This window comes from Anas acuta, chromosome 10 (genome assembly GCF_963932015.1).
Source record: "Anas acuta chromosome 10, bAnaAcu1.1, whole genome shotgun sequence".
NCBI classification, from domain to species: Eukaryota; Metazoa; Chordata; class Aves; order Anseriformes; family Anatidae; genus Anas; species Anas acuta.
Window position 1 is genome coordinate 6610637 of NC_088988.1, and position 71599 is coordinate 6682235.

At 38.1% G+C, this 71599-nt stretch overlaps 1 protein-coding gene across 1 annotated transcript; it reads right to left on the reverse strand.

Annotated features, from left to right (window-relative positions):
- Window positions 1-1421: 1421 nt before the first annotated feature.
- On the reverse strand, window positions 1422-56370 carry VAT1L (vesicle amine transport 1 like). Its single transcript, XM_068693538.1, is given in 11 exon segments — window positions 1422-4476; window positions 6519-6602; window positions 30084-30278; window positions 31954-32009; window positions 33283-33386; window positions 34313-34455; window positions 46304-46307; window positions 46760-46911; window positions 46913-46972; window positions 51033-51162; window positions 55993-56370. Coding segments are annotated over 11 exon segments (1257 nt in total). The 5' UTR covers window positions 56223-56370; the 3' UTR covers window positions 1422-4377.
- Between the last annotated feature and the right edge of the window lie 15229 nt (window positions 56371-71599).

Sequence of the window (71599 nt, forward strand, 5' to 3'; positions counted from 1 at the left end):
CCTTGATGCAGATATCAGTTACAGGGCGTTGATTGTTTCAGCTCTTCTTGTAGTGAAACAAAACACTTGCTCACACTGAGGGACTCAGGGGTGGCAGAGGGACACTCCCACATGGTTCTGTAGGAGCCCAAGCTGTTGTGCTGTGTGTGCTGGAAGTCACATCCATACTAGGGGAATATGTTTTGGCAAAACCCACCAGGATTAATGACTAAGCTCACAGAAAAAGAGTGAAGCACAAAAAGAGGGAATGAGGTGAGGACCTGGGGTACTCAGCATAGTAAGATGATTTTTTGTATTTTCTCTGGCCAGATGCCATGCAAAGTCTGCATCCCTGCTGGCCTGGTAGCAACCTCTGTGTGTATGACAATCTTGTATAGACAGCCCAGAGGAAAAGCTGGTAAAAGGCAGAGCTTTGTTAGTAATTACAGAGAGTTTGCAAAGGGCTGTTTGCTTTCAGCTTTATTCTGATGCTATGATTAGGGATGCACTGATCATTATTTGCTTATTAAGGCTGGAAAACAGAGGGCAGAAATTTATTCTGCTCCTCTTCTCAATCAGCATCTTTTCATGCGTGCTTTTAGATTTCGAAATGCCTTTTTTATAGGGCAGATCCAGTAACTACTGAAGTGAGATTTTCCAGGGATATAGGCTTTAGAACAAGTCTGGCATGACAGGAATTAGCCAAAGCTAACATTTTCTCTTTGTTCAGATATTAAACTGAAGTTCATTGAACCATTTCTTCCTTTCATGCAGGGAGATCTCTAAAGACGTACTCAAGTATAAGCTTGAGATTACCTGTAAGGTATGGTAACCATAACCAGTTCTCTGAAAGAAACAGTGTAAGAACTGTCTTCAGGAGAGGTAATCCTAGATCCCATGTGAATTGAACCACCTCCTTGCAGCTCTGAGTTAAGTAAACCCAATACCCAGGGACAGCAGGATTTTAGATTCATGTCCTTGTGCTTTCTATCAGCTCATTTGGTGGAGGCTGTCTGGATCTGGTGTTTAAGATAATTTCCTTAGGGAACCTTGACTTCTACAAGGAACTTTCACTCCGAGAATAACTTGTATATTCAAGCCTTATCCCAGTGCAATCTGAGTGTAAAAATTCTGGATATTAGTTTTTACCCTTATCAAAATAATACTCTTCACTGAACACTTCATAAATGGTGCCTATAAAATGTTTTGAAGTTTTTAGATTGTAACATTTAACATTTTGTACTAAATTGTTAATGTTCTGTAAAGTAGCACACTCAGCCATTTTAATAACCTTGATGTACTCTGTAATAAAGAAAAATAAATCTCTGTTTATCCCTCAGTGACCAAAACAGAAAATGAGACCTCAGATTTTCCTCTTAACCAATTCCAAGTCAGTTCCCTAATGTGAACACTGTATTATAATAAAACATGTAAGCCATGGATAATGCTATGCTCAATATTTTATTTATATTTTTATGTAAACATAATTTGCTTTGTAGGCACAATATAACAAAAGCTCTAAAGCAACAAATACAGTTAAACAGTGTTTCAGTTCACTTCAATCAGGCTTAAGTTAAAGAGAAGCTTTCACAGTTCCTTTAAGGCAAATTGAGAAATACTTTGTTTCACTTGAAGAAACTATCCAATTGTCTTCGAATTTTTTAACAGTGTTAGTAGTAAACACGAACCTTCTTTTCTCTTGCAATAAGACGCGTTCAGTAACAACAGTCTCACCATCATTTTGTATAGCATGCCCTCTACCACTTCAAACCTGTTTGTGGTATTCTAGTATTTAGGGCTCATGGGCCAAATTCTGCTAGCTTCCAGAACAAGTACCTGAAAACTTTCCATTCATTTCAGTAGTAACATTCATATACACCGTATTAACACCAGGAAAACACAGAGTAGAGTTTAGCTTAGTGATTGCAATACTAATCTGTGTAGTGCTTAGGTAGATCTCAAAGTACTCCTTTGTACTCACTGCAATTACCTGACATTCTGCTGATCAGAAAATGGCCCTAAAATTGGTATGAATTAGCATGAAGAGTATTTTTGCCTTGCTAACAAAACCAGAAAGAAATAGCCAAAATGATTCCATTTGATTGTTGTCCCTATGATGTCTGTGGCCATGACCACCCATCTCTATATATCTTGAAGGGAAATTTAACTGTAGAGCCAACCATACTGTGGTTTATAACAGAAGAATGGATTTGCTATTCTGCTTGCCCTACTAATTTAAGGCCTTGAGAATGCCACTTTACTGCCAGCTGAAAGGTCACCAGCAATATTGCTCACTTTGGCGTCAAATCAAAGCTCCTAGTTATGTTAAGGTTTGTTGCAGGACAACATCATTACACTAACTACAAAACAAAATTGGGCATGTTTCCTACTGTTGTCAGCTTATGAATTGTGAAAACTTAATGGCCTTTCTTAAAAGCTCAATTGGCAATCCCAAAACATGAAAAACTCTCACTGAATATATATATTTTCTGTGTGTAGAGTTCCTGTTTGGGTCTGATATGGCACTGGAAGTGTAGATAAGTCTAACATGAAAAGAAAATCAACTATAATGAAGTTCTGCATCAACATCTATAGAAATCCCTTTGTTGTTGTTTTTAACTAATATCTCAACAAAAGCTTTTTTGACATTTTTCTCCACAGTTATTTCTTCTTGTTATTTTTGAATTTGTTTAACTCAAGGGAAACTTATTCAGAATGACCGTTCTGCACAATTATCTAGTATTAGAACAGCAACTTCATGAGCACAGTGTAAGGAGATGGACATTAATATTCAGGCAGCAAATATTAAACAAACAAAAAACAAAACAGAACCAGAGAGAGTCCCCTAAAACCACATATAAAAGTCATCCAGACTCACAATTCCTGTCACATTGAGAAACGTCTGAGAAGCTCTCCAACTTCTCTTTTCTACATTATTTTTAAACTTCTATCACTATTAGATACTTGTAGATTTAGGTGAACAACTAGCCATGCCTGGAGAAATACTTAGTTTTGCTAAAAATATATTAATTCAAAGATACATGGCATTATACAAGGTCTCTGGTATTCTTTAGCATTTCTACTAAAGGTGGTTGCAGTCATTTTAAAATAATTATTTTAACAAGACCACTGAGGACCTGAGTAGCTGCTGCTTAGATAGGTGAAAGACGAGGAAAAATATTTACTTTTGTCATGTATAGACATAGTTTCCACTAGTGGGAGGTAGATAGACTAGCTGGTCTTTGAACACTTGATCCTTCAAATAATCACAAACATAACTGTACATATGGAGCAGAGCTTTTAATGGAATTATTCACCTAGATAAAGTTACCCTGTGTGTAATTTCTGATGGGATTAAGGTGTACAAGTAATTTTTTAAAGGGTTAACTGCTGTAAGAGTTCAGCTCTAGCTCGACAGTTGATCAATACATACTGATTTCAGAGTAATAAACTCTGCCAATAAATTTCTTCCCACATACTGAAGAGTGATCCTTACTGATAGGATTTAGAAATGTAATTTAAAAATATTCTGGATTTTAAACACAGATGAGTCAATGTGTCCTAAGCAGAAGATGTTGTTGAACTGTCAGTAACAATGCTAATTGTTCAAGGTCTAAAAAGAGCGGTTCCCTGACCTTTCTTTGCCTAGAACATATGGGGCAATAACTCAGGAGATCAACAGAAAAGCAGGGTAGCTGGCACTTTGAATGAAGTGTTTACTGCTGCTGACGATTAGCATGATTATACAATACTAATTAAAGTCTCTCAATTAATGATTTCTTGCACGATTTCAGATTCCACAATTCTAAATGAGGTATTTTTGAAAATGAAGATCAGATTGCTTACAAGATGAGGAAGCATGATAAAGGAAAATAACCTCATCTTTTTTTCTTTTTTTTTTTGCAACTTTTATCTGTGGTTCATAAAAGGAAAACTATTTTAACACTGAAAATCCACAAACTTAAAATCCTCTCTCCATTTAGAAAAATTTTCCAGACAGCATGTGGGGGATTTCTGTTGTTACTGTGGTTGTTAACTGGCAAAAAAAAATACCACCCGCCCCCTTCAAATAACTTTATGCAAAGTGTTGGAATCTGCATGAGAAAGATGCCCATCTAAAATTACACAGTAAATTAATGAGGCTTTTAATCTGAAACAAAAATCCATGGGACTCCTACAGGGAAAGTGGGTATTACACAGGAATGTTATAATACTGCACTGGATGAGAATGGCACTTGAGTTCAAAACAACAATGATCAACAGCTCATAGCTCAGCTGACTGCAGACAAATACAACACACACTGTACTACAGCATTTGTTCACTGATGCACAGAATAGATTTCCCAGTCTTGTTCCCTTCTGCTTAAACAATCTTTCTGCTTCCATCACCTCTGGCTGCTACTGGATGAATGGCATGCGCTCTTTATTCTCGTTGTCCCCTTCGTGGTCTTCTTCCTCTTCTCCAGCCTCACTCGTCTCTGTGCTGTCATTGGCCATCTGAAGGATGAAAGATGAAGAAAATCAGAGCATCTATCACATTGCTTTATCTAGTCTTATTTAAGTTTGATTCACCTGAAAAAGTGACTTTAAAAATGAAAGCAGACAGGGATGCAACAATAAAACAAATGTTCTGTCTGGGCAAAACTTTTTTTGGCACTATATTGCTTTCAGCTAAAATGTTAAATTGTTACCTCATGGATTACAGCTATACTATGTGACCAAAAGCTGGTTTTTAGGACAATTGCAGAAGTGAACTTTGATCTGCATACTTGTAGCAAAATAGTATTAAGGCTCTCAGAAAGAAAATTCAACTGTGTAGGAAGTCCACAAAATGCATGGAACCTCTGTTTTGCAAATTCTTCTGCATTTGCTCTTCCAGAAATAGGTAATATGGTTCTTTAATGAAGCTCTTGGATAGGATCCAGTTCCACATGAGGCATGGTGTCATGAAAACTAAGAGAGTGACTGCTTAATACAAAAAATAATGACAAACTTTAAGGCAGGGGATATGCCTTAAAATGGGAGAATATACCAATCTACTGACAGAGTGCATAGCTTGGATACATGAGTGAGGAGAAACTGCATTTCCTTATTTGATTGAAGATGCCTGTACAAATGGTAGACAACTGCAGAAATTAGTAGTTCATGACAGCACTTAAGGAGAACATCATATTTTTTATATGAGAATATCTATTACAAGCTGTAAAGGTGCAAGACTCTCTTGTACTTCACTTCATCAGTTTAACTTTTATCGGGTGGCACAAGAAGAGTCTGGTTTACTGGAGAGGTGATGGTTATACACTAACATTATCTCTTAGGACACAAGAAGATTCTTGTATTACCCTACAACTATTTCACAATCATTAAATTTATTTCTTAATGAGAAATGCAGTCAAATTGTACCTTCCCTGTTTCAGTACTATTAGCCTTTGCTGGAAATAAAAATAAAAATCTCAAAGAGAACCTGATTTTAATAGAAAAAAAAAAAAAAAGCAATGCTCTGAACTTACCCATATCTTTAATTAACACCCTTTCATGGGAGTGTAACAGATTTGTTCTCACCTTCTAGCCAATGGCTATTGTGAATGTACAATAGTAAGAGAACAGACAGAATGAATGTATTAATGTTGTGTTAGGGATTATCTTTACAGTTTTAAGATGCAACTCAGCCACAAAATAATGCCTAACTTCCATATGTGAGGTCCCCAAAGCCTCCCTTTTCCTTGCAGGGATCTTGTAGGGGATTTGGGGCCAATTTCGGAGTAAAAGTGAGCAAGAGCTTAACTGTAACTCCAGGTTCTTTTCTGTTCTTTCAAAACAGGAGATATTTCAGGTCTGAAAGCAAACTTCATACTTCAGTGTCCATTTGAAGTCAATTTTTCATTACCTTTTTTACTGTTTTTTTTCCACATCATGAGCCAAGACTTAGGCGTGGGCATGTCTTTCCTTCACAATAGCTCTCTGTAATATTTCACTAACATGTCAAACACTTCAAGAGCAGTGGAACAGAGCTCCATCACAACTATCCTGCTTCAGAACATTTCCAAAATAAAGTGTTTAGATATTATACTTCATAGATTGTCAGAGAAGTAAAATAAATTCCTACCAAAGGTATTGCCTGACTTTTGTATGGTAATCAGAAAGCACTTCTATGTTTATACACCAAAGTAATATTGATCGTGTCTTTTTCTGTTCCATCCACTTTTTAAGACAGGAATTTTGTATTTCATGAAATGTGTATTTGTTTTCTGTCACAGGGACAAAAATAGATGTGGCAGTTTTATCTTGATTTAAGACTTGCAGACACTTTTTCAGTGAGGCAGACAGCCATACTGCATAGAAAATTAACAGCTGGGACTGGAAGAATTACGACTGCGTTTTATCTTGAGTTAAAAATATAAATTATTATTATTGGTTCTATTTAGAATTTAGAAGAAAACATTACACAAAAAAAAATCGTGAAGGGTATTTCTCCAAAGGTCATTACCACACTTCACCTGGTGTGACTGTATGCCATGTAAGTAGTGCTTTGCACTCACCAGGGGAGTGGGTGCTTTCTCCACGTCCAGAATTAGTTTTCCTATATTACCTCGGTCATGGATTCTCTGCATAGCCTCCTTCACCTGAAAGAAAGATAAGCTATTGATAATTTACAGGCACACATTGATCGAAAAGACTGAATTCTGTTCTTCCAAAAAGAGAATGTTTAAGGCACATAATGAGCAATGCCACTCAATCAGCTGCTTTAACAAAATTAATATTAGTTTTTTAATGATTTTTTAAAGCTTGATTTTTGTATTGTGTTTGCCAATATGGGATGCAGGTCTTAATGGTAGTTCCTGAATAATGTAGTGTGTGCACAATGGTATTGTAATACAAAAGCTGAGCTACACAGAAATAGAGGCTCAGGGAGTTAATCTTTACAGGGTTTGGTTAGATTCATTTGTTTTTTCTTTGCATGGTATTTGTGAAGAAGTTTTACTTTCACTGAAAATATAAAATGTTTTTTCTAATTGACCTGGGATGGCCAATTAGTATCTTCTGTCTTCCTATAGAGAGAACGGCATGTCCAGGCAGTGGCTGTGATTAATGAAATACTTTGGTTATAATTGCATTAAGTCTGTATTTTTTACCTTTTTTTCTGCCGAATATATATATATTTTTTTTAAAGTAGTGTCTTACCAATACCACTAGACATTCAACAGCTGGCAGCAATTAGCACATGCAAGAAAGGAACAAAAACTTCTTTTTACTAATGCTCTGGAGAGGAACCTATTTTTACATGGGAAGTTTTAGAACTCATGGGGGCTCAGTGTTGATGAACTGAAATTGTGTGTGTGTTTCTCACTATTATAGTGGGAAACCTCAGGAATTGAAAATGTACACATAAAGGCTTGTTTCATATCCTCATCACATAATTTTTTGCTGGCATAACAGGGTATGTTGAGACAAGAAAGAATTTTATGTTAATAGGATCTGCCATCTGTGACATAGTTTTATTGAATATTTTAAGAATAATGGCATAAAAGTTTGAAAAACATGCTGACTTGGGAACATGTGGGTCTCACAATATATTTAAAAGCTTGAACTGGGGTCCAGGCACCCAAAATCATTATCAAATGTCCAATACAGAAAGTGGTATGAGATGTTTAAAGATACTAAGCAAATATGGCTTTCAAGTTTCAATTAAATTTAATGGATGCTGGGCACAAAATGTCTTTACCATCTGTCAGCCTTATTTTAAAAGCTGGCTGCAGTGAACTCAATATTATAACCTTAATTTTGCCAAGTGGTTCACTCAATTAGTAAATACCAGACTTAAAAAGATCTGCTAGAACAAAAGAAAAATTGCGCTAAAAAAAAAAAAAAAAAGACTTTCTGACTTAGGCAATAATTGCAAATTAACCTGAGAGAACCCTGTCCTATGAATCCTACTGGATAGAAGGTTGACCTCTGAATGTATACCACAACAATAACTTTTATTAAGTTATGTTACCACATAAACAATTCCTGATTATCCTATCCTATAAGAATTGTTCTGCAATATGGACAATATTCTTTCAAGAATATCCAAAAGAAACTCTGAAGCTATATACACACACATATATATATATATAACAAATCTTATTAGCCAAATCAAGCTTTCAGGAGTGTACAGCATGGCACAAATAACCTTCACAGATAAGACAAAACTGGAGACATCGGCAAATACATTTGCCGATCTTTGAAATTTATTACCATGACATCATGTAGAAAGCAAAGCATACAACATTATTTTAATCTCTACCATATCACAGTTAGCAAGGCAAATCTCAGAAAATGTGCTTTCCCTGCATTTTTCACATGCACAGTATCAAGTTTAAGACTCTGGAGAAAGGTTCAGTTGTTTCCAGAACACTTGTAAGTAGCTTGCAAATGCAAACAGCAGGCAGAGGAAAAGGGAACAATAAGATTTTTAACCATAATAGTGACTATAGGATCCAGATGAAACTATTAAAATATTTAAAAGGTTGAAGAGCTGATACAACATCTGTATACTTTAGCATCATTTGCAACTCTCTTACCCTGTTAGTCAAATTTTGTACTAGTGCAACACCACGAGCTATTTCATAAATGAGTCATTTTTCTGTTTTAAAGTTTATGGCTGCTAACAGTCCACTTATTCAACCAAGATTTTAAGTACTTGTTTCCCCAATGTGCCTGAATATAAAAAAACATTCCCTCTTCCACTATAGAGAAGAGAGAACATAAAAAACCTTCTTTACTAAGCAAGTATGGTTAAGGTTTAAGTTGTTCTACTTAGACTATAAAATCATTTGCTTTTCCATGTGAATATTTAAGAGCTCAGCATAGTCTGCCTTTCCTGGAGTGTGGTACGAAGCTTGGGCTAAGTCTGTGTCTGAATGTTTGTCCATTACCCATGAGGAAGGTGGATCACCCCTGCACTTAGGAAAATACTCCAGGTTTAGTCAGTAGCACAGTGAGGCATGTGGTAGCCCTGAAATTTAATGGAAATTCACTAAAGTGACTGAGGTTTACTTCAAAAAAGGTATCCCTTCCAGTAGCAAGGATCAAAAAGGCTTCCTTCTTCTTAAAGAAGTGTGTCAGTGTGTCCCTACATTACTTTTCACCAATTGTTCTATATTGGTTGATATTTACATTTGTCAGTTCAAATCAAAGTAAATGAATCAGACTTTTTCTAAATCACAGAATCACAGAATGGTTGAGATTCAAAGGGACTGGATGAGTTAATTCAATTTCTTCTTATGCAGTACCATCAGCAGAGGACTCAGATTGGAAATAGTGCAAGGGAATGCTTACAAGTTTAAAGAGTATCCATTGGAATAAAGGACAAAAATTCTATTGTCCAATGAGTGTAACTCAGTCCTTATAGCATTTGTGTCTAAACTAATGCTGAACTACGGATTTAAGACTTGAGAGGCACCAACTACACACAATATATATCATAGAGCTCTGCACTGAAATCAGAACTGTTTTTACACATTAGTGGACAATTGGAAAATGCTTGCAACTTTGTGTTATTTATGTATGTAAAGAAAGCTGGCAAACCTATCGCTGAAAAACAAACAAAAAAAAAACATAATGCTGCACAGCCATACACTGTTCCATGAATCAAACATAAACCCTCCTAGGCAGTAGTAGAGGAAAATGATTAATAGCAACGGAGAAGTAAAAGGAATCCCAAGTTTGCCTTTTCCCTCAAATGCACTTTTGCATCAATACTACTTTAGGTTGACATATTGTTTTTTTAAACATTCTCTAGAGCAGAATTAGCTTTCACTATCTGTTCAGTCTAATGGAAAATAATAATAAACACAGGAATAGGAATTTTCTAACCCAGTTGGAAATAATTTGCATTTGCTTTAGGGAATATCCTTTTATAATTGAAGAAACAATTTTGAAAAAGTGTGTTTCTCCCATCCCTTTCAGCTAAACAAATGGCACGGCCATGGATATGTTATATAACCTCATTTGGATATTTTTCAGCAATGACAATAAATCTGGAAATTAAGACCTATGCAATAATGAGGTCATCTGTAATACAAAAAAAACCAACAGCCTAGACAGACTAAACTAATGTACCTCGAGGTCCTTTGCAAGACATGCTTACCATGCCCTGTAAGAAAATTCAAAATTCCCATTTACCATTAAACTCCCCATGTGCTACATGCTTTCTGAGTTCTATGAACCATCCTTCTGCTCCTTACTCATACGATTCTGCTGGACCCAGTATATACAGAATATACAGTATATAGAGCTTAACTGGGAACGTACAGAACCATTGCATTGTGTTAGCATTATAGGCAATTGAGCAGCTTTCCCATTTCTTAGAAAATTTTAATCTATTAACACATACCTGCACGTTTAAAGAGATGTTATGCTACCAATGCCCAAACCGAATTCTTCAGAGAAGTCTTGATACAAACACAGGATAAAAATGACAAAGCTGGCAAAGATAGCCTGCTGTGACAAAGCCAATTCATGTATATTTTCCTGAGGGGATATTATGGCTGGGATCTCAGAGCTTCTCTTGGATTAGAGCCATTTCTGTCCAACTGTATTGTGTACCACACTGAGAAGAGCAACAATTACTGCCAACAGACCTTGGTAGAAGAGGAAGGGCAGAAATGCCTTCATGTGACTGCTCAGAGAATGTTCTATATACGATCCATTTGCAAATTTGGCTCTATCCAGCTCTGTAGTATAAATTCTATCAACATTTTTAGTGAAGTTATACATTTATTTTAGGAAAACAAAACTGAGAATTGAAAGACACTGAAGTAGAAGAATGGATATTCTTTTAACTCCTTGAGGTTTAGCCCAGTTTATTGCTCAAACTGCCATCTACATGATCACAGTTTCATCTTTGCGGGCTTCTTCCTTAACCTTTCACTCCAGCATGTTTGAAGGATCGTGGCAGAGGACTGTATACTTTATTTTCTTGGGCCTCTCTACTGACAGTAGGTTTCCCTGAAATATATGACATGATTTCTACTTACAATAAATGAATCCTTCTTTTCTCCTTTTGGTAGGCCATACTATGGACGGGTAAAGAATCTTATGCCAAAGGTACAAATTTCATCCATGCCACAACAGTAGTTCAATCATCTCAATGTAATCTACCCTACTCACCAATCGGTCTACCCTCTATATCACCATATGTTGTAAACAAGGTGACCAGTACCCAAACAAAGGGGTACCCAAACAAACATCCCTCACTTCCAGATGGGCACAGCATCAATTTAGTCTATGATCTACAGCTGTATTTTTTACCTCTCATTAGTTCCACACCTCTAGGTTCAATATCACTATTTATTTCCACACACCACCTCAAAGAACCACCTTTTGTCCTCCATTTATGTATTGAAAACGTCCAAGCCTTCCAGCATGTCATGACTGTTCCACTCTAGCCCTGAAATAGTGCCCTCATCCATTGAAATCCATTACTTTAACTGCCCACATATTTTTTTCCTGTACTGCGTTTTGTGTAAACGCAGGAGATTGTCCAACAAAGACATCTCCAAAGCGGCTGCTTTAGTGATTCTGAATAGTAATCCCCAAATTGGCAGTGTCACTATACCCCTCAAACTCTTCCTAAGTCTCTTTTGGTGGGCATCTAAGAGGCTGAAACCAGCTGATGATTTGAAAAGCAGGTCACAGATGCCACAGTCATTTGTTACTGCATGGTCCCGCAATCCTTGGGTCTTGGACAGCTTCTGAAGGAGGGACTGTGTCTTCTTAGGGGTGTGCACCTCATGTCCACGGAGCCCTCACCTGCCCATAGCCCAGCCTGCCAATCACAGCTGTACTACACATCAATAAGGACGGCACTGTATAACCATTTGGCATTGTACAGCCAATTTCACAGACAAAGAAAAGAGGTGGCACAAACTATTTTGCAAAAGCAAAATATCCTTATTCAGGGGCTCTCTTAATTCTGTTCTCCAAAGAACATCGCAAGAAAGGAGGGATCACAGATATCGCCTACTTAATCATCAGAAACAGAATCACATCTTTTCTCTGAAGTTTGTCTGGTTTTGGTTTTGTTTGTCTATTTAAAAAAAAACAAACAACCTCTATTGTCAACTTTCAAGTTCAGAACAGAAATAAAGAGCAGTAACGTAGGGGCCAAATAAAAGAAATGCAGGAAATAACAAAGAGATTTAGATAATTGTCTGAACATACTAGGCATATACTAGAATTTAAAATGAGAAGCCTTGGTTCAGAAGTAAGTTGGCTGTACATCCAGGAAAAGATAACAGATATTAGATTATCTCAAGGAATCTTTCTAACATTCATCAGTCCTTAATTTGGTGATGTTCTGCAGAATAGGCCCAAAATATACTTTGGAGTTCTACTGTGAGGTCTGGTAAATGGTGGAAAGGAAAGCACACAATGGCAGCTAGTTTTTGAGGAAAATTTGGAATATTCTGTCTATGGGAAAAAATTTCATTCCTTGTCCCATTGGTGTAATTTCCCTGACATCTCTAGGTTGCACGTGCACGAGGAAGGCAGGTATTGGGAGAGGCTGAAAGTCTCAGCTGATAAAAGAACATTACCCGTGTTCAACAGGCTTCAATTCCCTGAACACACATTCTGTAAATGAGTATTATCCTTCAAACACATTTTTTGCATGGATCAGTACTTTGTGACCACTCCTCTGATCTCAGCAGAGCATGAACTTGCTGTTAAGAGAATTCAGAATTCCCTTTGTGAAAGCCAGGAGAGCTTCCTCTTAGTGCTCTCACCCTACTTTCTTATATACAGCTAAAACAATAGGAAATTTAGCTTCCACGGTACATCTGTGCAGGCTTGCTCTCTGACAGGGAGAAGAGCTGACTGCAAAAGCATTCCTTACCCCTAATTAATTCCTCTCTATATCACTGTCACGTGTCTGAGGAGCCTGCAACTACATCATGTCTGCAAAATCACATGGACGGGATCTCCATGGTGATAGTGTCACGCGGTGTGCAAACATCAGCTGGCTAGTCAAGGTTACTTTGGCAACCCAAGTGTCACAGGTAATGATCCAAATCTTGTTCAGATTTATGAAAGAATAATCTGAATTAAAAATGTGCCCATTTTTCATTTTAAGTCTGGTTCTGTTCTTTTGCTGTTCATAAGAGCCACTATTTCAATGAGCCCAGAGCTATCTCCATTAGAATTACAAACACCGATATCAATAATATTTAAGCATCATTTGTATGCAGTAATGAAGAAAAAGATGCATGCTGCAGTCTGTTCTAGCTGAGCTACCCCATAAGCAAAGCTTTAATACTACATCTTTCATTAGAGTCATAAGGCAAGATCATTTTTATTAGACTTACTGCTGTGGTCTATTATAAAGCTATGCTCTCTTTAATATGAACTGTGAGCTGCATTATAATTGCAGAAACTCTTCTCAGACCAGAAGAGTTTGCTTTCATGTCATTGGCATATAGGGCATTTTTTCCTGAACACAGCAGTCCATCCAAAGAAAAACTGTATGTAGTTTGTGTCTTCTGGATTATGTTTGTTTAGCTTTAGTCTGTGGAAGGGAAGAAACCTAAGCAGCTAAGGACAATAGCTTTTTAGCTTGCTAGCTGCTCTTAGGGAAGTGAACTGGTTGGTATACTACTCCATGCAGATTTTACCAGTGTGTTAGGGCACAGAGTGCACAGAGGAAAAAAGTAAACCTCCCTTTTAGGCTGCACTTGCCACAGCCCTGGTAACTGGCTTGGGCTAACCAAGGGGCAGAACATGCTCCCTGGATGCCCCCCGGGGATGCACACATGGTGAGCAGTCACTGGGCTCCTCTGCAGTAATCACTGTGTCTGCCTACTCCTCAAAGTGACATCTGTCAAAATTTAGTCCTATTGTTTTGCTGGTGTATTTCCTCCTCCTCACTAATCTCAAAATGTCTCTCTCATGTTTATGCAACATGATAAAATAGTATTTCACTGGGAAAAATGCTGACCTTTTTAAGCTTCATTTTTTCTATATTGGTTTGCAATACTTTCTCAGGCTAAGTCTTCTCTACAAGCTTTTGAAGAAAAACTGTTTGGGTGCAATTACTGACAATTGCTCTGAGTTATTCAGACAAAAACATCCATTTGCAGGGAGGAATTATTTTATTTGGGGGTGAGTGGAATAACCTGTACAGTCCACAACAGATTTTCACAGGAACAATCTGTATTCTATTCATGATAGGAATATTCTGCTTGCACCATAAGTCACAGAATCATAGAATCATTCAGGTTTGAAAAGACCTCTCAGATCATCTATCCCAACCTTTAACCTAGTACCAAAGCCCACCACCACACCATGCTGCTAAGCTCTACATCTAGATGGGCAGCAGAACAGCCAGGAGAAAAGTGCTTCTAGTGCTCTGCTAACCTAACTGCTGTGACAAAATCCTCTTGGAAACTTTGTGCCAATTATCCATTTGCATGGGAGTTAGGTACATGGGGGGCTGGAAAACCCACATCTGCAATTGGCCTGGACTGTCTTCTTTCCTGGGCAGATTCTCCTCTGTTACTAATTCTAATACTAGCACTAATTCTAAAGAGACCTCTCAAATCCTTTTTGTTCTGCCTGGTGCTTGAGGGTATGCAGCATCTTGCAAGACTGTTACAAAAAAAAAAAAAAAAAAAAAAAAAAAAAAGTGTAATATTTACAGGATTTTGAATAGGCACCATTCCTGCCCATAGTGAACACAGACAGTTTTTAACATGGAAATTGAGGACTGACCACACTCAGAAAGACACATCGATCTTAAGGTATTTGGGGCCCAATTCACATTGAAAAAACATGGGGAAAACAGAGATACCACCAAACGTGTAAGAAGTTAGCAATGCTGCTGACCTGGTAAGAGAACAGACACAGGAGGAAGATAACCCGGGCTGTTTCCTTGCAACAAAGCTAACAAGTCACAATCATCCTGCTAGCATCCATCTGAAACCAAAATCATTTTCATGACTCACCTGATTTTTGCTGTTACACTGAACTTTTGCACCAATGGTTTTGCCTGTATGCATACAAATAGAAAGCCATTTTTTAATCCCTTTCATTCCTCCATTGCTATTCACAGCTGTACAGAGCAGCTCTGGCCTCTTCTCCCTTCTGCTGCCTGTCAGCATGGAGAGACCTTTTCTCTGGAATACCTTTTAGCCTCACTGTATGTTGCCATGGCAGCAAGACTAAACCAGACCCAAGATGAGAAAAATGTCAGAGGAATAAAAACTGACGCTACAGGCAAATTCTGACTCTTCAAGTCCTCCCTCGGCTACTGAAGATTTCTATAACATTATACATTTTTTAGATGGAGAGCTACAGCTGCAGAACCATACTGTTTTCAGTCTTTCCTTATTCCTATAAGCTCCTGCTGACGTCAATGAGTATTTGTTTTTGCCTCAGTGAAATTCAAAGAAAAAGAAATTTCAAGTCTTGTAATTACAAAATAACTGAGCCAAATCTTTCCAGCTTTTACTTATGAAGTCAACAGGAATAAAGCAGAAAAAAGACAGAACCAACATCAAATTAAATATTTAGAACTACTAAACAGGGTCTAGATTATCAGCTTGGTGGGAGTTTCCTTACACAGTAAACAAGGAGTAAAGACCTTGAAATTTGATCCCCAAACACAGAGAATTCATGCTATTTAGGACACCTCAGAGGGTATTCAGGACTTCAAGAGTTAAACACTACCCTTTTGGTTAAAAGCATAGTACTATAGAAAGGACATCTCTATAAGACTATGTGAAAAAGTAGTTTTATAAAAGACTATAGAAAAGCCTGCAGAATGAGAAGGCAAGCAAACATTGATTTGAACTAACCCAGTGCAGCTTCTTTCATTATCACTTGTTATTAAGATATGCTTGAAGAAGGAAATCTTTTTTGCAACAGCAATTAATAGAGTAAAAAATTACCTTATTACTTTCAAATTCAAGGGTGCCTTCTGAAGGGTAGTGATTTGGTGAAAAAATCTCCAGAACACACTCTAGAAGAAAAGCCACATCTTGTGAATCAAGATGAAGCTTTTGGGATCCGACAGTAGAATTTCTTTTGGAGCAGCAATAAAGCCAGAACTCCTGAACCCAAATCTTCTGCAGGAGTCCATCTAGTCGATAGCAAAATACAGTCACATCAACTCCAGGGTGAGATAAGCCACTCTGAAGATGAGCACAGTGTTGTGTGGAAGGGACACAGAACTATTGTGATAAAGTTTAAAAGCTCCCCATACCCACTGATCCACACACTACAATACACTTTTGTTTGCTGCTATATACCTGTGAGACTCCCAGCTGCTGCCTGAATCTTAGGGATTGCTGGCAGCATGGTCCCACATTTTACTAGGGAGATGGCTTTAAGCACATCAAAGCCCCACATAAAGGATTTTAGAACTGGTCAGCTTTATGGTCCCTTTCTCCATTCTGAGCACATGTTACACTAAGCTACAAATAACTGTGCATACAGGGATGCCCAAGCCACTCCTGAACTCTGGGATATTCAAAAGTGAAGTGGTTCATATTCTACTCCAGCAAGAGTCAAGTTTGGTCTGCAGCAGCAGCAGCAGCTCTTACACTAGAAAAGTCCTTTTGCTTCAAAGGAGCTTTGGCAGCTGCAGGCAAAAGAAACAAACCCTTTGTATTTGGTTAAGATACAGCAGTCCCCTGCCTAAACAGAATTCATGGATCAAGTTCAGTTTGGTGTATTCCTGTATTCCATCACAACGTTTTCACAATTTATGACAGGAAATAATTTATGACATTAATTGCTAAGCAATTAAAGATAGATATGTTATTATTGATTATCAAGCTCTATCACATCAGTTTTTAAACCTTTGCCTAAACCATGTAGCCTTGTGATCTCTGAAAAAATATTTGGAGGAAAACTGCACCAACCCACAAATATGCCTCATTTTTTCTCTTTCACATAAGCATGTTCTAAGAGTTAGAGAGTCATTAAACTCTCTCCCTCCACCACTCTCAGAAAATGCACCCTTAATTATAAGCATACTGCTTTGTGTATTGTCTTCTTTCTAATTATAATGCCTAGACTGCAGAAGGTGAATGTTGTTGATTTCCTCTGCACAGCCTTGCAGCAGCAATCCCGTCTGCTTACTTCTCTGTGGGAATCTGGCAAACAGAGATCTCTCTTCACACACAAGTGAAAGATCAGAGACAGGCTTTCTGGAATTATATTGTTTCATAGCCATATGAGAACTCCAAGTCTGAAATATTTCCAGAACCACAGCATTTCACATAGCCTGTCTAGACATCTGCAGAACACTCTCCAGAGACCAAAGAATCTTTTTCACCATATTATGCATTGCCTCTGACAACGAACTAGCTGCAAGGTGTTCCAAGTCAATGTATGTCTTACTCTGCCTCTGGACAAATGGACACAAACATTGCCACTTTGGCAAAAAAAATAAAAAAAATAAAAATAAAATAAAATAAATAAAGAAATAAAAATCAGCTTGCAAAATATTATGTGATTCTTGAACATGTGCTGATGAAGAAACAATGCTAATTCTATCACTTTTGTGCATGTACAGTTACACAAAAATATAACTGAAATGAGAAGGACTAAGTTCTTTGCTGCAGAGACTTTCTGAGCAACACTTAAGACTGTCTCTTTTTGTCCTGCAGTAATTAAGGATAGTTGACTACACGTTGCTTTCTTCTACTTCTTGAACCTTGTACTAAGATACTGTCTCATGAAAACATATGCTGCTTCTCCTACTCTTCCCGAATGGTGGACAATTCTTACTGGGAGTCAAACGCAAAACCAGTTACTTGCATCACTTTTCATCGTATTTTATAAATATTTCAAGGGATTTCTGTATGTTTACTCCTGAAGACCTTAATCCTCAGACCTTTCCTTTCTAATGTTGAGCTTATTTCACAACATGGGATGGTTAAAAAAAATAAAAAATATTGAAATTTCTGTAGTACCTCTGTCTGCTTATCCAGAGGAAGTTTGATTATTTGTTTATTACTGCTATAGAGAAGAAATCGTGGTCTATTCCAGAACTATGGTATCAAATATTCCAAAACTTGAGAACTAAACTTACTGGTTACAAAATACAGCAGACTTTCAGTCTTCTAGACAATAAAGATGTAATCACAAAATGCCTTGACACTATCATTTCCAAAGTCTGGGAAGCTTCATACACAAATCCACCAAGTAGGATCAGATTACAAGAGCACGTTAATTCTATGTCAAAAAACAACTCTACTCTTTCACAACAATGGATTCTCTCCAATAAAATCCATCCCCAGTCAGTAAGCCAATTATGTAGGTTCTTGAATCTCATCAAGGTAAATACCAAAGGTCTCTGAAGATCCAAATGAGAAAATATTTCTCCTTTGTTTTCTTGTTTAAATTTTTTCGGTTTCAGAAAGTAGTACCATGAGAATTGCAAATCTAATTACTCATAAGTCATTGTCATATTTTTCCATTATTCAAGGAGCTCTCTAAGCCAGATCTGACCATTGTGTGCTGCTCCATATCTTCATTAAAATTCTACTTAAGTAAAACCAAAAACCACAGATACATTAAATTGTAATACAGTTGTAATGTTAGACAGTATGACTCATGCTTATCCTCAGTTTGAGCTATATCAGTTTACAGTAAGATTGAAGTCATTCATCTAGGTAAGATGAAAGGTATTTATTTTGTTTACCAGTTGAGTTTTACAATGTATTTTTCAGTCCTATTTGCTTTACTAGTTAATATTTCTTTTGGCACAGTTAAAAATGTCTCATTTGGAGTCTATATTAAAGGTAACTCTGCGTAAGTATTGTACATGATTGATATAAAAATTGATTTAGCTTACAAGTTTAATGCCGATGTGTGAATGCTCATTCAGCTTAGCATTACACTGACTGAAATCAAAATGCTATGTAATTCATAGCAAGGAAGCCAAAGCAAAAGGCATGTATTTTAGCTACAGTTCAGGAAAATAGGCAAGAACTTCAATAACACACATTTTGCTAACTGTAGTATAGCATAGCCTTAACTGTGGGAACTCTTATAGTTATCCTGGATGCTACTCGAATTGAAAAAAATATATTTATTTATTTTTTACTTCCACTAAAGAACTGAAAGATTATGCCCATTCTCCTCAGGAAAGTTTAAGATCTTTAGGATATTTTACCCAGGTTCTAACCATAACATATAGTAAAATTCATATTCTTCTTTAGTGGGTTTTTGGTGATTGTAGGGAATAAACTTTATCATAGTAAACTGTACTTTATTATACTAAATCAAATGGATATAAACAAAGATTTGGAGTTGCCTGTGATGAGTTGAGGCCTAATTTCTTACACATATGGTCTACATTTTCAAATGCATGCACTTTAATGCCACTTTCAGAAACTGAACATTGATTTTCAATCCAGCATATTCAGTAAAATCAGAACAGCTGAAAGTCAGTTGCTCAATTGATGATCTTATACTATGATCTCATATCCTCATCCTTTTAGCATGATTTTCTTTAAGTCAGTGAGCATAATATATGGATTTGCCCTACAAAATATCTTTGCATTCAATCACTCACAGCAAGCTATTTATATGGAAACCTTTTAATATCAACAATACATGTGCTTTGCTCCCTTTGTGTTAATTTATATCATTATCTGTCATGAGCAATAATATCATTATGAAACTGCAATACCAAATAAAACTCTCAATTATAACATCAGCATTGGATTATATTATTCTAAGAGATGTCTTTAAGCCCAAGAGTAATGTTGCTTTTAAAATTTGTCCTTGTTTAAAATGACTGAAAAGCATTTATGAGCCATTTTCATTAGGTGAGAATGTTCATCTTGATTAATGATTGTTGTTCACTAACAAAGTTATTTAAAAATTTTGTTTTGCTGATGGAAATAATTTTTCTTTAGCTACTACTACACAGAGACACTAATAAACTGATCCTAGAAGAAAAGCTAGAATGTTCCCTTTAGAAAGACATTTCTAAAACCAAAAATACCTATTTCTATTACCAACAATTTTTATGTCTACTGACAGCTAAACATCCTCTACTACAGCTAAAAGCTTATGTTTACCTTATCTTTTCATAGGCCAAGCATCCAAATAATAAGAATAATAAAAAAGAACAAAATCAGAAAAAATGTGAGCTAAAATGTACTGAAATGCAGAAAGCATATTATCTACTGATGTTTCTTACCATAGTAATTTTGCAGTCTCACAAATCGTTTCAATCTCTTCTGCTCTATTTATCTTTCTGGTCACTATCAGCCATGGAAAATGGCCACAGGGACCACTGCTGGCAACGTAGTTCAAACGTAGTTTTCAAACAAAGTAGACTAGTACAATTAAATAAAAAGAGGTACTTTTATTCTCATCTCCCACCCCCTATTGAGTCTTTTTTATCTGTCCTTGGATAGCTTTCTAGGCATTCTTTAATCAATGAAGCATTAGACTCATAGATTACAGGAAAAAAAAAAAAAAACTGGTCAGATCTATTGCAAATCAGAGGCCCAAACCTCACAAGAAATCATCAGGGATTCTTTTCCTAGTCTGAAAACGGGAAGCTTTGAAAGGCAAGGGGAGACTGAATTATTTGTATTTTACGTTGTGCCACACTAACAAAGGCGACATCTCTCAGCTCTCTCAACATCACCAACTAGACGACTTCAGTATATCTAACTCATTTTTTGTTGTTTTGTTTTTAAAAAAATCCTCATCACCTGGGAAAACAAACTTTTCAAAAATTTGAACAGAGACCTAAAAGTTTCCAAGAGAATGAGAACAATCACTAATAAACCTTCACACAAACATCAGATTGCTCCTTCATGATACTCTGGGAGAAAAGCTGAATTTCTCACAGGAGCAGTCCATGCCAGTTCAACTTCAACAACTGAGAGCTTGCTTTCTGAACTAATTAACAAAGAAGTGTGAGTGGAATTTTGTGACACAGAAAAATCCTAGATTCCATTCATAGGCTTTGCAGCTTAAACTAAGCACACTAACGGTGTACAACACAAGAATGATATAGCATCTGAATGTGCCTTTGAAAACTTAGTGTCTAATATTTTTCCCTTTGGTACCTGCATTTTACTTAGTTTTTCATCCATGGCATCCAACAGTCAGTTCTCTGAGTGACAGAAAACACTCACTGAGTTGGTGTTACCAACTCTACAGAGCAGAAGATAAAGGAAACTTTCTATGAGATTCCATTTAAAATTATTTCTACTGGTGGATGTAATGTATTGGTATATATTTAATCAACCTTTTTGTAAGAGAAGGCAGGCAGATGTTTCATTGCCATTATTCAGTAGAAATAAAAGGGAATGGATTGCAGCACACGTTTAGATCAGGGTATAAAACATGCAGCTTTTGTTCTCTAATACTTCATAAATTAAAAATTCCAGAAATTGTTTTCAAATAGGAAAAAGCCTCCATGAAACCCTGTATACTTGACTCTTGAGAATGGCTTAAATTCTATGACACAGACAGTAAAAGTGAATTGTAAAGCAAACATGTTTGAGTCAAACACTCAAGATAAATACAGAAGAAATAATACTCTTATCTCTCATAGTTCTGTCCTTGACGTCTAAATATATCCACTCTGCTTTGGTAAAGCTCTCCTCAGCTAAGACTCTCATTATTTCCTTGCAAGGGTACAGTATGTCAGTTTAATACACAGGGAATGTGTGCCAATTTATTACTTTAAAGCCAGCTAATGTATTTCAGTAAGCAGACTACTCTTGTAAAATATTGCTTCTTCACAATAATTAATCAGCAGCTTGCTCCATTTAACAGGTTCATTCTTATTTTCTCAAATAAGTGACAAACTAGTTTAACCCGTATACAATCTCCTGTTACTAATTTAATTAACTGGAAGCATGTGACTAGTTTATCTTTAATAGTGCACATTTTCTTCAGCAGAATCTATCAATGCTTCCTATGTTATTTTCCTCTGAGTGCTTTTTTTTCCCTCCCTCACATTATCCATCAGGAACTGAGTCTACATGTTGTTTTCCTTCGGCCTGCAGTTACAGCAAGCTATTATCTCTGTGGCACACAAGGGCAAATAGAAATGACAATCTGTCCTGACCCAAAAACACGTATCATGACTCACCACTGTACTTTCAATTTCCAGTGTCTCATGGCTTCTAGAAAAGTATTTTCGGCCTCTGTATCTCCATAAGTAATTAATTCTTAGCACAGCACTTACAAAGTAGATTAGAAAAGTGCTGTAGCTGTGGGCTGTGTTTATGTTAATTGAATGTGTTTTAGTCTCACACTAGTCTCATTCGGTGTTCAAATATTGCTGTTACAAAGGTTAGAACCTATGTTCATCAGAAATATTACCAAAATACTTTTCCATGTCTGTTACTTCATTCCAAAACATTAAGATCTGGTTTCCCTGCAATGAAACAGCTGACTGAGATTTGGTAGAATTCTGAGACTGGAGCCCCAACAAATGCTTTGAATCACAAAGGCTCTCAGGGATGCCAAGACACAGCCCAGGGGCTTGGTTGTTAAAGGACAGAACTGGAAATTAAAGAATTCAAGGTGATCCATGATCTTTCCACTACTATGCTACATGACATCAGAGAAATGAAGATATGCATCATATATCTTTTGTTATCTATCTATTTAAAGAATAGTCTAGTATGAATATTCTCTGCATGCATAAAGCAACATTTTGAAGACTCTAAAAGGCAAAATTGCTTGTTTATACACACAGGTATTCAACTAGCAGGCTAGACAATGCAAACAATTTCAGAAGCTGTAAAGAAAAGAAAAAAAAAAAAAGAAAAGAAAGCAATGAACTAAAATAAATTACTTGTTTAATTAGATTCCATTCATGTAGCTTGAATTTCATGTAGTTTATTAATAATATATAGCAATTGAAAATAATTGACTTCTGCTTACTTATTTAACTGACTTGACAAGTGAAGTATGGGTTTGCTAAAACAGCTCATTTACCCAACCTGATTTTGTGCTAATCACAGCTAATGTCACGTATCTGAAGCATTATTATGGACCCATATCGAAGTCTTGTCTTGCTTCTTCCTATCTCACTCTTCTAATAAAATCATAGTCATGTTACATTGCTATCAACAGCATATAAAGCCAAAGAGAATACTGAGTTATGTCGTCACTTAGTGATAAAAGCTAGGAAGGGCAGAATAAATTATGAATTGATATGAAGTCCTATTAAACAGCACTAAGTGGGGAAGAAATCTAAATGAAACGTTATAGGCATTTGGTAAGAACTTAATAATTCACATAAAAGCAGCAAGAATTCCATGATCATGGAATGATCATGTATACACAACATTTTAGAGGAAAAGGAAAAATAAAAAAAACAGTACCTTATTAATCGCCAGTACTTTCAAGGTGTATATTTTCCTCCAAGGTATATTTTACTCCTCTATGCATATTGCACTGAAATTACTTGGAGTTTTAATTAATATTTACTTTAGATAGGCGTCTTGGAAAAAAATTATTTGCAGAGTCTTTATTAAAAATCACCTTTTTCATGGTTTCCTTTTCATTCAATTTAGAACTTGTGCTCATTACACTTAATGCTATTGAAGTAAACTTCAAATGCAATAGCTTTCCCTTAACTTTTAAAATTTGGTCATTAATTCAGTTATGAACACAGAAGCAAGCTGCCCTTGATAATTCACATTTTTCTTCTCATCGTGTTTTTCTCCCATTTATATTTTGAAACCTACTGCAATAGTACAACATAGCTCCTTGCAAGATCTGGTATGTGCATAAAGCCTGTATTAAACTTGTTGTGTTGGATTTGTTTGTATACAGAGAAGCAATGGTGATGTACAGATAAATCACCTACCTTTACTTTGATTTATGGATGTTTACTTTATATAGTCAAAGGGAACAGAATCTCACACACAGGAAGAACAACGATCTGTGGCAGTATCACAGGACACTATACATGCACAGCTGATACCTGTACACCAGGAAAGCAGTTCATGAAAAACTGCAGTTGAAGTACTGTCAAAGAAATATCTGTGGTATCAGAACAAGCAGAATTTGTGCTTTCTAATGTTAGAGTAGCAATCACAGAAAAGGAGACATTGATATGTTCGCAGGAGTTTTCACAGAATTATTTTTCCTCTTTCTCTGATATAATACTGCAAAATAAGTTGTTTTATGCTTATGGAAGAATGATCCTTTTGTTTATTTTGTGGTGTGTTAATGCTTTGGTTATTAATGAACTTTCACTTTTATCATATTACTCTAGATTACTTTGCATACCTTGAAGAAAAAATGCAGGATGTAAATGCCATATTTGTAAATGCTGTTGGCAGAACAGAAGGTGTAGTTTCTTCAGGTGAAGAATTTGTTTTCATCTAGCATATAAAAGGGAAGAAAAAAAAAAAGCCTGCACAAGCCACTGTTATACTGTCACTACAAAAAAAGAAAAGCACGAGATTCCATTTAGTATCTATAACAAGGTACCAGCCTGATATGATATTATCAGATTATCCTCTTAATATGTTAAAAGTAACTAATGGGTCAGTTTTCTCTCTGTCTTACTACACTGATGCATGAAAGGCATGACTAGCTTTTGATTAAATTACGGACTCTGGTTTTGAGGAGAAGGTGAAGGGTATCACTCTTTCTGCTAGCATGAACAGATTTCTTTTTTTGTCCTAGATGTTGCTACCTAAAAGCATGCATTGTAATTTATGCCAGAGGACGTGTTCAGTAGTAAAAGAGATTTACAATACCTGAATCCTTTGAAGCCAGAGGGCAGTGCTAAAAACAGACATATTGTGGTAGCTCTGCGCCTCCCCCCTTTCCCCCCCAAACATAGTATGAATTCTGCATGAAAGTGTTCTTTTGTCCTCTTTCTCACCTCACAACTTGGTAAAATTGTGATATTAGATGTAAGGTTTCTACTGTTTTCCTTTGCACGCTAGTCACATTGAAAGCTAATGTGAGAATGGAAAGTATGTGAAAACAGAAACATATGAGAAAAATTATTCTTTTAAAGGAAAATTTGTTATCAGCAGGTATTCTGTAATGATACTACAATGTGATCAGTTGCGTTGTATTCCCTTCAGGTTTAGGTTCTTAAACACAGCTTGATCTTGTCTTAGTAATTTACTACAGAGAAAAGCTCTGGCTTCAAAGCAAAGGAACCTCCCTTATATATAAATATACATATATTTACAGCTAGCTAGACCTTATAATGATTCAGGATAAAAAAAGTGAGGCTGATGGTGCAGTGATCCTCACAAACTAAATTAACATACCCCCTTCCACTCAAAAACGTTCTGTGCAGTGACCATGAGGTACAGAAATTAGAGTCTGTGGATGCTGATCCATAAATGCATGCAGTACCTTGATTCCAATGATTTCAATCACAGCTGAGTGCCAAAGCATACCCCTAGACCCGAGCTACGGTTGTTGCATTACTATTTTCTACATAAGGAGTTACTGAAGACATTAGTACATTATCACTACAAACCAATGACATGGAGTAATATTCAGTGCCTTCTGCCAGGTACCAGCCTGATCTAGTAATATAATCAGAATATCCTCTTTTTTTTTTTTTTTATAAAGACTAAGTAATCACCCCATTCCATAGGTTTCAGGCTTATCATCATTCTTACTGACCCTAAAACCATGCAAGTCTTTGATAGCTTTATTACTGTATAAACAGAACACTCCTTTAAATCATTTCAGACAGGAGAATGCATTGAATCCTTTGGTACACAAAACCAGTCTGTAACAAAGATGTGTTTCCATAAGCTCGCTGTTCACCCATATGCACCAAAATAGATCCAATCTGAAGACTTTCTGACACGCTGAGTTGTTTTTCAAGCAGGTAGCCCAGTGTGAGGGAAAGGGGCCTATAGTAGGGAAGTAGGATAGTAGGAAAACATGGTGCGTATTTTGCACTGTCACTTTCATGACTTGCAGTTCATGTGCAAGAATTCGTGGCAGTTTTGTTTTACATATTATCAGTGCTACTTTTAAATGCTCTGAGTCACCTAGATGAAGTGCTTATACCCTCTATCTTTACAACCTGTTTTACCTTGAGTATGTATTTTCTTTTACAACCACAAAAAACAAACAAACAAACAAAAAACAACAACTGAGAAAACAGAATTTTAATAGAAAAGTGCAACACGTACATAGTTACTCAATATAACAGTTTTTATAAGAACCTTCTCTTTCCATTCTGCTTAATAATCTGGAATAATCTACTGCATAGAGCTGAAGACTCACAGACCCTCAGGAGAATGCTAATTCACAAATACACACTACAGATTGATCAGAACAAAGAGGACTGACTAACTGCAAATTAAAGGTTAGATATGTAGTTACTGATAAAGAAACAACCGCAGATCTCAACAAGTATGCACTGAATACTAACTCTGTTTTAAACTCTGCTATTTCTAATGAAATGCAATCTTACCAGACAATCAACGTTTTACTACACAACAGTATTTTAAGTATGCACCGTCTATAAATTATCAAGTCTTTAAACACTTGATCTTATAAAGAAATAGCTGTAAAACAGTAAGACTTCTCCACAGCAGCAGGTTTATTGTATGACTTTGTTCATCTCATGATGAGTAATTCCTGTTAGACTTCCATTAGAAAACATCAGTGGATTTTGTCATTGATTTTCTTAGATCTTTCTTGCATTAACATCATAAAATGGCCCTAGTGGCCTACTTAACACTTTTCTTCATAGGGTTTCTGGATGTAAGTTTGAGATAAAAAATAATTAATCTTTCTAGTCCAACACCGATAGTACAAATAGTGCAAATAGTTTTACTCCACAGGAGTAGTCAGTACTCTAGAACCTGATCTCCCCTGCATCAGCAATAATCTGAGGCATGGAAGAATATTAACTCATCTCCTATTCCATCCAGAATGAGTTCTGTCCCAAACTCCCTTCATTCAATTGCTAAATTTATTTAAGCAGACTACACTGAAAAGGCATGGTAATCCTCATCCTGAAAAAAAAGGCCAGTGAAAGTAGGAGTCCTTTGATTGACCTGCATAGCTTTTGGATAGGGCCCTAAAACAGAAACACTGGAAGGGATCATATCCTAATTAGAATGATCCCACTGAACAACGGTTTGCCTTTGTCAATGGCAGCAGTATCAAGCTAAATCTCAAACACCAACTTGAATATTAATTGGCAATCACCTAGTCATCACTTCGTGTACTCTACAACTTGATAGAGAAATGGGAATCGAATAACTTTCTCTCTATATTTGTCTCTCTATATGTTTATCTATATATAGTAACTTTCTCTATATATTACTGCCACTTGAAACACATTAAAATGCAAAATCTCATTGCAATTACAATATTCTATAATCAGCGCAATCTTATAAACTTAAACTGTGTAATCCTGCAGAAAGTATGTAGAAATAGATGCTGTTCAAGAAATTATACCAGGCCTTTACAGCAATGAAATCTTTTTTCACCATTCATGGGGACCTATTAAAACAGTTGCAAACCTTCTTCTGACCGTTTTCAGAAGGCCTAGAACATAAGGCTCTGAATTTTGGGCTTATCATACAGCAAGTTGTCCTGTGGCAACAAGCCTTAAGCAGCAAAGAGGAGCACCGCTCCACATGTATCATCCTCTTCTAAAGACTGCAAAGATGCTTTTCAGCACTAATACACAGATGACCATTGCAACTGATACAGGACTGAAAAGATAGATGTTTGTATTGTAATAGAGTTTTGAACAAAAAGCAGGTGTCTTCCATGTTGGCTTTAGAGAATCTGTGTTCATTTGTGAATTTGAAGAAAGAAGGAATACATGAGAACAAACACGGATGCAGAATGAATAAAGAAGGTAAAGAGGCATGACAGAGATATGTCTTTCATATATAGATCGAAACTTTTAAGTATGTGATCACATAAATAGGTAATTAATATTAAGTATTTGGAAAGGTGTCCCATGGTTAAGTCTCCTCTGAGATTTTTCCTTTAAATATTTTCATTTTTTATGTCACTTACAGGATTCAAGCTTAACTCTGGGAGACAGTTTCTAGTCAGAGGACAAATGACTCTCCTGTGAGCCTTTGAAAATAGTGACATTCTGCCACAGAAAAATACTCAAATCATTCCTTTTCAAATGCCATGCAGGGAGTACACATTTCTGCTGCTCTCTAGTCAAGCACAATTATTCTCAATGCTTGTGAGGGACAGGAAATTTCCTCAGGAAACAGCAGTGGTAAAAATTGGTCATATTGATTCACTGTCTAATGAACAAGCCTGAGAGCGGTCAAATAAAAGTGGACAGTTCAAGAAAATCAGGCTTATTCAACAGGAAAAGAAAAACAACCAAATATCAAACTGATGGGTAGGATGATATACAGCTATGGAGTTAAATAATAAATAAATAAACAAACAGATCTTTCAAAACAGAACAAAAATATACACCAACCTTTCCTAAGTCTGGTTCCTTTTAGTCCTCAGCTATGATAGCACATTTGTCCGTGCATCATATTATCTTTATCTTGATAGTTTGACCTAAGTTACTTCCAAAGCACAAAAATATATCCCCAATATGATAATGCCCGGAATGAATAATAATTCAGTAATACTTTGCAATCAGTTGAGGACACCTCTGGCACTGTTACATCCCTGAAGATACTAGCCAGTAATTTCCTTTGTAAATTGCCAGACAGCTCATGAAAAATGAGCGGGCGTGATAAATGAGTTGTAGTTTTGTAGACTGCACTCTTTAACAGATGTATTTACACATTTTGCAATCTAATGGTAGGAATGGTGCATGTTACTGCCAAATGTTAGATGAAATGTTATCAAACAAAAGTCTCCCAGAAAATTCCCACCATGTTGACAATTAAGATTGGCCTGCCACATATAATTTTTCACGTTTGAGCCCAATATCTTGATCAAGGACACCATTACTATTTTAATGATCCTTTTCTTACTAATTCCTGGAAAGTACCTGAACAAAAAAATAGTAGAATAGTTATCTTCAGTATTGTGCCATTTAAACTTTTAGAACTCTTTGTAAGGATACTTAATATAATATAATATATTTATTATATTAATAATATATAAATATATATATTATAATAAATAATATAATATAATAAATATAATATAATATTATAAATAAATATTATTATATTATATTTATTATATAAATATAATAAATATATATTATATTTATATATAATATATAAATATATATTATAATAATATAATAAATAAAAGAACACATATAAAAAAAAATAAATACATGTGAACACAGATCTATTTTATACTACTCTTCAAAGTGCTCTCCCTTTGACAGGGACAGAGCAACTTTGTCCGGCTGAGCTCTGAGCCAGCTGCTCTTCATCACAACATCTGATTTCTCTTAAGTGGTTAGACTTGCATTTGGTGATAATTACCAAACAGCTGAATGCCACTCCCATGCCATGGGCTGGTAAGGCCAACCACCTGCATCTCCTGTACCACATGAAGATCCATGTTGGAGTACGCTAGGGGCAGATGTAGTGGTAGGATCAAGTTACTTATGGTTCCTTCACCAGCATGACCTGAGGCAGCATGCACCTTCCTGCTGTAAAACCTGGCCCACGCATCTAGAAGCCCCAGTGAACCCTGGAATGCATCCTGCTTCAAGAACTGTCATAGGCTGTGGAGTCCCACCACACAGCCCAGGTATCTTACCTGCGTCCATCACAGTGGTGGTTCTTTAGTGCCACTTGAATAAGCAACAAGTTGGCCTCCAAACCCTGACCACAGGCCATTCAGAACTATAATACATTAACAATACTGTATTTTGTTAAATCTGATGATTACTGTTTCCTCATGGATGCATGCTAATACAAGCTGATGTGTTCAGTCAGACACAGCCACTAGTTAGTCACAAGTTTCATGTATTTAGGAAACAGGAACAATTTTCTAAGATTGAAAAAAATAATAATTTTTTTTTTTAGTATTTTCAAGAATGTAACATAGAATACTTGAAACTCCAGAAATGTGTGAATAACTTTTTTAGAACTAATTTTACATCTAAAAATGTGTATATTCAAAAAAATCAATATGGGGAAAGAAATTTTTGCTCCTACCTCTTCCAAAGCCCATAACGAATCAACCACAGGCTTGATCTTCTTATTGTTATATAGATTTAGGAGTTTGTCCATTACACCCTTGATGAGGCCACCTCGATTCTGTTTGAAAAGTAGATTGAGCAGAGAAAATCCAGCAATGACTTTGTTCTCCTCATACAGCTTGATAGGATTTACCTTCTCAACCTGCCACCACTGGAAAGGAATAAACAGCAGCAGGTTTAGAAAAACACTCTTCAAGAACTGTACTAAAAAGTTGACAAAGAAAACCGTCTATGCAGATATGATACATGACTCATCTGTCAGTTCTGAAGTAACAGCCAAGAGAAGCAGTGAGGATTTATTTAACAGGCAAAAAAGCAGGCAGCTGCTGACTGACATGCAGAAATAAAACACATTTTTGTTGTCAGGTTGTAGGACTTGGTGCTGGAAATCAAGGATCTGGAACTCCCTTCTTAGATCTCCTGTCCTCCTTTGTTATTTCACGAGAGCCACGCTAGTTTCCCTAACCTTTGCAAGCAGCTGTTGACTATTCTCAAAAGTAAGCCATGCACTGCTAGCTTCCATTTGCTTTTCATCCATTATCACGTTTGCCATTTTTAAGTATAATAGATAAGAAAATTATTTTATCTCATTTAAGCCCAAGAGCCTGGTATTCTGTTTTCTAGCAAAGTTGGTGCATTTGAATGCATCAAATTTGATTACTGTTTCAATATAATTTTGATGAGTTAGTTTTGTCGTACTCATTATATAAATATAGAAACTACTTATACTCTATACAAAATGTTATATATATGAAATTCATTTTACTGACATTTATTTACTCAATAAATACCAGTACTATGTGAAAATTTCAGCTGAAATCTATTTCCTTGGGCCAAGCTACCCTACAAATTATACACATCTGGATATGTTTATATAAATAATAAAAAGGCTGAGTAGTGAAGATTATCTTGATTTCATTCTCAAAGGTGTGACAATAACAAAGATTGTGCCACTGTAACTATTAAGAAAATGCAGGAAGCAAAAAATACACACACTTTTTCTAGAGTCTTTGATTTATCTTGTTTTCAATTACATAGACACTTTTGAAGTTAATTTCTCCTGGGAGGGGGTTGTTGCTGGAAGCTGTAAATGAGCTCTTGGCAGAAAGATTATATGATAGATATTCAGTAAAGACGTCTCCCTCTGTTTTTCTAACCTGAAGGAATTTCTTTCATACCTGGTTATTTCTCTCTACCAGTTTATTTGATATATTTGTCACTGTTAACAGTTTCTAGAATTTCTGAGCAGATTTTTTTTCAATAAGCTGAAGAACAATTCTTTGAAATTTGTGTTTGTTGACATCGTCAGCTAGAAAACAAGTGTAACATCACCATCTCTTTGATGTCACTTGAACAAGGAGAACTGAAAATTCATTTCTTTATAGAACTAATTTTTGAAAAGTTGGAAATGACTGGCAAGCCCAGTCATAAGAGACATATCTCCTTTAATTCACAGCAGTGTTTTCAGAAACGAGGAACATGCAGGGTACAGTGGTCTATATCCATGGATATGATATTCTGCTGTAAGTGAAAAAACAATGCAGTCTAGCTAAGCTTAGCTGTGATAGGAGATACATGATAGCTAACAATTTAAATGTGCACTGCACACTTATGTGCACTCATTAATGTGCACTGCACATTAAGTGCACAATTTAAATGTGCACTCCAATTCCTGTCTAGCTGTCATATCAGAATAAAACATGTCAGACCACATTGCAGTCATAAAACTTTTTAGCAATATCAGAAGTAACAACTTAATGGAGATGAAGTTCAGAAGACTGAAGTCAGAGGAAAGTAGAGCAGAATCACAGCACTAGAACACTTACTGATTTTGCAAAACTGAAGAAGCTTTTTGTCTCCCCAGTAACCATGTTAGATGAACCTGTAAAAGATGAGTACATAGACACACAAGTTAATACATGCTGACAAGCAGACCATTTATTATAGGTAGAATTGTTTCTATTCCAAGAAACTGTTTCCATTTGCAAGAAAAAAAAATTCTCCTCAGGTTGACAAGGGATTAGTAGATGTCCTTTTACTTTGAGAATAAATAACAAAGAGGCCAAGGGACAGAACCCTACAAGTTAATAGATATTGTGGGATGACAAAAACATAAACTATTAAATCTTTCAAAAGCAAGAACCGTTTCAGTGCTACTAGGCATTCTGACACCAAATCTCTTCTATATCTATTCATTTATTTCCAGTAAAATGCCATTAGTCTCAGACCAATATATAGCACTGGTCACCACACGGATGTCCTGTCTTTCATTAACAGATACAGTTATCTATCAAAGGCCTGACTACCATGTGTGAATATACATATATCGTACATTTTAACCTGCTAACAAATACAATGGCAATTCACTGGCAGTGATTTCATTATAAACAGGCAGCTTGTACAGTCCAAGCAGATATTTGAGACACAACATATTCTTTGTTACGACCACTAGATGAAAGTCCAGGGAAGCAGGTATGCTTATCAGTGATGCCATTGCATTTTCCACTAGAATACGGATGTGTTCTTCATTTGCAGAACTGAGCGATCCCTTCAGCTGTCTCCTACATACAGAAGCTTGGCTGACTGTGGTTCCATCATCAACAAACAACATGGCAACCTGGCAGAACTGCAGGGACAACACGTTTACTGGGTATGTGGAGCACTCAATGTACATGATTAGAAATTTGTGAACAGAAACCTGGGCTTGAATTCCTCAAAGTCATGTTGAATAGAAACAATAGGTTTCCTCCTGAAAGCTTCCACTAAGTTCTCCTCCCACAAAGAACTATGTTAAGAGTTTTCTTGGCCACAGAGCAATTCCTATGATGTGAGATCCAAGTTTGCTCCTACATTTCTCTTCCATAATCTAACATTTGATTATGAATGAATGAAACATACATTCATTTTCATGTTGGATTTATATTTTTATAGACTTTCTTTGTATTAGCTGTTGTTTCTCAATAATTTAGTCCATGCTTATCTTCACTAAAATCCTTTATTGGAAATGGCTGAATTGATAAATTATCACATGGTAGCCACCTAGATACACGTCCAGTTTTGGAAAGGGTGATTTTAAGAGATTTTAAGCACAGCAAAGTTTTAGTTTTGAAATACCTGTTTGCTTAGTTTTGAAGTACCTGTCTGTTTCCACTCACCATATAAAATGTAAGTCCCAAGTGGTTTAAGAAGACTGAGGCCTTTCCCAGTGTTTTCTCCACACAGACAATCCAAAACGATATCTACTCCTTCTGTTGAGATTCTAAAAAGCAAGAAAGAAATCTCACTTTGCAATAGGAGACATTGCCATCATTCTGAGGAATGAAGAAGTTTGACAGGAAGTCTGTGAACTCTACTACCTTGGGGGGCCCCTTTGAAAAATTTCTTTGTTATGCCCAGTTAGATAACCCAGTATTTTGACAGATACAAGATGCAAGGAAAAACATTCTCTCTAATCTATCTGACAAGCAAAACAAAAAAGACATTTTTTTTTCCTAAGATCTTCTTATTAATTCCAATGTTTGCCACCTTTATCAACATCAGTATCTAAAAGACAGACTTGACAACAAAGTATCTGAAAACATGTAAATGGAAACAGAAGCACTCAGGACTTCAGAAGGCAACAGGATGATTCTAATCTGAATGCAAACAAACAAAATCTAAGGATGTGAAATCAAAACAGACATCACATGCTGTGATATCAGTCCCTGGCAGAAGGCAAAAACACATGCAGATGGAATCATACCAGAGAATTCCCCTAAAACCTGGATAACTTACAGATCTGCTGAAAACTTCTTACTCTGAATTGAGTACTCTTCTTATCCTGAATTGAGTACTGACTCTGAGCTACTACATATGCAGATTAGATGCAGTGAAGTAGTCTTCTGTTAGCATATGTATTCTTTTTTACTGTATTTAGTTTGCTGACAGCAGACATCCAAGCATGAACATGGACAAACAAAGTTTATGTTGCTTATAAAGAAATACGGAGATGCTTGCTATTTTGTCTCCTGTAGTGCAGATCTAGACAGTTTTATAGTATCTTTATTTTACTTCAGCTCCTGAACTCAAAAATGTGATCTCTTCCCAAAAATATGATTAACCCAGTGTTTTTCATAGTATTATGCCAGTTGCTATGGGGAATATATATTTTGCCAGATACTAGTTGCGGGGGGAGGGAGAGATTACCTTTTTATTTCTTGCACATAGTCTGCATTTCTGTCAAACAGGTGAGTTACTGAGTCTTTGATTGCTTCATGTTTGAAAGATGAAGCTGTTCCGAAAACAGTAACATTGGGAATAGTCGAGCAGAGCTGAGCAACAGCTTGACCCTGCAAGCATATCAGTATGTTAGTTCACTGACATGGAAATTGGTTGACAGACTTTGCAGTTACCAATTCACTCGTGACACGGCAAAATCCATCACCAAATATGTTCAAGCACTTCCCAAACTAATTTCTTACCAGTGCAAAGCAATTCAGTCATAGGAAAAATACACTTAAATCAAAAGGATATGCTGAAGACAAAGTAAGTGCAGGGATAAAATTAAATTAATCTATCAAAATTGCATTAGAAAAGAGTTTTCCTTGTTCTTTTAACAAAAGCAGCGTAATTCAAGGGAAATGATATTAATTTACAAGGAACACCAAAAATGATAACTGAAAGAGCACATCAGAAATATTTCTTGCTTTCTCCTTTGCATTTTCCCCAAGGACTCATCAGTAACATCAGCACCTCATACCTCAGCTGCTTCCACATGCAATTCTAACCTCTGTTCACAGGAAGGCCTCACAGCACCTTATTCCACAACAAAATTTCTGGCAGATAATGTAAAAATACTTGATTCAGCTTTTCAGTCTAAAAACACTTAGATACAGCTTTTATTCTTTGGGTTTTTGTGGTCATAATACAGCAGGTCTAGTCAAGTCAGTCCCAGTGCACCATATACTGTTTCTCAGTGATCACATTTTCTTATAGTTGCAGTAGGAGAGAGCAATTTGGTGTGACAAATACTGCATAGTAGAGCAAATCTGTTTTACCTCGTATTAATAACAAAAATTACTATTGATGATTCAGAATGCAGGAATAGCCATGAGTCACACTAACAGGTTCATTTAGGCCAATGCCCCATCTTCAAAAGTAATCCATTAGTGAAGGGGAGCAAATGGCCTAAAGCATGAACAGGGAAGTAGTTCTCCTAGTACATATACTCTCAGCTTCCCCAGCGTCCACATTGTGAGCCTGTTCTTTTCTATCCTGAGCTTGTAATAAGTTCCTGCAGTATATAACATGTACATTTAATGTCATGTTTTTAATTTCTGGGCTTTGAAACAGAACTGTTCCTTTCTAATGCCAAGAAGAAAATTACAATACTGAAAAAGAGAAGTCTTCTTGCTCCATGACAGGCAGGCCTGACTTCCTCCCATCTACACAAACATATATGCATCCATTGACACACACGGGTATCACATTGCTATAACTACCCCTAAATTAGAGCAACTGGAACAAGAGCAGAAGCTTGTCAGGCTAGAAAAGAAGCACACAAAGTATTTGTATCAAAAACAAATTTTTGCTCTGCTTCGTACAGGTGTTCTCCCAAACTCATGCAGGTGTCCCTTAGAATTCCAACTGATGTGGGTCAAATTCTGATGGAAGCATATTTGCAGGGCTAGGCACGGAGTCAGAGAAAGGATTCTGTCTTCATGGCACACTCTTCCAGCCTGTGGTTTTCACAAGAGACAGATAACACTGAGATGCCTCTCTCTTCCTCAAAGCGAAAGTCCATTATCAATTGTAATCTTGCAAGCCCTCTGCATGCAGACAGATATCTGATGGAACCCAACAAGAGCAGTGTGCTCCTGTGAGCTTGCTGGATCCAAGCTGCTCAAGACCCTTCGCAGATTGCCACATGGCCTCTGCGGCAACCTCCCAGTAGATGGAAGACTGCATCTGGGCAAAAATCCAGCAAGGTCAATCAGATGCCATGCCAGTGTCTAAAAAGGATTTGGGGCACTGCAGGATTTGTGCCTTCAAATGTCTGTACTTGGCCTCTCCAGCTTCAGTCCCCAGAAAAATTTAACTTCTAAATTATAACCTGTAACTTCACGAGGCTGAGAGAAGGGAAGTACTGCTTTAAACACTGAGTCATCTGGATTTCAAAAAAGATCCTAACAGGTCATTTCTTCCACCTTTTTTATTATTATTATTATTTTACTCTTAGTACACTAACAAACAGAATATAGACCTCTGGTAGCCAAATTCTGCCTCTCATTGCAACCACATTATTCCACTGGAGCTACTGTTTACATGGATATGCTCAGAAGCAAGAAATGGCACAGTGATTCTGAAAATAATGTCTGACTAAATTTAGCAGATTCTTACTTATATTTACAGCTAAAAGATTGTCATTTGTAAACTGTATGCATGACCAGTAAAATCATCCATGGATAAACACATTTCAGTTCATTCCAACCAGAAACCCTGATTATTAGTATGTAAATACCAGTAATCAGTGCTTGGCTTTCATTTACAGTAGAATAATTGGATAATCCTGCATACCCTGGGGGTCTTGGCATCTTCCCATATAATGCTGAATGTAATTGCTAGTGACAGTCATCTAAGTTGAACATCTCAAGAGGACAGCAGTATTATTTTTATATGGTGGCATCCAGGAGTTTCAAATTGGTTTCCTACTGGGTTAGTCAGTAAACAGCTGAACAGCAAGGCACAGTTCTGGGATCTTGGGCAGGTACCAAGAGACAAAGAGAAGGGAGCAAGAGGAGGGATGCGCTGTAATTCTTCCTTTACAAGTGAGAAATGGAAATAGCACAGCAAATTGAACAACATGTCCAGTGGCTCAGAGAAACTTACAGCAGGACCCAGATCTGAATGTTGATTTGTAGCACGATAATCCAATACCAAACATAAATGACCTTTTCTTTTTAAAATCATCCATTATTTTCTTGGATTGGAATCCTTAATCTATTAGAAATCATAGGCAAATCTCTTCCTGCGGGGCCTCATCTCGCAAGATATAATATCTTCTAGGAGCAGAAAAGGTTTCACTCTTCTCATGCTTCATTTCTCTATTACTTATCGTCTTAGTCTAAAGCCTCCAAAAATATTGTAACATAAAATTGCAAGAAAAAATAATCTGACTTTTGTATCTCTCCTTTTCTCAGCCATTTTCACTAGCAATCCCCTTCTCATTTTCTGTCTCTTCCAGAAAACCACTACCCACAGTAATTTAGATAAATCAGTATTTTATAATGTATGCTAGTGGAGTGAAATTCTGACATTATTGATCTATTCTCTAATTAGTTTTCTGCATTTTCAATCTAACTCAGGAAGACAAGGGATAATTAATGTATCCTGAATCAAAAACAGTTCATGTTTAAAAGGTCAAATATTAGAGCAGAAAACGTGTTGTTTTTCATCCTGCAGAAGATGATTAACATTTAACTAAATGACTCTCAAATAAATAGGAGAAATGCACAAAAAAAAAACAACACCTATTTTCTTCTTGACTCAAACTGGCTAGTTCACCCCCCACAGAGACAAGATTATCTAAAACCCCAGGTCAGAATACTTTCTGGGGATATTTAAAGCCTAAAACTGATTCATATGACCAGTATTTTTATAATTGGATGAACAAGATCACTGAAGTATTTTGAGGCAATTCCATGAAACATTCTTCTACAGCTTTCTGAAGATCTTAACCTGACACTGGTTTGTACTTATTTTAGTGCAAAGTGGTCCTAATATTTGTATTTCAAAAATCTAGGAATAAAGGCTGGTATTGGGCTTAGAATGCCTTCCTCCCCAAAGCAGGAGAACTGAACTCAACCTATGAACTCAAACGTTTCACTAATTTCTGTGGAATTCGACTAAGCTCCAAAAAAGCACTGTGGCTATGCAACTCGCTCTTAAATCTCTTTTCTAATCCCTCAAGTCATTTAGCTACTTTTGGATTAGTACCTTTTGTTTAAAGGGCTATACACATTAGTTGTAAGTACTTAGGGTCCCAGTGCTCACAATGCCCATGGTTCACAAATGAAATATGCACACGGAGTTCTGCAGCTGGAAGGAGGAACAGTCCTTTCCCAGGGCCATGGAGGAGCAGGTGAGATCTCCATGCTGACTCCAGTCCCGCTGCACACTCTCACCCTGACCTCAGGGACACACAAGTACTGTCCTCTCCTTTGGATTCCTAAAAACTGCTTTGTGGTAGAAAAATAAAAGAAGGTTTTCTGTCTCCTCCCTGCCCCGACAAAACCACATCATCTCTGTTACCCTTCAGCTTTCACCCAGACAGAGAAGCAGGCACCATGCTATCAGAAATAGTATATGAATTCCAAAACCTTCTGAGTGGGTGTCTAAATAGAAAGGCATTGTTTAAAACACAAAAAATAAAGCTTTTCACACATCTGATTTTTTACACATGATGTAAATTTCCACATCTAAATACTACCTAGATGCTTCCTGCACCTGGGAAAATTCATAAATGGAAAAAAAAAATTCTCACTTGAACACTTAACTTTACTTTTAATAGGATTTAGCAGTCTTTGAATAAACCGATTGATTGCTTCACTGAAGTGATAGACATGGTTACAAAATATTTCCTTAAAATTGAATTAATCTGCTTTAACATCTATCAGTACACACACACAGACACACACACACTTATGCTGCTTATCATGCAGAACTCCACACAGTGTGTCCTCAAAGAGACGCATAACTTGCATTGCAGCGTTCTGTGGAAATGAAGCATGTCTCCTAACATTGGATTTGACATGGGAGTCTTGCATCTCTCTAGCTTTGAAGTCTGTTTGATTGATTTCTTTTCAAGGGATCCTGTCTCTTTATAAAGCCAGTATGTTTACCCTAATCCAAACATGTAATTATTATAGAATCTATTATAAATGGATACACTGCTATCTGTTTTAGTTCCAATAGAAAGATTGAACTTTCTTTGCATTCCTTTGCTATAAAACACGACTTTAAACCTGCAGGATTGGAAACTTCTCTTATTGAGATAATCACATAAAAGAAGGGAAAAATAGATTAAAAAATAAAAATTAAACATTGTTCTGTTACTTAAACAATTCAAAAGTAAAAACTATATACGTCCTGTACATTGAAAAGTCAATATGAAAAGCATGAACAGAAGAAAACTTACTAATCTAATCATCATATTAATACTAACTTAACACTGGTTGAAGTATAAATAAAACTGTAAGTTACTGACTTTCTGAAAGGGTCTAACCTAAAGGCACAGCCCAGACATAGGTCTGGTGGCCCAGCTGCATACTGACTGACAGCACTCACAGTTCAGTATTCTTTCATGAAAGCACCATTTCTGCTCATTATATTTTGCTGTTGTAAACACTGAGCCCAACCTCATAGCAAAAGAGAACAAACCATCTAAAAGATACCACTCAGCAAAATGGCATCTGTGAGAACCAATAGCATCACTAAGAAATGATTGTTTCCAGGTATATTTGTGCAGCCCAGAGGTGCTACAGTATTTTCAAAAATAATTCATACTTATTCTTGCACAAGAAACCTGTCTGGCACTGAATGTGAGCAGAATGCATGCTTCCAAAGTGCTTTGATGCCACATAACCGTATTTGAAGGTGGTACAAAGTACACAAGCGTAGTAAGAAAACTGCAAGAGAAGACATCTACTGGCATCAAGGAAAATGTTTCTGTGGTGTTTGGAGAAGTCAGCTGCACTTCCTGAAGGTGTTATTTTTCCAATTATAGCAAAGGAAATTGGAAACCAAACACTCAGGTGAACATTGCAGAGTGGACAAGCTGAACAAGCATTAGGGCAGCATCTGTTACACTCAGTGCACCACAGTAAGTTTTGGAGGAGAGGGAATGGGAAAGAGTCACCGCGAAATAACGACCTCTTTTTACTCTCAGACTCTCTTATTTTCTGCTACTATCACCAGGGGATGTTTTTTCCTCCCTCCCTTGAAAAATGTGAAGTTGGGGTGCAACCAAGCCTTGCAGCTGGATCTTCATCTGGTATAAAGCCGCTGCACTTAAGGGGAGCTACGAGAGTGTACGGCAGCCAAGATTCTTGCCCAGAGCACATAAACTCTATCCTAAAAGCTGAACAGCCAAGGAAGAGCTAAGCACTGCCTGTGTGTGACATGACTCAGCAGGGGACTCAGGGAAAGGACATGTCCTCTGGGGAGTGCAGGGCTGTGAGAGGCAAAAAGAAAGGCCTTCAGGGACTGCAGGCTGCTTTGGTCAGGGAAATTGCTTTTTGTGTATGACTCACCAAGCTTTTGTGTTTGATTAACAGATTATGCTCTGAGGCAGTGTCTGGAAATAGACTCAGGCATGGCACTGGGACTTTCCCGGGCTGCTGAGGGAGCACATCCATGCTTTAGAGGCATTCACATGGCACAGTGCAGCACAATGTAGAGGTGCCCTGTCTGGCTTTAAACGAGATAGCTTGGATACTGAATGCAGCCTAGCCTTGGTTACACACAGCTCTGTGTGAGCTGATTTATTCTCTTTCTTGTCTGAAGGAGATGAAATAGGAGAAAAGCACTTAGGGTGTATTCATCAAATGCAGAGTGGCTATGAACTGCTAATATGAAAATAGCAAGTGCAGTCCTGGGAAGTATTAGGTAAAGGTTTTAGCAGATCGGAAAGTGGTAATGCCATTGTACAGTATGCTGGCCAGGACCATCAGAAGAGTGGAGTAAATCCCAATTATGCACATTCAAGAAGAACTGACTCAAACACAAGTCATGAGTGCTACTTAATGTACTCCTACCTGCTATGTGCAGACAGACCTAAGTTCAATCAGCCCATACAATGTTTAAAAGGATCAGGGATGCTGAGAGACCTATTTTAGAAGACAAGACTGGCTTTCATATTGGCCTACTGCTGCTTTGCAGCCAACCAGCTCAAAGCCCAGGAAATAAGTATGTGTCTGCATGGACCAACAGGATGACCAACGAAACAGACATTGCAGCTTTTGGAAAAGGAGTATGAACAAGCAAGCCTGCTTTCAACCTGAAAAATATCAGCCAAGGAAATATTTGATTCTGGGCATCCCAGGTCAAGGGAGGTGATTGTCCCGCTCTACTCTGCGCTGGTGCGGCCTCACCTCGAGTACTGTGTGCAGTTCTGGGCACCACGGTATAAAAAGGACATGAAACTGTTGGAGAGTGTCCAGAGGAGGGCTACGAAGATGGTGAAAGGCCTGGAGGGGAAGACGTACGAGGAACGGCTGAGGGCACTGGGCCTGTTCAGCCTGGAGAAGAGGAGGCTGAGGGGAGACCTCATCGCAGTCTACAACTTCCTCGTAAGGGGGTGTCGAGAGGCAGGAGACCTTTTCTCCATTAACACCAGTGACAGGACCCGCGGGAACGGGGTTAAGCTGAGGCAGGGGAAGTTTAGGCTTGACATCAGGAGGGGGTTCTTCACAGAGAGGGTGGTTGCACACTGGAACAGGCTCCCCAGGGAAGTGGTCACTGCACCGAGCCTGACTGAATTTAAGAAGAGATTGGACTGTGCACTTAGCCACATGGTCTGAACTTTTGGGTAGACCTGTGTGGTGTCAAGAGTTGGACTTGATGATCCTTAAGGGTCCCTTCCAACTCAGGATATTCTATGATTCTATGATTCTATGATTCTATCTTTCTAACCACGTACAAATATACATACTACCAAAGAGATCTGAAGGAACTGTCCCAAGATGAGAGAAAAGCTAATTAAAAAAAAAGGGACAACAAAAGATAACACAGATACATTATCTGGCTACAAATCAAGTCTGGAAATTGAGAAAGACTTATCCACAAGCAAGACAGAGGAGAGACAATTTGAAGGGATAAATGCAGAGCTATATTTTTAAAGAAGAAATCTAATAATCTAATAATTCTTTTGAAGGGGTTCCTGTGATAGCATGTGACCACATTTACTAAGGAGTGCCAGTTCTTTGTCAGATAAATATCACTACTTTGGTGATTCAGTTTGGAACACATCCTCAAATATTTGCAATTTATGAGGGTAGAAGCAATAAAAATGAGGGTTCCTGCCAAGCAGTAACCAATCCTGCCAGGATGACCTAAATCTGTTGCCAAGTCAGATTTATTCTTCAAATTCAAACATGAGAGCTTTTATCTGTAACTTACTCGCACCTCCTCTGCTGCTGAGCATGAAAGGGAAGGTCAGATCAGAGCTTCAGGACAGCAGTCGATACTTCTGTCTTTAACGCAGCTTAGTTCTAGCATCTGTGAGACTGAAATGCTAAAGAACTGGCTAATAATTCTGCCTTGCATCTGAGAGGTTAAGTGATGAGTTTGAGGTGTTCACACGGTTTTGATAAATGAACAAAGTTTTGTGTTCCAAATAGCCAGAACAAGCAGTATATAAAAAAACAAACAAATAAGCAAATGGGCATAATGGCAGTCTCTAACAGATCTAAATCCCTGAAAGAATTCACTTTCCAGGTAGATGTCATAGATTGTATTTATTATAGCTAGAAGTGATGATCATAAGGGTGTTGGGTTTTTTTTGCTTCATTTTGATTTTTAATACAGCAGTCCTGTATTTATACTAATTCAATTAGTCCAGGATGCAGTTCACAAGTTTATGTAGTTGTTCTTAAAATTACTAATGTAATCTCATACAAGCCTGTGCTGTGGCTTGCACTGACTTACACAGTCTTCATTTTAGAGAACTAATTGCTTCATATAGCAGATCAGTCCCAGTGGGGTGCATGCTAATGCTCAGTTTTCTCAGCCTATTTTCCTCAGATGCCACTTGGCTTCACTCTAAAAAAAGACAATTGAGTGTATTTGTGAAGGGAGCTATTCTACTATAGTCTGATGGTCATTTCAAACATTAATTACAGAGTTTTACAGTTAAGATAAGCTAGTTTCTCAACTGGATGTATACAAGAACATATAGCTTACTGTAGAAAAAACTCCTCATATTTTTGAGTATTAATTTCTATGTGAGTATAACTGGAAGTTTTTGAAGTTCAGTGTTAGCTGACCTTCTCCATATTTTAGAAATCAGTTCAGAAGGGCACTTACACTAGCTTTAAGCATTTAAATTCTATACATACAATACAATTATATCTCTTGTTAACTATCGAATTTCCCTACTAATCAATATAATGGTCTGCTTAAACAGAAGTGTTAAGTATCCTGCCAGGCAGAGGCCTGAAAGACAGCATATGACCAGCCTTGTCCTTGTTAGATCTTGATCCGTAACATTAGAGCAATGATAACAGAATGATTTGCAAGATTTCTCATTTACATCTGATCAGACATGAGCCTATACCACACTTTCCTAGAAGGCCCCTAAAATTTCTACTTCACTGCCCTGGCTGGCAGCTGAGAGTCAGCCTCTCTTAACCTCCCCTACCTCAAGAGGGAAAAAGAGGAAAAACAAACAAACCCCCCAAAGCAGCCCCCATTGCAAACAATCAAAGTCAACAAACTGACCCTAGGAAACAAAAGCAAACACAATCTCTCCTTTCAAGCCTCCTTTCTAAGCACTGCAGCGGGGTCTTTCTCTTTAGACAAGTTACAGTGGATGGCTACATCATGCATTGCCAGAGGCAGAGCTTGTGACTGTCCACATTTCTTCTCCTAGTTCACAGAGGCAAGGCGCTTCCCTACAACTATACACGTTTCCTGCCATGAGCAGAGAAGATCATATGATGCCCTGACCTTTTAGATGAGCAGGAGGCAGGGAGGGTATTGATCTGGTATATGGAACAGGATTCAAGTCTCTGTAACTGAAAAAAAGAGGCATGTGCGAGTTGTTTGGTTTTTTTTCAGTATCAGTTATCTTGGAGTGTTATTTTTTTTTTTTTCTCTGCATCATCTTCTGATGTCCCCTGGAACATTTGGAAATAGGTACACTGCCTTATTGAAAGCATCCTGTCAGATATTAAATGATACCATCCCATACAAAACATACCCCAGGCACAGATGTGAAGGCAATTGCTTTAGTTTCCTCACTACATCTACATCCAGAAATACATCTACAACCAGAAATATGGCACATAAATAAACTGAGGCAATACATAAGTAAAGGTTGTTGAGAATTTTCCCCGATTCAGTTTTTTTTTTTTTAAATCGCTGCAGAATTCTCCTAAAGAGGACTGGAGAGCCAGAACAAAGAAGCTCACAAATATTTTTGAAGCAACAAGTTCTTCTTTGTAAACTGCATGAAATGGCTAAAATAATGATCTTGTATAACGAGAAGGAACAATTACAAACTTCTAGTCCCACAGGGAGCCTATTGTCTCATTAAAGTATTCTGGAATTTCTATGGCATTTAGAAACAAACTGGACAGGTTTTCCACTTGCTGAAAATGTTAATGGGCCTTGTATCTATTAAAGCAACGGCACAAAAAAAATCTCTTCACATAGTGAAGTTTGTGTTGAAAACTGAATTCAGGTTTTCTGTTTTATTAGCAAAGCACTTTGTGAAAATAATTTGTTCGATGGAGGTTGTTACATTTTTCAAGGGATTAATGGACAGAGTATTAGAGAGGTTTAAGGAGGAATACAGACGTGTCTCTGAAATCTTTGTCTAGTTAGTACAAGAGGGAAAAAAATAATCTCCAGAGTGAGAGCTTACCTGTAAGACCTATCAAGCATTGGGAAAAGCATTTCCTTTCCAGTTCCAGTAACACCTGCTCCCTTACAAAGAAAAGACTTACAAAGAACAGCCTTACTCAGAACAGACTGCACAAGGTACTCTTCCCCCATGCCACGGGGATCAGCACCCTGTCTTGCAGGCTAGTCAGCCCCAGCTCCATCTTACGTGCAGTCCTCCCAGATCACACACAGACCTACACCAGCTATTGCCCAGTTTCTTCCCAGGACTGCTGGACTTTCCTCTGGAAACACTGTTTTATTTAATTACTTAACAGGGAAAAAATATGTTTTTCCTGTTTTCTGCTGGCAGCCAGACACAACCTGTCCCTCCCTTCAGCTGCTCTGAGAGGAGGCAGCCACAGCAGAGGACTAGTGGAAAGATGCTCATTGGGTGTCTGTGACAGCAAGGGAGCAGCAGTACCTTACAGAACAACCGGGCAGAGGGTTGGACACTAGTGAGGAAGACTGTGTGAGTTGATAGTGTTAACAGTGCTTAAATAAGAGGAGAAGGAAATAATTAAAGGTGAGCAATGTTAGAAAAAGGGAGAGAAAGGAAGAAAAAGGAAGAGAGAAAGAAGGTTAGCAAGAACATTTTATCTCTCACAGGGACAAGGAGTTCATTTTCTCTGAAGACGTGCATATGCACAGGGTGTCTTGCTAACTCCATACACTCAGCCTGGGTCCATATAGTGTCAGCTGGGCTGACAACCCTTCAGGTAAACGCAAAGTCTTAGAATATCCTGAATGTGTGGCCTCATGTTGCTTTAACAGTCCTGAATTCCACATGAAAAGATTTAATATTACAGAACAATAAAGTCAGCCATAATGCTGTAGGTTGTACTGTGCCGAACCATAATAAGATTATAAATTCCATTCAGTTACAGAAGTATTCCAAGAGGACCATTTACTGCAAGTAGGATTATTGTTAGCTAAAAACATTTCAATGTAGGGAACTGGTGAATTTTTTTCTTTGATAACAGCTTTTATTTATATGAGAACCTGAAGAAGGTCAAAGGGCAACAGAATTAGGCTAAGGTGTTTGGGCTGCCTACCCAGCTTTCAGTAGACAACAGAATATTAATTTATCATACATAAGGCATAACAGAAAAACAGAAGAGGTGCTCCGATTTAGAAGGCTGAGATCTGCTAATGTTCTCGGTCATAAAATCGGGTCTTATGGAAGAGGACTGTGCAATTTCAAGTGGTAAACATACTCCCCTGTTGGTATCTTAATATTTTGTACCAGCTTACATATTTTCCAAAAGAGAGATTTTTTTTTCCCAAAGAGATAGTTCAAGCAACTGGTAACACTAAGTGCTCGCTTATGGTTTCTTTGTGTGGCCTGGTATTCCACCCAATTCATCCAGCTGTTGCTTCGCCCATGCAATGCAATGCCTCTTTACTGATGATCCAACCCATGGCATGCAGCAGCCACCACTGACTCAAATTCTGTATTTGTATGCTATTTTCCTCAGCTTTGGGATGATAGTATTTTTCACTGCTTTCAATCCCTCCGCAACAAAGGAAAAAAACTACACTGCCATTCACAGGGGAAAACATCACACATGCACACAGCATCTGCAGGAGTATTCCAACAGGGCTATGTACTGCAAAGAGGATTATGGTTACCTACAAATACCTTATGCAGGGAGCTGATTTATTTAATCCTTTCATTATAGCCCTTCTTTCACAAAGAACAAGTACAAGGTGCATAAACTTAGGGATACAAAAGTTTGAAGTAACACTTACTTCTCAATCTTTAACTAACTTCTAAAGTGTTTTGGAGGTATTTTTATGTAGAGTCAATGGTCATAGCATTTTTATTTCACCAGAAGCTCCTGCCAACCATTTGCATCAGTGTTTTGATGGAGTTCCTGCTCATCACAACCCCTCATATAGGCGTATCTGGTATCAAACCAAACCAAAAGCAGTATCTGGCTCTTTTCAGTCACGGGATGACAGGAAAATAAGAGAAATCCAACTTACCACCCACCTCCTGCAGAGTGAACCAGCACAGACATGCCTTCTCTTAGGTTAGCAACTTCAAAGAGCATCATGTAGGCAGTTACAAAGTTCATGGGAAATGCAGCAGCTTCAGAAAAACTCATGTCATCTGGGATCTTGTAGACAAATTCTACCGGGGGTACATACTACTTCAGCCCATGCATTGTAGTTTACAAAAGCCATGACTCTGTCTCCAATCTACAATCAAGGGAGAAAACAATGTTGAGGCTATGTCTGCAACTTAAACCGTAAAAAGAAACTTGTAACATCTGCAACTTTCCTATTCAAGCCATGACAGACTGTAATGGTGATCCACATCTTTGGCAACACAGCAGTTAAGCTGCTCAGCTTTGGGCTTTTCCATTTTTTTAATTGTATTAAAAACTTGACTTTAACAACAAAGATACCAAAATTAAGGCCACATCTTTTTTCCTACGCTGCTTCTCTGATTGAGCAGTCTATCAGCATAATCAATACCAGCCATCTTTTGTCAGCAGTTCCTAAATAACAAATGGGGCTGTGAACAATCAAAACAGCATTCCCATTAATAACCAGCAAATTCTGTTTTACAGAAAGAAAGGAAAGGAAAGGAAAGGAAAGGAAAGGAAAGGAAAGGAAAGGAAAGGAAAGGAAAGGAAAGGAAAGGAAAGGAAAGGAAAGGAAAGGAAAGGAAAGAAAGGAAAGGAAAGGAAAGGAAAGGAAAGGAAAGGAAAGAAAGGAAAGGAAAGGAAAGGAAAGGAAAGGAAAGGAAAGGAAAGGAAAGGAAAGGAAAGGAAAGGAAAGGAAAGGAAAGAAAGGAAAGGAAAGGAAAGAAAAGAAAAGAAAAGAAAAGAAAAGAAAAGAAAAGAAAAGAAAAGAAAAGAAAAGAAAAGAAAAGAAAAGAAAAGAAAAGAAAAGAAAAAAAAAAGAAAAGAAAGAAAAGAAAGAAAAGAAAAGAAAAGAAAAGAAAAGAAAAGAAAAAAGAAAGAAGAGAAACATTACAGTGAGATGCATGGTATAAACAATTGCATCCAAGATAAATTTTCATTTTGTCTTCTCAGTCTTCACAATGATTTATACACACTTTTTTTCTCTGTGAATGAGAAAGGGAGGACTTGTACTCTCCTAGACAGAGCACAACATGAAAGGGTTCAGAAACCACTCACTTATAACACTATTGATATCTACTCTCTAGCTTTACCATCTTAATAACCAATTCTACCTCTACATGTCCATAATGACTGCCATTTCTACAGCCATGTGGCAGAGCAGAATTGGATTGTGCAATTTCAAATATGCCTGCCACCTTAAACATCAAAAATATAGCTCTGGTTACTAAGGTAACTGAGGTGCATTCAGGGGTACAATCAGAGTTGGAAAGCAACACTTGAATGAAGGTAGAACCTGGTCCAGCAGGGAAATCTGGGAGAGCCCAGCAAGCAGCATTTGGCCAATACATATTAAAGCCTTCACAGGCATAACTCTTATAAACTTAAGACAATGCCTTGCCCACAGCAGCTCCTACATGTATTTTATCTTGCCTTTCACACAAACAAAAATATCATCCTTTTTCATGAGAGGAGCTCTTCAGCTGAGCCACAGTATAAGCAATAAGGCAGGAATAGGACCAAACTTTAGGACTTGGTATTTTAATTGCAACTAATAGAAGCTCTCCCTCTAAAATGTACTTGCTTATCTGCCTGATACTTTCTATCTTACTTTCTACTAATACCCACTAATTCTTTGGTGATACTACGGGTTGTTCTTGATCTACATAAGCTACATTTGAGAGCAATGGAGTAAAGCCTAACATTAGTACCTTCAGACAAATGTTTATAGCACAGGCACATTTTGGTCTCCCAAGCACAAAGTGATTTCATCACTTTGGCTTTGGGATATTGTGGGTTTGCTAAATGCTAAGTGCTGCTGACATCTCTGAAGGGTTTGCTCTTTTAGAATGAAGACGCTGAAACAGAACTGTCATTCCAATTTCACTGAATGCTGCCTTCTTTTGAAACACACATTCAAATTACCAATGCATCACTGGTAACTGCTCTGTGGCTCCTTTTGATGTTAGTAAAGTTTATAAAATCTAAAGTCTGTTAAGATTAATTAGTGAATATGTTAGTATGTCCTATCCTTGCAAACAAACATAACCGATTTCCAAAAGAATGCAGAGAAGAGAGGTCTCTCCTGGTGATTCCCAAGGGACTTCTTAATAATAATAAAATCATATTTTACTACAATCTTTATACAGAGCCTAGACATCACGCCAGATTAGACCTCAGTTCCTGAGAACCATCCCAACAAATATAGATCAGACATGTTACATCTGAGCTCAGCGAAAATCAGTGTTTGCTTTTAACGGGAGAAAGAATAGGCTTTTACTCTTCCATTTCCTTAAAATAAAAAAAAAGGCTTTCTTTCAATATAAAACATGTTCTTACACATCTCTATCAAAATGGACGGCCATTCATCGTATCTTAACGCAATTATAGCTAGTGAAGACAAGAAATGGCTGGCAATATCTTGAGTGTAAGACAGCCCGAGTACAGACTAGGGGCCAATAGGACATGTTCTTATCAAATCCCCACAACTTGAACAGGATTTGAACTGGAAGGGATCTACAAAAGGAAAGAAGGTCAGAAGATATAGGGTGTAATTTTTGCCATTCCTGTCATCACTATGAACAGGGGTAACAGCATATGTCAACACGGCAACGAGCACCTGACATTCTCTTATTCTGTGTAAAATATATATATATATTTATAAAGAAACTGAGAGAACATCATTGCATCGTCCTCCTGGGACATACCCCTGCTGATGGGCTCATACGTGTGCAGAGCAGCTATTTTGAGCATCAGATCTTCTAGATGACTCAAACACTACCTTGGCTATGCAGATTATATGTAAAAAGTAAAACACCATGATTTGTTTAAATTTCAGGAAGTACACTAATGCACAAACATGTTTTATAGTCAGAACAAAGCCGTAACTTTTAAAGAGACACAGTATATTCATTCAGGTGCAACATTACTCAAACAAGCACCATATGCTGTAGCCTTATGATGCCCTTTAAAAATAGAAGGAATGTTTAAACTAAGAATGCTGATGTAGAGCAGAAAACTTGCTATGCTCCTTTCATAGAATATTCTTTTGTATGGATTGTAACTACAAAACACAGAATACGAGAGCTGAACAATTGAAGCAGTTGAGTTTTTCAAATCGTAAAGTTTTTATTCAGTTATTGTTTATCACAAAAACATTGAAAGATTATGGTTTGTTGCAAGGCAGAGACAGGGCAGGAGAGGGAAGGTGGAGAAATGTCCCAAGAGCAGCTCATTGCTGACACCCTACTGAAAAGTAAATTGGCCATTATCTTTACTCAACTGAGAAATTTTGAAGCTTTTCTAGAAAAGCAAAAACGTTACCTTTAAATACAGATATTTTAGGTAATTGCCTTCTTAAGATCAAGATACAATAAGAATTCAGAAAATGCAATTATACTTGATGAAATGGCTGATTCAGCAAATAGCTAAGATAGGGTTGACACACATTTACTCAGTTCTTTCCTAGTACAGAATTTTTTGTATCTAGTGTAAGAAAAGTGTGAGATTGGAGGGAACAGAGATGTTTAATATCAATAATGGAATAGGAAGTAAAACAGAATGTTGTTTATATGTAATACAAGACACCAAAGAGTATATAATGCCAACCACTTCTGAAAGCTTTATTATATACATGAACTATTGTCATTTATCACTACTTTGTTGAGCTAAATAGATTCTGATCCCATAATCAGGGTCCCATTCTTATCTGTGCCAAATAAATGCACACAGTTGTAAGAAAGAATGCTTATCATAGATGGGGTCTTGTTAATTCAAGATCAAAAGTTCGAACTAGAATCAGCAGTGTGTGGGCTTTGAGGAACTTTGCAACAATGACTACAAATGTGGCAAAGAAAAGAAACTAAACAAGTTAACTCAATTTCTTTTACTTTCTTAAAGCATGTCAGTCATGCTTTCCAGATCCTACACAGCCCTCCAGATATGCACACAGCACAAATAACTTTTCAGGAAGGATCTGAAGGCGGTCATATGGCTTCAGGAACTAATCAAAGCGGTCATTCTCATGGTTGGGATGCAGAAAAGAAAAATTGCCCTTTCAGATCTCAACAGGGTAGTGAAGGCTCCTGTTGCTGGCAGTTTAGAATTAGGGGCAACATTCTCAGTGAAGTGATGATTATTTAGTCTTTCCCTGAAAGCAGAGAAAATATTACCTCAAATCCTTTCACGCTATCTCCAAGAGCTTCTACGATTCCAGAGCACTCAAAGCCGGGAACAAGTGGTGTCTTAGGAGGGTTGTCAATATTCCCCTGTCGTACCATCAAGTCGATAAAATTCAAACCACTGTAAAATACAGGAAAAATTAAAATCAAGGCTACTGCCACAGATTAAAGCAGAGGGGGAAAACTTGACCCAAGTGATGTGAAAGCCAAAACAGCTCAGGGCAACATTAAAAACCTGGGTTCTACAACATACAAGTGACCCAGCAGATGTTCACATCCTTCTCATGTGGAACAAACCAACTTTACACCACTGTGGTACTGGTTTTGGGCAGAAGTACACATGCAAGGCAACAACACTTGTTATAAGTATATCCCCAGAGCTTACTGACAGGTCAGGAGTCACATGTAGAAATTCAAGGTCCATTTACAATTCAGTACAAGGAAACATCATGATTTCCATTAAATTCTATTTAAGGAAAAAAAATAAATCACACATCATAGATGCTTTGGACTAAAAACAACCTGATGAAACTGTCCTAAACTCTGAAGTGACCTCAGGAATCTCATGTTCATCTCAGGCAGGTATCCAACCTGGACGAGAACTTAATAAGTTTCAGGTAGGCTACTGTTTTATAACTCTTCCTCCTGGATCACCTTTTACAGTTTTACAATGGTTAATTTGGTCTTTGGGAGTCCTCAGTCTTGCTGCTCAGGAAGTTTACAGTTTTCCCTTGTAGTGTGAGTTTTACAAAAGTCTTGAAGCATCTTTGCTTTGTCTTTTACATGCTATCCGTTTTTAGTTAGTAAGATGCTGTGGTTTTCTAGGCAGCCAACAAAAACAAATAAGCAAAATGGAAACACACAACTAAAAGGTACCATGTTTATGCACTTTGTGCACAAACACCATACACACAGTTAAAACTTCTAACTAGCCAAGATATGCTTCAGCATTAATCTATTCTTGTAAAACACAGCCCTGTATTTATTGTTGGCTGGAACTGCTGCATGCCAACTCCCCCGAGTCCATGAAGCTATGCACTCAGCCCATCCTATTCATGTATATGATACCAGCAACTCCTCTGATACACAGTTACTGATGTGCACAAGTATTTATGAGATGGGGCTTTAGTCAGATACTAATCAAGATGCACACAGACTGAACAGAGCCAACAAACCAAAAGACAGAAGAGACACACAGCACAACATGTAGACAACACAGCATTCATGAGATGTAGGTCACTGGGGGAGGGAAAAGAAAAAAAAAAAAAAAAGGAAATGTCACCAAATGAATATTTACAATTGTGATAGAGGGTTTAAAAGTGACCTGGATCCATAATCTTTAGCTTTAAAAGCAGAATTACTGATTATTTTTTATAAAATTATTATACTCTTCCTAAAAACATTCATTCTTACAAAATAACTTTTCAGACAATATTTAGTTTTGCATCTAACTACATGGTACTAGCAATTCAGTTCTCCTCTAATTCCATTTCTTTATCCTCAATGAAAGGCAGCAATATCACATAAAAAAAAAAAAAGCAAGTTAATCTCTACAATGAATTTACAAGATTTAGTATTAAAACAGCTGTGATGTGAAGAGGGAAAAAAAGTATTATGTACCTTGTATAGTGTTTAAGTTGCATGTTTTTATTAATTTAATTACCAGCTTCTTCGTTCACTTCACCTTTAATCTCTTATAGGTCTGTGTGCTTTCACATCCCTGTTGCTCACATATATCCTTTTGGTTTCGTTCCTCTGCATTTTCAAATAGAAATGGGTAGTTTTATTTTACCAGCCAGATCTCAACAAGTTGTATCAACAACTGTAGACCTGAAAGCACAACTGGGTTGTGTGATAAAACCAACAAATTGTTTCTTTTTTCTTTGAGTAACCTGGAGGGCCCAAAAATGAATGACTAGTTTACTAATGATCTCCAAGAAACCAGACCTTATCAAATCCTTTACTGAGATTCAACCTATAGCAGACATGGGAAAAGGGAAGTTTGGCTGCACAGAGCATCACAAGCAAAAGTCTCATGACGAGTGGTGGTTCTAGACAACACAATTTATTCCTTGTATTAGTACAAACCAGCATAGTCTGCTGTGATGTGCAGTGCAACTAAGTGACTCCTGAACTTTAAGCAAGTGCGTATGCAGAGGGGGAAGTGTAAAATCAAAATGATCCAGGGAGGAAAAGCACACAGCTTCCTGCAGTTGTGTGTTTTACATCCTAAAGCAAGAGCTGTGTGTAAATTGAGATAGGGGAGGATATAAATTACCAGTGTCAGCACGTTGACACTGTTCTGCAAGAGCCTTTCTGTGACAGAGCTGGGATACTGGCATGAACTACACAGACTGATTTATCTGTCCATCTCTGGAGGCAGAGTTTATCAAAATTGAATTATCTTTGAATCTGACTTGCTAAGTCTGCAATGCTTGGCCTTAATAGTTTTGAGGATCTTGAAGATTTTTTTTGATTCTTGTGGTTTAGCTTTGTTGCATTTTTTAAATGTGGAAAGTCCTGTGGGTACAATGTTGTACCCTGGACTTCTTTCATTAGTAGATCAGCAATAGTCAGCTTGGATGCCCAGCACCTCCCACTGCAAAATACCAAACCAGAGTGTTGAGGATGGTCTGCAAGATTTGGACAGCAGTCACTTATGGTCTTTCTTATTTCATTTTAAGATTCCACTGAAATTAATTACCAACATCGATGAAATATAAAGAGAAAAGAAGAGTATTGAGTCCTACATTCTCAGAAGTAGCCTTCCTCTTGCCCCAGCAAGTAAATTGCCTGAAAATCTCATGCTTTTCATCCAGAAACAGCCACATGAACAAGGCTCCCTTTAAGAATGAAATTCATACACTGTATGCTATTCTGCTATACTTAGGATTTCTTTTATTTGCTACCAATTTTTTTAAGTGCTGCTGTCTCACAACCACCAAGTCAGAAGAGTCACTTCTGCTTCGTTCCTCATGACGCACATGTATAGCGGCAGAAGGAAGAAATAATTATAACAGAGCAAAGAAAAATAAAGGGAGGTAATTACAGAACACCACTCCCTACTCACACATCCTATCTGAAATATCTGTTTGGGTTTGTTCTAGCTATTTTTCTCATCTTCTAAACAGTATGTATGCTAGCATTTTGTAGGCTGCAGATTACGATACAAACAAATACAGCAATTTCAACTGCTCTGTCACTATCAATCAAAAATTATTTCAGGGAGTATGCAGAAGCTGTGACTCAGCTTGGACATCGATGGCTGTTCTATTTCTTAGTCACAGAATGAGGCTAACACATGACTCATCACAACCGAGACATTTTCAATTGGATCATTGATAAACCAGACCTTCAAAAGAATTAGTCAACTGGCTTAGTGCTAATAGCAACGTATCCTCCATCACCTCTATTTACAGCACCGTACTATAAAATGTATACGTATCATTTAACTGGCTTTACTGATGTATTTTATCATGCATACACACGTTCTTCTTAAAATAAAAGTTAATTTTCTCTACAAGTCAACCTGTATGAGTCAATTACAAAACTGATTCAACTAAGAACTGTTCAACCGAGCATTATTTGGCATCAATAATGACTTAAAAGGAGCTCATCTCTGACACCTTCTGCACTGTGTGCATTAACAGGTGGACACCACACTGCACTGCTGACAGATATTTCTCTCACGCAGTCTCCCGGACTGGACCACAAGTCCATCATCATCCCGATCAATCTTCTGTATTTACAGACTTAGGTCAAGAAGATCGGCAAATTGATTTTGGTTTGTTTGGAAGCAAACTTTGGTGACCCAACTACCTTTCAGCCCTACAGACATTTCGAGCTAGGACTGAAGAGCAGACCACAGAGCCTACAGGCTCCTGGGGTGTGAATGAAAGCTTCAGAAATGTACACAGTGCTGTGCAGGCTGGCAGTAACTGTGAAGTAGCTGAGTGGATCTACTGATGCTATAAACAGCACGCGTGCAACTCGCACAGCACCCTAATGATGATATTACCCTGGGAAGCAACTGTAGTTGTAACAGAGTGGAATATTTCTATTTTACAGCCAAGTGTTTTTTCACAGGTAACTTGCTATTCGTGATACATGCATGCGTACCGCTTTGCTGAACATGCAGTTCATACAGGTACTGGTATGAACTGGAGTTCACACAGGTAGTGGGCTGTCTAAAAAGGCTGACACACTCCACTGTGTCCCAAGGCTCCAAGACCTGAGGCACATCGTTGTTACAACCTATGGCTCAAACTCGCCGCCCTGTGACAGCATCACTTTTAGGGCACACTGCTCAAAATAAACCACTCAGCCTTCACTTGGCCTTTGTGCTCTGGCAGCATCATGTTTTCATGCAACAGAAGGGGACAACAGACAAGAAACCTCTGTCTTAGGTAAAATTAATTTGGTCTCTGTTACACGTCAAGTTGTGTAACAAGGCCCCAAAGTTATCTTCTGCCACTTGGAAAAAAAATATCCTGTTTTCATAAGGAACATGTGCGCTGCGAACTAGCTATCGAGGAAGAACAGCCTGCTCCAATTGTTAGGGGGAAGAAAAAAAAAAAAAAAAAGCCTTCTAGGAAAGCTCCGTTCAGGATCCCAGCAGCCTGCTAACTACGTATCGGCTGGGAGAAGAATTAAACCCCGTAAGTTGTCCTCAACACCAGCTCCGCTGTTGCACAAGCTCCGAATTAAAACTATGGTGACAGAGGCGGGATTCCCGGGAGGAAAACAAGGGGCAGCACCAACCAAGGGGCAGCACCAAACAACCATGGGGCAGCACCGAACAACCATGGGGCAGCACCAGACAAGGGAAAGCACCAAACAACCAAGGGGCAGCAGCAGTCGGGAGGGGACCAGGTGCTGAGCGCTGTCCTCCCTCCCTCCACCCACCCACCCAAACACACACACACAGACGCCGGAGGAGATGATACTGGACCAGGCTTTCACGCGGATCTTCAGCTCCCCTTCCTGCGGCTCCGGCATGGCTTTCTTGGACACGCGGAGCTTGTTGAGCCCCCCGAAGGCGGACAGCACCACGGCTCTCATCTCCTTGGTGTCCGCTGCCCGCAGGCTGCCGGCGGCGCTGCCCTCGGCGGCTTCCTTGCCGCCCTCCTTCTCGATCATCTGCTCCGTCTCCTCCGCTCGCTGCGCTCCCTCCTTGGCCATGGCGGGGCTGCGCCGCCGGCTGCTGCCTCTGCCGCCTCTGCCGCTGCTTCGCGGGGCGCGGTGCCGCCGTGTGGAATGGCCGCGGGTCCGCCCGCCCTCCGCAATGCACCGCCCGGCTGCGCAGCGCCCTCCGCCGCCTCGCCTCGGCGGCAGGGGCGGCCCCGCGGCGCCCCCACCCGCCCCGCGCCTCCGCCCCGCCGGGCCCGTGGCTTGAGGGAGCCCGCCCGCCGCCCCTCAGCCCGCGCCGGGAGGGACGCTGAGGTGGCAGGGGAGCCGCGGGTGGTGTCGTCCCCTCCCCGATTCAAAGCCCCCCCGGTGGTCTCGGATCAGGCCTGGGCATAGCCCCGACCCACCGAAAGTGTGGGGCTCTGCCTAATCGGGCTGGGAGTTGTGCCCACCAAGGTGTTTGTAGGTGGCGTGCTACCCGTGTGTTGTTCTCCTCTGGAAACAGCATGAAGCCATCCCCTCATCACTTCACGCGCCAGTACCGCCATGGGTTCTCAAGCATGGCAAGGACCAGAGCCCCATATGATAGGGATGTCCTCACAGGGACACCCAGGTCCCCTCTGTGCCCTTTGCTCACCCAATGGCAGCACCACTCTGATTGCTAATTAAGGTGCCTGACACTCAAAGTCATTCTGAAAACCGCATCACCTTCACAGCTGCCCTCTAGTCACTGAGGAATTGGGCATGCAAAGTCATTCTTTACCAATTCCTCATCCTTCAGCAGTTTTGGGGGCCAACCAAGTGGATGTGCTTAGCACCAGAAAGAACAGCCTGGTGAACGGTTGCCTTATGACTGACACATTGCCTGTAAGCAAGCGACTCAAGTTTGAGATTCTGCTGTGATGAATATTTAAGCCCTTACACAACAGGTCTTGCAGTGGTGATCGATGCTGTCTGCTGGACCGCAGGTGGTTGCTGGATTCTGTGGGGAGCTTAATCCTTTAATGCGAGCACAGGATGTGCAGTAAAGACACCTCCAGCAGCTGGAGCTTCCTGGGACTCGCCTGGTTTCCAGGCCTTAACGAGGCTCCGCCATCAGTCACTTCGTCCTGTGTTAATGAAGGTGGGTGCCCACAGCATGACGTGACAGCTGAAGGTGCGTTTGGAGGATCTCTAGTCATGGGTTCATAGGTAGCTGAATTTTATTTATCAAGGTCTGCATTAGATGCCTGCATCATTTTGTTGATGGCCCCTCAGCCTGAATAAATCCACTGCTTACGTGCCTAAAATTATGCATGTATTTATGAAGTTTCAAAATACCATGCAGCATGCCACATCTACAGCAAACATTCTTACGGATCTGGGTAGGGACAAAGTTCTGCCAGCCCCCCTGCAGCAACTCACTTCTCTAAGAAATTTCAGGGACCTTTCTGACTTGTGACAGGGATTATCTCTTTAGCCTGTAGATTTGTTGTAAAACAGAGTTCATCTATATTCCTTAATTTCAGTATGCATTTATTTCATCTCAGGTTATGGATTTACATTGTGTTTAGAGGAAGCAAAAACCTTGGAAATGTCTTGGCTATAACTATAATGAGTAGTGGTTTTTATCTCTCCACATAGAACCAAACTTTGCAATTTAACACATCTATTTCAGCTTTTCACCAACCTTCCACATGGTCATTGTTTCCAGCAACAATTTCCCATTAACAAACAGAGAAACATATTTTTCTTATTTCTTTCTACTTGGTATATCACATTTCTGGGTTTTCTGTCTGGCCTTCAGGAAGTTTGCAGGTATAATATTTTTTAAACCCTGTTTCTGAGAATTTTTCATCCAAGCGTGTTATAAATGAAGCAGTAAACAAATACATCTTAGGAGCAAAGGAGAATGAATACTAGCCACAGGGGAGCTTCACTAGCTTCATTACCTCAAGAAGTTCAAACAGATTTTATCAAAAGTGAAGCCTGGTGCCTTAAATGATGCTTACATTTTCCTTAAGATATGTTTTGGAGAAGGATTCAAAACCAGCTCATTAACGCAATCGAGAATTTTCTTTGTGACATGTTAGAATGATGCCATCCACTTCATTCTAAACAGCAGCTTGTGGAGGCATCTAGCTGCTTTAAAGGTCAGGAAGCTTTTTTTCTTTCCTTGCTCCCCTGTTAATACCATGAATATTCGCCTTCCTGTTTGCTATACGTGGCTAATTCAGTGCTGTAAAAAGGAATACAACGTTCTGTCACTTCAGATCTGGATATTTGAATGCATGACCAGGCGAGCAGCAGCTGAATAAAGAATAACATGCATTTGATTCCAGATGATTCACTCAGCTGGCATCTTATTACAGTTCCAACTTGAATGGTAAAGTGCAGTAGGAAGGTAAGGCAGGTAGCGTACGTCAACCAAATGACATCCCGAATAATGAAGAGGCCATGGGGCTGCTCACTTGCATCACTCCAGTGGTCTGAAACATCCAGAAGAAGTGGATCTGGACCTTGTGTGGCAGTTATTTGCAGTGGTTTGTCTGCTAGTGTAGTTCTATTTCACGTTGATGACTTGGGATCAAGACTAGTAATGATTTAAAGCTGCCTCTATTCCTCTTTGGTCCTGAACCATAAGGAATTTATCCCAAGTGTTTTAACCCTATCCTGTCAGTCAAAATGCCTGAAGGATGGCCATTTCATAGAATCGTGACATCTTGCTTATGACAGAACCAGTACTTGCCCTTCTCACTTGTGGCAACTGAGGGAACATATACCACATATTTTTGCATAATCCCGATTCCATTATTTTGATTTAATCCATAAATACTTCTTTAAGAATATTGGATGATGCAGTACAGAAGTTTACACTAAATGTAATACACTGATGTAAAGCCAGGATTTATTCTGACAGCTGACTATAAATTTTACCACTCTAGAAATAGGCTGTGGAATGGCCATTTGTATCACTTAAGACTTACAGTAACAACAAACTGAATTGTAATGATGGCTTTGCATTGACTTCAGTGGCTGCTGGATTAGACTGAAAAAGTGAAAATGTAGGACCTGATTTGATGGGTGATGTCAAGTAGTGACCGTATTAATGAATGTGCTATAAGAAGCTGAACAAAAGGGAATTAAGAGTTCTTTGATCTCTGTATTTATCTGCTGGTCAAGTGCTGTCATTCTTTGCAATAGTGGTATTTTAAAATGGTATCTGGAAAACACGGGAAAATGGAATGGCATACTTGTGGATGAATGCTGGCAGTTACAGCCACCATTTCTCATTGACTCAGATCCTTTATTTTCAGAACATAATCATCCATTCAGCAAAAGAACCTATGTGTATCAGGGACACATCAGTCTTCACAGATACTCTTCTTCATGCCTCAGTTTCATGGAGGGGAGCAGCTCTTTGGGATAAATCTCACTGCAGCATATTACCATACTTCTTGAGTAAGATATGTGAAGAAATAGAAGTTGTTGCTGGAAACAATGACCATGTGGAAGGATGGTGAAAAGCTGAAATAGATGTGTTAAATTGCAAAGTTTGGTTCTATGTGGAGAGATAAAAACCAAACCAAACCAAACCAAAAAATTAAAATAAAAAAATCCCCTTGGACCTTTGTGGAAAAGAACCATTCTGTATTTGATACCTGTTCCATACTCTGTGTCAATTTTTTTTGGAAGAAGAGCAAAGAGATTTGTTTTCTTACAAGAAACAACATTTGAGACCCCGAATAGTGGTTAATCATTTTGCTCAAAGTAACATATAGATGGCAAGACCAGACCCTCAGAATGCATAATATTGCAGTTTTTGTCTCAGTAGTTTTCAATAAGGCACAAATCAAATCACATTTTCTCTCAAACAATTAAGGATTAAAAATATTTTAAGCTAGTGATGCATTTACTTATAGTTTTAAATAAAAAATAGTAAAATAGCTTTTTTTTTTTCTTTTTCCTTTTTCTTTTTTTCCTGGCTGTTTTAATGCTTAAACAGGGCATGCTTTAATATAAAACACACAATATGTTGTGTTCTAAAATGTTGCTTTCTTTACAATCTTCTGTTAAAAATTTTTGTTTAGTGCAGGGATAGAAAACAAATCCTCGTGACTCTCATAACTTTTCCATCTGATTCAACATCTTCTCCCTACAGCTTTGTGTGCTGTAAAACATCCATATTACTTGACAGAAGATGCATCTTATGTATTATGTTTTGACCGCATGTTCAGAATACCTATTTCAGCTGCTGCTATAACCGTTAGTCTTCAACATCTCTTATCAATAGGAAAATGGTTTTATTGACTTTTTTTCCCTGTATCTGTGCATAGAATGTAACAAGGAAATTTGCAAAGGAATCTCTAAGAATATAGCATGCTAGATTTATCTCTCTGGTTTTTGAAAGCAAAGAAGATCTCTCTTTCCTAATGTTAATTCACTTTGAGATAATTGTTTTATTTTATTTTATTTTAGCCAGGGGCTTTTTCTTACTGGTGGAGCTATGTATGAATCATAGAAGCAAAGAAGCAATTCTGTTTTTATAGTCACTGAAAGGAACTGTACATTTCCCTTCAGCAGTGAGGAGCGGTTTAAAACTCCTCAGAGTCATCAGGAGTTGCATTTTAAATTTAAAAGGAAAAGAAATCAAAGCATTCACACAGGATTTGGCAAGGCCAAGATTTGCCAGTATGACTTATCCTGTCGACTGCTCAGTTATTTCTCCATACTTTATAATTTGTCTTGTACAGAAATTGTGCTCAGATAATTCAGTGATGGATACAATAGAAAAGAAATACATTGATAACATTATTGTTGATCAAGAAATAATGCAATTTAAGAAAAATTAAACATTGTCAAATATTTGCATGATGTTAGTGATAGTTGTCAATAAAGATGGACAGACCAAAATAACCTCTTTTAACAAAACTTCATTTATGTATTTACTTTTAGAACCACATTATCCATTTCTTTGATTAACTGAATAGTTAGTATAGTGAAAAAATTACCACTTAGTATCTTCACCTGTTGTCTGTACAATTAGAGAGAGGCAAAGTTATAGGAGATGAGTACATTAGGAATGTCATTGCCTAAAAGCTACACTCAAAACATGAGCAGACTGGCTATACTGTCCTGACTGCACCATTTCAACTTTTTATTTCCCTGTTTATGAAGCTCAGGTGAATCATATTAACCTCATATAAACATAAGCTAGTAACACACATTTAGAGTACACTTGTAGCACTGTTCAAGTGCTAAGTACCCTTAGACATTTTTAGGATATTACAATGCCACCTGGGAATCCCAGATAGGTCCAAGACATTATTCAGACCTTGTTCTTTAAGGTAATTCACAGGGAAAGTAAAAAATAATTGCAGGTGTTAAATCTCTTGAAAGTACTGTGGTCAGTAACTGGGCAGTTAGATATCTGGGGATGCGCACAATGCTTTATGTACTATTCATTTTGTGTTGCTCCAGGCATTCAGAAAGATTAATCACACTTGGCATTTTCACTCAATTTGGTTTCAGTAATTAAGGAATCTGAGTAACTTGTTAGAAGCTTGTGGAAAGCCACCTCTGAACTGTACAACACAGCTGAAGTGTGCAGAAGGATAGGAATTCAGCCAATAAGTTTGAAAAGAATATCCAGTTTTTATACTGAATATAAGTAGTTATCCTTGGTTATACTACAGTGCACAACATCATCAGGAGCTTCTGTCTGTGAACGCTGTCTTACAGCTTGATTGCATCTAATGACGCGTTGTATTTTTGATCAAAGTTATCTTTGACAAACTACCAAGCTATTTTATGGGTTTGTGAACCATGTTTTTTTCTCATTAAGTATCTATACATGTAATATAGGTAGCCCCTAAATCAGCTCCTCTGCTCAAAACATACAAAAAAAAAAAAAAAAAAAGGAAAAAGAATAATCTATCAAAAGCGAGCTTTTAGGTTTACTAAGCTGAGCACTGTTTCGTTTATTTCTGAAGTTACAGTCCAGGAGCACACAACATACGGGTTGGTGCTCTGGAAGCAATGATGTTTCTAGCTTGAATTTAAACATGAAAGCATTATACTAATTTACAGCTTTTGTGAGTGCCCTGTCACAGCACAGAATTTCTACTGGGTTTACAATAGAAAAAACTCTCCTTCCCCCGCTCCCCCCCCCCCCCCCCCCCCCCAACTCTTGATGCAGCTTTCAGTGCTACTTTAATTGTTCCCTCTCTGATGGGTCTTTTGAAGAGAGGAACAGGATGGTCTTCAGCATAATTGTGCTTTCTTTGGAGTGTTTTATCATGCTAACTATAAATGACCTCTTTCCCTGAGTTCTGTAGCTGGTAACCACTTTCTAATTCATTGATTTTAGTAAACCAACTGAGCATGTCACTCTATTCTCTTCTATTCTCCATCAAGCGATACTGAAAAACAAAACAGATGGAAAAAAAAGAAAAAAAAAAAGAAAAAAACACACACACACACCAGAAAACAGAACCCCCAGGTTATCAGGAGATTGTTTTGCTTTGAGCATTGTTGAGCAATGGAACTGTTTGTAACAAGTCTGCTGTGTTAGATCTCACTTGGGCTGGCAGAGACAGGGACTCTCTGTGAAAGCACATGAGTTTGCAAGTCAGATTTAAAACCTGTACTGGTTTTAACTGGGTTGGAGTTGCACAGCAGCTGGTATGGTGCTGTGTTTTGTTTTTGTGACCAAAACAGCATTGATAAGGTGTGGATCTTTCAGCTATTGCTGTGCAGTGCTTGCACAGTGTCAAGGTCTTTTCTGGTCCTTGGGCTGCCCAGCCAGCGAGCAGGCTGGGGGTACACAAGAAGCTTGGGGGGACACAGCCAGGACAGCTGACCCAGACTGCCAAAAGAGATATCCCATAGCATATGATATGCTCAGCAATAAAAGCTTCAGGAAAGGAGGAAGCATGGGGGACATTTGGGGTTATGGCTGAAGCCTGCTTTCCATGAAACTGGCTGAACATCTGCCTGATGATGGGAAGTAGTGAATAAATTCCTTATTTTGTTTTGCTCATGTGCACAGCTTTGCTTCACTTATTAAACCGTCTTTATCTCAGCCCACAAGTTTTCTCAGTTTTGCCCTTCTGTTTTTCTCCCAATCCCACAGTGGGGAAGTGAGCAGGAGCTGTGGGACTTCACTGCCTGCCAGGGTTAACCCACAACACAACCAAAAAGCCAGATGTCTACCTTTTGAGCAAAAATGGCTTCTTTTTATAGTAATTTTAACAGAAAAAAAAATAGAAAGTTAAGAAACAGGTTTGAAAAATTTTAATGCCTTTCCTACTTCAAGAAATGGTTCTTTAGCCTATAATTAAGTATACTAGTGACATACTTGAGGTAAGCTTATACTATTGATAACCACACTGCTCCCAGTATTTGTAATATCACACAATAATCTGTCTAGCTTTATGACTTATTTACTGCATAGGTAGCTGTATTTCACAGTACAGGAAGATATTTGAAAAACAAGTATTCCAGTCTGAAGTGGGGCCAGTTTGCTGACACTGGTGTGTTTACTACAGAAGAGGACTGACTGTGCCATTCTATTTCCTAGGGGCTTTGAAGAAGTACTGGCTTTTCTGTTTCCTAGGAGCTCTGAAGTAGTGCTGGCTTAGTTTCCAATGTGCTTTTCTATATTAATCAGCTAAATGTTAGACAAAGGTGATTTTCTGGAGACAAAATTGATGTGAGTCTTGCATAGCAAACCTTCATACTTGTAACTGAGATAAATGATTCTTCAGTGCTCCAATATTGTGAAAATCAGATCTGCTCTGATAAGCTCCATGCTTTATAAGTAGATTTGGAAGTTCTGGGGAAAAAAGAAGTCAGGAGTCCATAGCCCATGCAGCTTTCTCAGTCGTCTGTCACTGATAGAAACTCTGTGGTAAGAGACATCAGAGTAGTGGGGAAGGATGTGGTTAGGTAGAAAACACGCCTTAAAAAATAAATCACCATAAAGTAAACATTATTTTTTTTTTCTCCTACTAGAAATTGTGTACATATATTCCAATGTTGGTAACTTGTGAACTGTCATGAATAAGAATTAGAAGAAACAATTTAAACATAGATTTTAGAAGAACTTGGCCATAGTGGACATTACAATTTGAAGTGCCAAATTAGGGATCAAAGTGGGGACTGCTTACTACCATGACCTGTTCATATGTTGTTATTGTGGTCACTGTGCATTTCAAAAATTTCTGTCCTGTGATATTGTTAACGGGCTTGGAAGTCTTGATGAAATGATCTTTTTCATGGAAGCTTTAGCTCATAGCAGCTTCCTCACAGACCTAACACAATTAGATATCCATGTAAACAGTTATTTGCTTCATCTTTTCTCCAGTCTCAGAAAAGAAATTGGGCATTCCTGATAAATCTTCTTCTTTCAAGGTAAAATGAAAGGGTCTCAACTACTTTCCAAGCATTTGGTTTTATCTTCCATCATTTTGAGATCATTTTATATCTAAAGTCTAGCTGGTAGGAATAGCAGTTGCTTTAAATTAAAATTGGGAACTGTTTTATGCAAGACTGTGGAATGCAGCCAATGAGTCAGTTTATCTTTGTGATATTACAGGACAAAGTGGACCACACGAGTGCTGGCATTTGTCTCAGGCTTTAAAGCAATAATTCAAAATGCAGTCTACATCTAGCTAAAAAAAATAAAAGTCAGGAAGGGTTAATATGGAGAGTGCAGTTAAAACAAAGGAAATTGAGATTTCAAGGGAAATGAGTATTTTGTACTATCAAATAGAAAAGTTCTTCCTTTTTTGTTGCATAAGAAAAATACACAAACTTCTCAGCTTAATATTTAAGCCATGAGCTAAGCAGTGTCCTTTCATGGCAAGTAACTAAGCATCATCCATCTTTAAATGTGGAGATGCTGAGCAGTATCTGGTAGAGAAGAAGGGGATTGTGTTACTAAATCAGATCCAAATATCAATATTTTCTTGGTTAAGCTGCAGCTTCAGAAATACTGCTGTGGAATGTCATCCAAGTTTCTTCCTAGTCCTTGAAATCATTGGGATTGGCAAGCACATGTAGTCCCAAAAGACCATGAAAAAATGGAGTTTTTCTAATAAGATGCCAGGCCTTTAGTCACCTTGGAGTTACCTCCTTAGTAGGAGGCTGGAAGAGGCCTAAATTACTGTCAAGTTTATCCAGTTTAGAAAAGATAAAGCTGCTGTTGGCTTACTCAAGTTAAAAGAAGGGCAAGAACCTATACACAATTATTAGCTGGGTTCAGAAGAAAGGAACGCTGCTCCAGACAGTCAGTGCTGTAGGATTTTTCTATCATTGCCATAAATGTTAACTGGGCAATGGGGAGAGGAGTTTGAACTTGCTATATGAGTGGGAACATGAAGGAGCAAAGAGGTGGGAGGTGTCAAAACAATTGAACACAATACATTTTAGCAGGCTTCAAAGACCACAACTATAATTTTTTTGACAAAAACCCTCTCCAAATAACAATGCAGAGCCAAGACTTGAGAAAAGACTTTCAGCTTCTGGAGGGAACTTTGAAGAATGTCAACAAAGATGAAAAATTTCTGATGAAAAATTACAGTGCCCACAGCCCATGCTGGTAGTGAGCGACATCAGAACTGGCTTTTTAACTTCAGTTATCTGAAGTTAAAAGTGAAGAGATCATTTTAGTAATTAAAATAAGAGGGAATTGATGTGTATGTCACCATATCCCAGTTAAAGTCCTCTTTACGTCAAGACCTGTAGCAGTGTATTAGACCCATCATATCATATTGCTGCATGAGAGTTAGCGTGGCCCCACAAGGAATAGGTTCCTGCTAGGCTCTGTGTTTTTTGCTCTGTATCTCAGCTGGGAGCTGGATTTCTTTGCCAGAGTGGAGAACAGGAGACTCCTTTCTCAGGAAAAAGGCATTCTGAGGGGATCAGTCCAGCCTAATAACACCACATCCTTATCCTTAATTACACGTGCTCGTTGACAGAATATGCAGATAAGCTTTGTGATATATCCCGAGAGCAGCTCTCCTTTATCATTGCTCTCTCCTTTGACTAGTGCATACTAAGAAGGAAGTCCTTGTGCAGTAAGTAGGACTTGCAATACGTTATCGAGTGTGTTTATGACCCCTGAATCACAACCTACACAGCATGCATATGCTGCTAATCAGTGGCAGAGCTTAAAACAGCCCATAAGTCACAACTTCCCGTTCTCTATTTATTGATTTATGTCTGTGATCAATATCATGCCTTGCTGAGTTACTTCCTATCCCCTGAGCTGCTGTGGCAGATTTTGCAAATCCACAGACCTCCCCGTTTGTGAGGTAAATCCCTTTTTCAATTAGCCTAACACATTCTACCTCACAGCTGGATAGAAAGAGTACACGTATTAGTCTACAAAGAATTATGGCAGATTAGCTGTCAGGAACTGACTAACTATAAATCAAGCTGCAACTCCTGAAGACAGTCTCCAGCAATTTAGGGTATTCCCACTCACCCTTTCCTCGGGTGCTTGTTGCTCATTCCCACCGCCTGCTGCAGGGTGTTGCCTCCTCAGCTGTGCTGGCCCAGCTGCTTATGTGGCCAAGTTGAAACCCACCAGGGACCTGTTGTGGCTTAAAATGCCCTAGAGTATCAGCCACACAGAAATAAATGTCTGTGCAGCAAGGATTTAGAGGAACAGTTTCCATACATTTTCACCCAGTGAACTCTTTCCCAGGCCTTTTCATTTCCCACGTGGTACTATAGCCCCTCTTCCCTAAAATATGTGTCATCCACTGTGTCAAGCTGACCACGAGCAAAGGTGTGGGATTCCTGCTGTTAACTATTTCCCCCCTTTTTGCTTCAGCTGAGGGAGGGAGGAAGCAGAGGGCTGTTACAGGGGCAGGGCAGGGCTGTTCCTCTGTCCTCTGGTACCTTGCTGTCACTCAGAACGGGGCCAGGTGCCCCAGCACAGCGCACTCCCAAAGGCAAGGGTACTCTGCATTGAAAATCACTCCTACAACTGGTGCTGCTTCACTGCAGAGCTTAACAAGAGGAGCAGTCCCACAAGTACCCAGTGTTGTATGTTCTCTAGCTCCCAACTCAAACTGCAGATGTTCCAGCTGTGCCAAGGAACATGGATCTTAAGCTGTGAATACCTGCCAGATTGCTTGTGCTGTGTTCTGTGATAAGCATCATCACAATGATTCGTAGCACCCTTTAAATGAAACAATATTCACTTATTGTGAAAAATTATATAGTTTTATCTTGACTCAAATTCAAACTGTTCTATATTTTCTTCTATTTACAGTGCATTTAACCCTGAGCAGTCAGTCATATACATTAACTCAGAGTATATTATACATATACTCAGAGGTTCATCTGAGCATCGTTGGTCTGTTAAGATTTGTTCTTGGTTTATTTTGTAGGTTTTAAATAGCTCCCTGTTTTTTTCGCATTTTGTGTGTTACAAGATGAGCCAGAAGAATGCTACCAGCCTAAAGCTGTGGTGACCTACTGTTAAAAAGTAAGTTGGATTTGTTTGTGGTGGTGGTGGGTTTTCTTGTTTGTTTGGTTGGTTGGTGGAGGACCATTAAAACTACATTCTTCAACATTAGTTGAAACAGATCAAACAGGGTTTGCTGATTTTGTTGGAAAGTACAATGGCTGGTTTAGAGTCATCAGGTGCCAATGGCAATCTATACACTGTAGCTGTGTGTAGATGAAGTAGTTGTCATGACAACTCAATTAACTAAACAAACATATCTGTATGCAGCAGCATACAGATATGTCCTTTGCATCATCTTTACCTCGGCACAAAGCATTCTGAGTAGATGTACAAACAAACCTGTCCCCCACCCCACCCGTTTTCCCTGTGGTACCACACAGCACTGCCTGTTTCTCCTGAGCTCCTCGGCAGGACTCCTAGCAGGAGCGTTGCTGCTACTGGCAGTGCAGAAACCCAGGCCAAGTCATTGTCATCTTCCTTTTCTTTCCACTCCTCTCCACTGTCCTCACCAGGCTGGCTGATCAGGTCTCCTTTCCAGAATTGCCTTCTAGTTCTACCATAATTAAAGGAAAATAAGAGCAGTTTGCAGATAAACATACACTAAACTACCTGCTTGCCAATAAAAAATGTTTCTACATAAAGAGCTAGCACTATTAATTCTGATAGCCAGTCTGAGGTTGTCTTTAAATTAGCAGCTTTTGATAATGCAGGCACGTTTTGAAATATGCAGCATAGCAACTTAAGTTACTCAGAAACCTCCACTCACTAAAGACATGTGAACTCTGGAATAATTGACATATCTAAGTGAATGCTCAGGTCAAAACTAAGTTTGAATTGTCTTTACTACATAGGAATGTACTGTAAAGGAATAAATGTTCCAATACCTCCCCCAGAACACAAAGCACCAAAGAAAGGAATAGATAAAAACTGAGGGTTCCTTATTAGAAAGTTGTTAAGGCTGCTGAAAGTTGAGGTACTAAATGCAATATAAAGAACAGATAACATCCATCTGAAGTCATCCATCACCAATGGCTTTTTTTTTTTTTTTTTTTTTTTGGTGTTTGAGGACATCTGTTTTCACGCTCTATCTTTTACCTATCAGAAAAGACTATTGTGAGGGACTTAACAATAGCAATAAACAGAGCCCAGGTGAGAAAGGCATAAAACAGAGGAAGATGGATGAGAAGTAACAAAGCAAAGCACAGAGGTACATGCCATAGTCTTAGCAAAGCACCAGACAGACTCTGCACCATCACTTTTTTTTTTTTTTTTTCCCCACCTGTCCCATTTTGGTAGTTCCCAGACTGATTTTTGATTCTGAAAGAAGCATCAAATGTATGGCAAAGTCTTATTTAGCCCAGGGAAATTCTCAGTGAAACTACGTTATAAAAATGAATTATAAAAAGAACCTTAAGTGACTCTTAATGTGGTTTGCATTATTTTGTGCAGAACAGATTACACAAATTTCACTGAAGTAAATTTTTTTCAATATTGAATCTGATGGGATACTGGAAATTTCAAATAATATAAGTTATCTCTCAGAAAACATTTAAGCTACTTTTGTCCTTTTTTTTTTTTTTTTAATGGGATCTAGGTTCATTAAACACACTTTTTGATTGATTTATTTATTATTTTTTTTTGTGACTCAGCTCATTAGTGATTTAGCTAGTAAAGTTTTAAACAAGGTTGCCCTGTGATTTTACCTGGTATTGCTCTAATTGAATGTTCTTCTAATTAGAAAAGCAAATAATTCTACCTCTAATATTCTTTCTGCTTTAGAAACACAGAGAATGAGAGCAAACCCCTTCCCCAAAACCCCACCACCAACCACCTCCAAAAACCTACATAAAACTTAAATAGCATATTCTCAAAAGAGAATTTCAGCATCACATTTCTGGGCTGTCAGATTCAAGCGGAGAATGATGAGTCCTCACTTTAGGAGAACAGACATATGTTTTTTAAGGTGCGTCATCCCATTGTACTACTGTGAAAGCCTGAAGCCTAAGGATTCAGTCTGTAGCTCTCAGACACATACACCTGAAAGTCAATAGAAAGTGTCAAACTGAAGGAATTCAGGCCAGAGAAGGTTTCATTATGTAGAACAGAAATAAAAGACTGACAACTATTCTGAAGAATTTCAGAAATGTTATGTGAAATTGTGAAAAGGATGAATTTTTTTCTGCCCAGGCTGGTGTGAGGGAATTCAGTGTTCTTCTGCTTTCTCTGCCTTTGCAAGGTAGCCCAGGACTCTTAGTCCCTGGTCACTGGAAGACTGACTTCTGTTCAAGTGTAATGGGACTCATTCTGACAGGCACTTAGATTTGGATTAGCAATTTAGTAGGAGCTCTGGTCCTATGTATCTGATCAGTCTCATTGAAAGCAAGGAAAACTTCAAGCTGTTGAACAAAGCACATTTTTTTTGTACTGCATAAAGCTAGAATTTAGCATGACTACTTTCTAATGGACAACTTCGCACAGTACACGAATCATGAGTATCTCAAACCGCAGTAATTTCCACCAGCTGCAGATCTGACTCACAGTACCTAAATGTGACTGAAATGTCTTTATATCCTGAGCTCAATACAGCTCCACGAACCATATGATGGCCCCCCATATGAAATCGTGAACCATCTGTCTGTCCTGCTTAATGTTTAATAAGTAAATGAAATATTTAATATTTACAAAAAGCAGGCCGTAGGCTGCACAGTTGCCAAGTGCAAAATAGCCAACAGAATGTACACAGCTGCATTTTTGCCTCTGTGGATGTAGCTGAGGAACTCATCTGATGCCAGTTGCTTTCTGAAATTAACATTTCTTAATGAGTAAGCTTCAAGAGCAAACACTTCTATGGTGTTCTGTCTCAACAGAAATGTGCTCATGTCTTAAGCAGGGCCTCCAAACACAGATGTAGGCCTTAAGAAGCTGCAATCATAGTGGAAGTTAAACTTCAGAAGGAGGGCTTGTAAACAGAATTTGATTTAGAGGTTGAAAAGTGGAACTGGTTGTGAAGTTTCTATAAAAGTTTAGGCCATCAGTGTTTTATATCCTTAATAACCAAAATAAACAAAAGCTGAGAGAAAACAAGCTTGGAAATGAGGTGATTTTTTACAAAGTCATAGAAAAAGAAACAAATGTCATGTTTTAATGGCTGAATATACAAAACCTAACGAGAAAACAAATCAAATATATAATTATATGTATTTTGTTAAAAACAAGATAGATTCTTCTTGGTTTACAAGCTAACAAACAATGTTATTCAATAAAGTGTTACTAGAATGTTTGACTGATGCTTTTAATTTCAGAGCAATGTAGTACACAAACGAGTGTGGTGATCAGTTATCTTTAGTCAAAGCTAGAGCAAATACAAAAGCAAATTCAAATAATTGAAATCAGTATTATAGTTTTATGTAACAGGAATGTATTTGGAAGACAATTTTCAGGCCAAACATTTTTTTTCCCACTTGACATTTTTTTCTTACTAGAGTGTTCTTTATTGTTCATTTCTAGGTCTTAGGAAAATCAATTATGTATTTCTGTGGGTTCACTAAACAGCCTTATAATGGAATAAAAAGACAGAATGAACGAGGTAGGCTATGGATATTAGAGATTTGCTATTCAGCCTGAAAGAAAAACATGAAACCAGGCTTATAGTGTATCTTCATGTTAGCTCAGCCATTGATGTACAGTTAGTCTGAATTCTAGCTTTATGCAGTTAGTCTGAATTGGAAGAGTATTTTTATTTCTAGCATGTTAGAACAAATTCAGGGAAAATTATTCTGTAAATAGAGTTGACACTGCTCTGCATGTTATAACGTGAGCCATGCAGAAAGGAAGTTGTGTGCTCAGTCGTGATGCTGAGGAGATAAACGAATGCAGTCCCATTCCAAATAGCTTCAAATCACATCGTTTCAGTACCTTTGTATCTGGCAGCCCCACAGGCCCCAAGAGCCAATCTAAGGCGATTTTT